At 44.0% G+C, this 72,089-nt stretch overlaps 1 protein-coding gene across 2 annotated transcripts; it reads right to left on the bottom strand.

The window, feature by feature from the left end:
• Positions 1-31,025: 31,025 nt before the first annotated feature.
• Positions 31,026-54,077, bottom strand: ZNF622 (zinc finger protein 622). 2 transcript variants are annotated; one of them, XM_040353539.1, is made up of 7 exons: positions 53,973-54,077; positions 46,533-47,179; positions 45,226-45,489; positions 44,423-44,585; positions 38,216-38,331; positions 32,163-32,306; positions 31,026-31,232 (listed from the first exon to the last, which is right to left on the bottom strand). In XM_040353539.1, the coding sequence occupies exons 2-7, from the start codon at positions 47,140-47,142 to the stop codon at positions 31,105-31,107; spliced, it is 1,425 nt and encodes a 474-aa protein (XP_040209473.1). In that variant the 5' UTR covers positions 47,143-47,179; positions 53,973-54,077; the 3' UTR covers positions 31,026-31,104. The 2 variants fall into 2 exon arrangements, with proteins under 2 accessions (XP_040209473.1, XP_040209474.1); XM_040353540.1 differs by having other exon boundaries at positions 46,533-47,176; positions 53,973-54,069.
• Between the last annotated feature and the right edge of the window lie 18,012 nt (positions 54,078-72,089).

The following is a 72,089-nucleotide window of genomic DNA, read 5'->3' as shown; positions in this document are numbered from 1 at the left end:
TTATTGAAGTAAGAAGAGGTGGAAAATTTATTTTAAAAACTTCTTTTATGTTTGCTGGAATCAGGGTACCCAAGTATTTTAGCGCAGTCTTCCACTTAAAACCAAAGTTTTGTTGTATAATTGACTGTTTCTGGGGTGTCATTGACACACTCATTGCTTCAGATTTTGCTTGGTTTATTTTTAGGTTGGAGAGCTCTCCGAATTTAGCGATTTCTTTGACGAGATTGGGAAGAGATACGTGAGGGTTTGATATAGTAAACAGCAAGTCATCTGCAAATGCGGTTATTTTATGCCTTCTCCCCCCTATCTGTATACCCTGTATATCCGGATTTTGGCGTATTTTATTTAATAAGGGCTCCAAAGATAGCACAAATAGTAGCGGTGACAGGGGACATGCCTGGCGCGTTCCGTTAGTGATTTGCGCAAGTTTATTGCATCTACAAACTATGGTATATATACTGGCATTTTTATTTATTTATACATTTTTTACTAGTAATGGCGGCGATCAGCGTTTTTTTAAGCGGGACTACGACATTGCAGCGGACAAATTTGACACTAAGTGGCACTTTTTGAGGACCAGTGACACCAATACAGTGGTCAGTGCTAAAAAATAAATAAACCGATATTACAGGGAGTCTCAGAAAAAACAAACCTGCTGTGTTGGTAGTCACTAGACATGTGCAATTTGTTTCATTCCGAATTCGCTTTTTAACGAATTTCGCCAAATATCTGAATTAACGAAAACCTGTTTAACAACCTTTTCCGATGATTTAAAAATTCTTAAATTCGAAAGAATTAGTGAATTTGAAAATTCGAAATAAAAACTAATAATATCTTAAATTATAGGTATTGGAATTACCAAACACCCCGTATATAATCCCGTCTGTTACTACAATCGTTTTTTTTGTTTTTTTTAGGGTCATTCGTTATGATCGCAATTCGTAAATTTGGGAAAAAAAATATTTTGGTTAAAGTATGTAATGAGGGGTTAAGGGATTGGTGTCGGTTGAGTTGACAGGCTTTGAGGGCAATGTTTTTATACTGATGTCTTAATGTAATGCACTAAAGTTATTTTTTTTTCCCTTTATATTTTGGGACGGCTCACCATATTGTGGTGTGGTTTTTACTGTTTGTGTGTATATTATAAGTGTTTTTTAGAAAAAAAATTATAAAAATCAATAAAAATCAATGGATGTATAGGATTACTTTATATTTCATGACGCAAGTCCATCTAGTTGAACCTTAAAAAAAAAAAAAAAAAATATTGTGCAATCCCATATACCCAATTCTATACCCACAGTTGATCCAGAGGAAGATGAAAAACCCCAGCAGAGCATAATCCAATTTGCTACAGCAGGGGGGGGAATTTGTTCCTGATCCCCAGAGAGACAATCGTATTTTCCCCGGATCAACTTTACCTATAAATGTTAGTACCCAGTTATATTATGTACATTTAGGAAAGAATCCAGGCCTTTCTTAAAGTAATCTACTGAGCTGGCCAGAACCACCTGGAGGGAGTCTATTCCACATTTTCACAGCTCTTACTTTAAAGAAACCTTTCCGTATTGGGAGATTAAATATTTTTTCCTCTAGACGTAAAGAGTGCCCCGGTGTCCTCTGTGTTGACCGTAAAGTGAATAACTCAACACCAAGTTCACTGTATGGACCCCTTATATATTTGTACATGTTGATCATATCCCCCTTACACCCCTCTTCTGAAGAGTGAATACATTCAGTTTCTCTAATCTTTCCTCATAGCTGAGCTCCTCTATGCCTCTGATCAGTTTGGTTGCCCTTCTCTGCATTTTCTCCAGTTGCCCGATATCCTTTTTGAGAACTGGTGCCCAAAACTGAACTGCATATTCCAGATGAGGTCTTACTAATGATTTGTACAGGGGCAAAATTATATCTCTTTTTCTCTGGAGTCCATACAAAAAAGGAGCAACTATTCAAGGAACGGTAATTGATGGTCGGACTTTAGAGGCAAGACAGGAATATCCAAAATATTAATTTTATTACAAAAAATAGAAAATTTACAAAACAGATCAATAAAAAAACATATAGGATAAATGATATGGAAAATATGCTCTGTGCATTGTCTACGCATTTCGCCGTTGGGCTTCCTCAAGATGAGCAGAAGAAAGTAATAGTAGAGATATACATTTCATTATCTTAGAATAATCCGGATCATATATGTATATGTCGAGAAAATAAAAAAGGAGTTCCATATATAGTACGAAAGGGCCAGAAATATCTCCAAAACTCCAAAAAGCTCCCTCTACCTAGAGTGTCGGATGTGGGGGTGCACCATAAGTTCAGTAAACCAGTTCTAATTGTTTCAAGATATATGGACAATAATTCCAGGGCAGTCCATAGAGGGAATAGTGAAGACACGTAGGTATCCAATATAACCAGGTGCATCAAACCAGTATCCAAGTACTTGTATACTATAAGCCCTCAAAGATGAGACAGCCAGAGCAATATCATAGACTGTCTGACACCGTAGGCCCCAGGGATAGCCTGCGCTACCACACAGGCTATCCCCCGGGCCCTACGGCGTTAGACAGTCTATAATATGTCAGAAAAGCCAAAGGTACATTGTGTTGTACCCGCGGTGCAGGTAAACCACAGTGCATCAGTGTGAAAGCAGCCATGGGCCCCTTTTACACGGGCAGTCCGACCCAATTGGACCCTCCATTCACCTCAAAGAAATGGCAGATGTAAACCAACTTTTGTCCTACCTCCAATCCGATCCGGCTGTGTCCATGTCAGCTCTGCATATGCAGAGCGGACATGGACCTGCCATCCGCCCCCTCCTCTGATTATGGCCCGTAACCATTTACCAAGTTGCTTAAGTGGCCCTTGCGCTTCAAAAACGTTGGGCATCCCTGCCTTAAGAGTTTCCTTCACTATAACTAAGGGGCCAAGCTCAACCCCTGAAAAACAACCCCACACCATAACCCCCCATCCACCAATTGATTTGGACCAGTGCACAAAGCAAGGTCCAAGGTGCAATGCAGTGTACCTTTGGCTTTCCTACACTTTGCAATAGACTTCTATTATATTCGCACCTCAGAATGGACTGAAAAATGTAACAAATTCAGAGCGCAGCAGTGTGAACCGGCACTTAGAAACATATTTACTTAGAAAAATGGTGAGCTGTTTAATACTTATTTTACCTGCTGTATATATAGTATACAAAAACTAGCCAATCAAATGTGTTTGGTCTGAAATAATACAGGGGGTCCCTGACTTACGAACAACTTCTACTTACGAACGGGATGTATCTGCCGTTCTGCGCATGCGGTTTCCGACTTACGAACATTTTCGACTTAAGAACAAACCTAAAGTCCCTAACTTGTTCGTAAGTCGGAGACCCCCTGTACTTTAAATGAATAGAAAATATATATATATATATATATATATATATATATATATATATATAATATTAACAACACTTTGGGCCAGATTCAGGTAGAATCGTGGCGGCGTAACGTATCATAGATACGTTACACCGCCGCAATTTTTCATCGCAAGTGCCTGATTCACCAAGCACTTGCGTGAAAAATTACGCCGGCGGCCTCCGGCGTAAGCCCGCGTAATTTAAATGGGCGTGTGCCATTTAAATTAGGCGCGCTCCCGCGCCGGACCTACTGCGCATGCTCCGTTTCGACATTCCCGCCGTGTTTTGCGTGCAGTGACGTTATTTTTTCGAATGGCGACGCGCGTAGCATAATTCCGTATTCCCGGACGGCTTACGCAAACGACGTGAATTTTTAAATTTTGACGCGGGAACGACGGCCATACTTTATACAGCAATACGTTTGCTGTGTAAAGTTAAGGCACCAAAAACGACGACTAACTTTGCGACGGGAAACTAGACTAGCGGCGACGTAGCGAACGCGAAAATCCGTTGTGGATCGCCGTAACTCCTAATTTGCATACCTGACGCTGGTTTACGACGCAAACTCCCCCCAGCGGCGGCCGCGGTACTGCATCCTAAGATCCGACAGTGTAAAACAATTACACCTGTCAAGTCTTAGGGCAAACTATGCGTAACTGATTCTATGAATCAGTCGCATAGATAATCTGAGAGATACGACGGAGTATCTGAGATACTCCGTCGTATCTCCGCTGTGAATCTGGCTCCAACCCCAATTTGCATTTTTGAAATGCATGTCCTTTTAACAATCGTTGTTGTGCTAGACATACAGTCACTTACCAGGTAAAAATCAGCTGCCGCTCCGCATAATTCTTCACATTGAACACTTTATAAAATTCAGTTCTGATCGGTGTCATTTTGCTTGTGGGCATTGTGATGCCCACAAGCAATTACTTCCGGGAATCCTCTGGTGACGACTGCTAAAGGGCCGCCCGTCCTGCCCCATTCTCGCGCATGCGCAAGACAGCAGCAGCGCCGTGCCGTCAACTACTTGTGTTGCCATCACAACGGGCGGCTAGGTCTGACGTGCCTGCCGTTGTGATGGCAACCAACAACACCAGCTCTAGGGGTAGGGCACTGCATCCTGGGAAATTATGACACACATTTCCCAGGATCATTAGCGTTCGGAGGAGCCGAGGGATCTGACGTCGGGATCCTAGGTGAATCTGAAGGCAGATTTCGTGGGACCGCATAGCAACAGGCATTTCCAGGTGAGTAAAAAATGTTTTTATTTTTTAGGTGTAATGTACACTATAAAGGAAAGCATTTTTTTTTATGGAAACTCCACTTTAAGGCACTTTTCATTATTACACCCGTCAGTTGTTTTAGTTCATATGCTCCCTTCTAGATTGTAAGCTCTAACGAGCAGGGCCCTCTGATCCCTCCTGTATTGAATTGTATTGTGACTGTACTGTCTTCCCTGATGTAAAGCGCTGCGCAAACTGTTGGCGCTATATAAATCTTGTATAATAATAATAATATGCTTCGCTATAGCTGAAAACAAGTAAACACTTCACTTTGTTTCAGTTTTATAGACAGCATGAAATATAACATTTTTATATGATATCATTTGGATATAATGCAAATAGTTGAAATGTCAGAACTTGAAAAATCCTCATCCAGGCCACAGAGAATAGCCAAGAGATATTTCTTAGGTCAATATTTCCACAAAGGAACATTAAAAAGAGTTGTTCATCTATTTCCATTGTCATCTCAGAAGAGAAGAAACATCTGTCACTGGGATGAAACATCTGTCCCTGGCTTTGGTTCATACTGGTCTTTCAAGGGATTGTCCTTTCACATTTGGATCATCCGACACGTGTTACTAATATGATATTTTGGTAAAAGTTTTTGTGTAAGAAAAAGAGAGATGACAGATTAGAACAGCAGGAAAAGAATCAGTCAGGTTACCTATTGAAATGTCAGAATAATTTATTGAGTGTATCTGCAAGCAAGGAACTAAATCTATTGGAAGCAATCTTTTTGCGGGTGTGTCCAGCCTGTATATAACAAAGCATTTTCTGTTCTCTGTGTAATAGATTGTTTTCACACCACTGGAAGTCTTCGACATTTCATGAGTCTGAAGTGAACTGTACATGGCCAATTGTTTTGTGCTTCTCATCAGGCCTTGTCGTTTTCTTTTGTTTTGTGACTAAATATATAACAGATGTCCTGGCAAGACTCTCCTCCGAAGGCATTTAGTAAAGGCAGTCCTTCATAGTCTCAGACCTCTGGCAACATTCATTACCCCTGTGGATCTGATCTAGCGCTACTTGGCAGTGGTACTGATAGCATCCGAAGTCAATGAAAGCACTGGAGTATTTCAAACCCTTGCTTCACAATAATACTAGAACGCTTTGGTTATATATAGAACTGTATTTACAAGGCTAGTTCTGCTCCATGAGGAAAGCTGATGGCTTTGTAGTGTGGCGCCTTGTTTCTGATGGATGCGTAGCAGAGCACAGCTTTGGGTACCGCTTAGACTAGAAGAAGAGCGGCTGATTATTTCTCAATTGCTCTGGCACAAAAGACAAAAACGGCTCTCTCAGACTCTACTTTTTAGATCCTGGAAGCATCTGTTTCTTACATTCTGCATTTATACATATTTATTTTTCTCTCTGCTCTTTACTCTTGAGGATCTTTTTAAAACAAGCTTGTCAAAACATCAGTCCTGTTAAATAACCAGGAAACATGTCAGCATAGCTTTACATTTTTAATTAGAAGTGCTAGAAGAAGCTCTCCAAAGTTGACCAGATGAAACAAACATAGTTGCCTTGTTTTGCACTAGTTCAAGTAAAATCCACCCAAAACCTTTTATTTTTTGGGGCAGGAAGGGGGTGGTAAGGTGGGCCAGTAATAACCTCTTTATTTATTTTCTTCGTTCTTCTTCACCCTCATTATGTGTCACTTACCTGAAACTGAAGCCTGCAATGTCACCGCTGTCCACTGTTGTAGGAAGCGTACATTCTTCACCCCTCTTCCTTCCTGGGGCCGCTAAGTCCAGCTCTGTGTTTGGCTGGAGTTGTATGCGCGCAGGAGCCGCCAGTTACGGCATGACCCCAGCGTGCTCTTTCTAGCGTGCGCATGCGCCAAAAATACTCGTATTCGGCACATCGCCATAGGGAATTGTAAATATCTCCTAAACCATGTATGTTTAGGAGATATTTCCAGCACCTACAGGTAAGCCTTAATCTAGGCTTAGCTGTAGGTGAAAATGGTCTGTTAGGCCGCGTACACACGGTCGGACAAAACCGATGAGAATGGACCGAGGTTCAGTTTCATCGGTCCAAACCGACTGTGTGTATAGCCCATCGGTCTGTTTTCCTTCGGTCCAAAATTTTAAAACATGCTTCAAAATCGAACCGATGGACCGCTGACCGATCGGTCCAAACCGATGGTTAGTACACAAAAGCATCGGTTCAAAACCCGCGCATGCTCAGAATCAAGTCGACGCATGCTTGGAAGCATTGAACTTTGTTTTATTCAGCACGTCGTGTGTTTGACATCACCGCGTTCTGACCCGATCGGTTTTTGGAACGATGGTGTGTACGCACATCAGACCATCAGGCCACTTCAGCGGTGAACCGATGGAAATGGCCCGTCGGACCATTCTCAACGGTTTGGAACGACCGTGTGTACGCGCCCTCAGGGTTTACAACCACTTTAAGCTTTCCCAAATATTTCCTAGCAGGGTGCTTGGATTCCATTTAAAGCTCTACCCTTAATAATGTAGGCATAAAAGAGGATTACTGTTCCCCTTTGCATGCTGATGTGATGTCCAATTGTTACTATTACTGTTTTACACCTTTGTGGGAATGTCATCTCTCACTATGAAAACAAATAGTATACCTGTATGTGCAAACTTCTATATGATTCTTAAAAAAAAAAAAAAAACTCCTACTCTTAAATTGAGACTTCACCCGTGTGAGGATCAAACTTCTTGAGCTGTTGCCTCTGCCGATGATCCCGGTCTTCTCTTTCCCTTTTTTTTCTCCCCCTTTCTCCTATTTTCCTAGACACCCAGTGTGTTGACTTCTCTCTCTAAAATGTTAAGAAAAATGCTACCCGGTATGAGCTGACCTTTGGTGCAGGCCCAGACATGGTTGCCCTATACCAGTGATGGCGGACCTTGGCACCCCAGATGGTTTGGGAACTACATTTCTCATGATGCTCATGCACTCCACAGTGTAGTTGAGCATCATGGGAAATGTAGTTCCAATATTCATTTCATATTTTTATAGCACCAACAGTTTTCTGCAGTGCTTTACAATATAAAGGGAGATAGTACAGTTACTGTACAATACAATAAAATACAAGACATGCAATTGTATTTGTTATATTTTATATTAAACTAGCTGAATACCCGGCGTTGCCCGGTCTTCCTATCTTAACCTTTTGGGGAGGAAAATCATAGTAATATAAATATACCCATCTTTTAGATAAGGGTGTAGGTAAGGGTTAATTTAACTGTCATATATTTTTATTTGGCATATAAGTAATATGTGTACCAGGTATTATTGAAATATCTCCAGGCGTACAGAAGTTATGTGGGAACATACATTTCCCATTGATTTGCATGGGACTTTAAACAAAAACCCCGACCCTCACAAATGGGGGTAGTTAAGGGATAAATTAACTATCCTATAGTTTAAGTGGACATATAAGTAACATGTGACCAAGTGTTATCGAAATATGTACAGCCGTTTGGAAGTTATGAAGTAACATGTATTTCCCATAGAGTTGAATGGCACTTTAAAGAAAAACCCCGACCATGGCAAATGGGGGTGGGTAAGGGTTTAACCACCTATCCTATGTTTGTTGCTGACATATAAGTAACATTTGTGCCAAGTTTCATGTTAATATCTTTAGCCGTTTGGACGTGATGCTGGAACATGTATTTCCCATAGAGTTGAATGAGACTTTAAAGAAAAACCCCGACCATGGCAAATGGGGGTGGGTAAGGGTTAAACTACCTATCCTATGTTTGTTGCTGACAGATAAGTAACATGTGTGCCAAGTTTCATGTTAATATCTTTAGCCGTTTGGACGTGATGCTGGAACATACATACATACACACACTGAGTTTTATATATATAGATATGTAACAAAGTATGATACTAGTATTGCTCACTTTAGTTTTGACTGTACAATGGAGAAATAAAATGTTGATGTATGCTTTGGTGAACCTTTTAAATAAATAATGTTTTTGCCATTCCAGAGACCACTTTCCTTAAGACAGGAAAAGGATGGAAATCTCTCCAATGGGGGCATAGACAGAAAAAAAAAATCGTTTTTTTTCCTGTCTTGGTCCTTGTTGGTAAAAAAACATTCCTCCTTTCTTGGCTGAGAGCCATTATAAAGATCATAGAGAGAAGAAGTAAAGAGATGCTCCCTTATTCCATATTCTGTTAAAACAGACTTGAAGTAAGGTGAAATCGCCTAAATGGAGGAACAGACAACCAGACAACACGTTGACAAGGATTCTAAATCTTCTATACTACTGTAATAGAGATGTCATTAAAGTGCATATACGGTAAGTATTTTAGCTAGAATAGGGAATGTGCTTTTGGGACGATTTTACCCTTACTTTCTGTCCTGGAGACACAACAGGAAATCTCTCCAAAATGAATGTATATCCCCTCTTACAGCTTGTATGCGCTTGCATCTGAAGTTTGATCTGCAGTGAACGGCTTTTTAGAGGGCATTTGACAGGTGAGGAGCAGGTGATATGTCACCTCTTCACTGTCTGTCTTAACCCCTAGAAGCCTGCACCACAGAGCAGAATAGGGGGAAATAGTTTTTGTCATGGCATGTGTATACCCCTGTGTGACTGCTTTCGCTTAGTTTAGCTTAAAGTGGTTGTAAACCCACGTTATGCTACAGGTAAGCCTATATTAAGGCTTACCTGTAGCTACCCAGGATATCTCCTAAACCTGCATGGTTTAGGAGATATCCCCTGTCCCCTGCATGTGCCAATGTCATCAGCACATGCTCACTAGGGCAAACTGAAGCAATGGCACGCTTCAGTCCGTGTGCCGTTAGCGGCGGCTCCCACATGCATGCGTGGGAATGACGTCATCGCAGTTCCGGTCAATCCCAGCGCCCGAGCTGCGATACCTGGGAGAGATGTCGGCGGTCGGAGGGGGGTACAAAGACCACTGTGGTGGCTTTGATCGAAGATAAGTAATTCATAATGATCTAATATGCTATGCATACTATGTGCTTGGATGTGTGAGATATATATTCCAGGAGGCTACAAGCGGCTAAGGGTACATGCCTCACTCAAAATAAAAAAAAATACATCCAATTATAAGGGTGGGGAGAGAAAGTAAATGAGGGGAAATTAATTTATTGGTGAAAAATCTGATTTAAAGGGACACTAAAGGTTCCCGTTTAAAGAACAAACAAACATGTTATACTTACCTCCACTGTGCAGCTTGTTTTGCAAACAATGGCCCTGATCCAAGTCTTCTGGGGTCCCTCGATGGCTGTCTCAGCGGCCTCCCCGCATCAGCTAACCCCCTTCATTAGAAGCGCTCTCCCTAGGGGGTTAGCATTGGATGCATTGAGGTGAAAAAAAACAAAGGGCCAGATTCACAACCAGCGGGCGCAACGTAACTTTTCTGATTTAAGTTACACCGCCGCAAATTACACAAGTTAGTGCCCGATCCACAAAGCACTTACCTGGGAATTTGCGGCGGTGTATCCTAAATCAGTCTGGCGCAAGGCGGGCCAATTCAAATGGGGCGAGTCCCATTTAAATTAGGCGCGCTCCCGCGCCGGACGTACTGCGCATGCTCCCGAACGCTATTTTCCCGACGTGCTTTGCGCGAAGTTACGTTGCGCCGAGGTTTTGTGAATCGCGATGGGTAAAAAAGAGATGCGGCGGGAAAAATAAAAATGTTAAAAAAAATTTGACAGCGACGCGGGAAAGACGGGTATACAGGGAGTGCAGAATTATTAGGCAAGTTGTATTTTTGAGGATTAATTTTATTATTGAACAACCACCATGTTCTCAATGAACCCAAAAAACTCATTAATATCAAAGCTGAATATTTTTGGAAGTAGTTTTTAGTTTGTTTTTAGTTTTAGCTATTTTAGGGGGATATCTGTGTGTGCAGGTGACTATTACTGTGCATAATTATTAGGCAACTTAACAAAAAACAAATATATACCCATTTCAATTATTTATTTTTACCAGTGAAACCAATATAACATCTCAACATTCACAAATATACATTTCTGACATTCAAAAACAAAACAAAAACAAATAAGTGACCAATATAGCCACCTTTCTTTGCAAGGACACTCAAAAGCCTGCCATCCATGGATTCTGTCAGTGTTTTGATCTGTTCACCATCAACATTGCGTGCAGCAGCAACTGCAGCCTCCCAGACACTGTTCAGAGAGGTGTACTGTTTTCCCTCCTTGTAAATCTCACATTTGATGATGGACCACAGGTTCTCAATGGGGTTCAGATCAGGTGAACAAGGAGGCCATGTCATTAGTTTTTCTTCTTTTATACCCTTTCTTGCCAGCCATGCTGTGGAGTACTTGGACGCGTGTGATGGAGCATTGTCCTGCATGAAAATCATGTTTTTCTTGAAGGATGCAGACTTCTTCCTGTACCACTGCTTGAAGAAGGTGTCTTCCAGAAACTGGCAGTAGGACTGGGAGTTGAGCTTGACTCCATCCTCAACCCGAAAAGGCCCCACAAGCTCATCTTTGATGATACCAGCCCAAACCAGTACTCCACCTCCACCTTGCTGGTGTCTGAGTCGGACTGGAGTTCTCTGCCCTTTACCAATCCAGCCACGGGCCCATCCATCTGGCCCATCAAGACTCACTCTCATTTCATCAGTCCATAAAACCTTAGAAAAATCAGTCTTGAGATATTTCTTGGCCCAGTCTTGACGTTTCAGCTTGTGTGTCTTGTTCAGTGGTGGTCGTCTTTCAGCCTTTCTTACCTTGGCCATGTCTCTGAGTATTGCACACCTTGTGCTTTTGGGCACTCCAGTGATGTTGCAGCTCTGAAATATGGCCAAACTGGTGGCAAGTGGCATCTTGGCAGCTGCACGCTTGACTTTTCTCAGTTCATGGGCAGTTATTTTGCGCCTTGGTTTTTCCACACGCTTCTTGCGACCCTGTTGACTATTTTGAATGAAACGCTTGATTGTTCGATGATCACGCTTCAGAAGCTTTGCAATTTTAAGAGTGCTGCATCCCTCTGCAAGATATCTCACTATTTTTTACTTTTCTGAGCCTGTCAAGTCCTTCTTTTGACCCATTTTGCCAAAGGAAAAGAAGTTGCCTAATAATTATGCACACCTGATATAGGGTGTTGATGTCATTAGACCACACCCCTTCTCGTTACAGAGATGCACATCACCTAATATGCTTAATTGGTAGTAGGCTTTCGAGCCTATACAGCTTGGAGTAAGACAACATGCATAAAGAGGATGATGTGGTCAAAATACTCATTTGCCTAATAATTCTGCACTCCCTGTACTTTTACATGGTGTACTAACTTTACACTTTGTAAAAGTAGCCCTATCTTTGCGACGGCAAACTAACACTTGCGGCGACTTCACGAAGGGAAAAAGCTTTGTGGATCTCCGTAAGTGCTAATTTGCATACCCGACGCTGGATTACGATGAGAAATGCCCCCAGCGGCAGCCGCGGTACTGCATCCTAAGATCCAATAAGTCCATTACACCTGTCGGATCTTAGGACTAGCTATGCGTAACTGATTCTATGAATCAGCCGCATAGTTAGAAACAGAGATACGACGGCGTATCAGTAGATACAACGGCGTATCAGTAGATACGCCGTCGTATCTCTTTTGTGAATCTGGCCCAAAATGGTCAAGAATTTTTTTTTTTTGTGCAAATTAGAAGATGATTATTGGAAGCAGAGGAGACACGTACGAAAAGCCAGCTTTAATATGCTATCCACCATTGAGTGTGGGAAACATAGGCTGAGTGGCAATCCAAATTATGCAGAAACTTGAATTCTTACTTTTCATGAGATTCAAGCTCTCAATCCTCAAAGTAATCCACTGAGAGTTTTTTTCATGGCATTATTTAAAAATAACAGCAAACACCTGATTGGTTGCTATGGGCACTTATTTTCTGGGTAGCACTATCTAGGCATAATTGTAGTGGGTGCTGATGGGTGTTGAGTCATTATGTGGCTTAGATAAAAACTTGTCAAGTACATCTAGATGACTATCGTTTTTGTTGATGCATGTGTGGAATACTTTATAGGTCGTGATGCCCAGGACCACCCATGAACATGTTTGCGATATCCTCTGTATGTTTTCCAGATGTTACCATGGTTTGTAGTGATGCAGATGTCTACTGGTGTGTCCTGGAAGATGATGACTCACCTCAGGATGCTTTTTTCGTGCTTACTTTTACCTAGAACTGTAATCGTTCTTTTGCAGTTGATGAGCAAACTACCTAATCGATACAAAAAAATGCTTTACAAGATGAAAGAAATGTTCATGGACATCAATTATTACATTGAAGGCATTTGGTATTTAAAAACAATTTATATTTTCTTGTTCAGTGTGTCCTGTTCTTGCAAGATGAATGTTGTGACCCTCTGACCAGAGAAGTTTAGGTATTTTTGAGGAGGTATGGTCGATAGATACACACAATATGACTTGGGCTGCCCCACCCCCCACTCTCTCCTCACAGGATTTGTTTGACAGCAATGGCTGCCTCTGTGTCCTGTGAGGAGAGGAAGACAGACCAACACTGCTGCTCTCAGGCACAGAACTTGATAGAGATAGGACTCAGATAAGTATACAGGGAGGTGAGCGGGCAATACAAATACTGGGGCATTTTTTACCCCAATGTAAGGGATGCAATAAGGTAAAAAAAAAAAATCTTGCTTTTACAACCACTTTAAAGAAAATGTATCAGGTAACAGCTTTTTTTTAACAAATTATACAATTCCATACACCATGCAACTTATTGTATTTGATAGTATCAGGGCACAGAGGAAGTGTTTCCTATTCAAGCTCTGCAATTACAAGATGAAGATAGCATGGGGGGCTGAGCAACACCACGGGGTAAATATTTTTTTAATGCCTGTCTATTCGCACAGCTGTCACAGACAGTACCGGTAATGTATCTAATATGTTTATTTGCTATGGTCATCAGCTCCAACTACTGGTCCACCTATAATAAGGCTTACCTGTAGGTACAATTAATATCCCCTAAACCTGTACAGTTTAGGGGATATTCAGTTTGCATGCAGCCGCTGACGTCAGCGGCACATGCCCTCTGAAGGTGCGGCAGGCGCTGACGTAAAATCAGAGCTCCTTGCCGGAAAAAGGACGTCATTGCGGCTCTGGCCACTCACAGCACCAGAGCTGCAAACCTGGAAAAAAAACGCTGAGGGAACATGTCAGCTTCCTCAGCGGTCAATGGGAGTCGATGCAGGGGCCTCTTTCTAAGGTAAGTATTTAATAAATATGTAGTGCATACTAGCACTTTATGCCTTTTTTTTTTGCTGGTATACAACCGCTTTAATGTGTTATTTTCCTAAAATGCCTCAGTCAGCAAAATACTGCATTATGGCCACTAGAGGGAGTTGAGGATCATAAGAAATGAACATATTAAACACAATACAGGGATTATTTGCTTTGATTGAGCAAACGATCAGGCTTTGGTACGATGATTGTATTGTATTTGCATTTTATGATTTTGTTTTATAAAGACTCATAGACCACCATGAGTTGGCCTGGTACAACTATATAGTCAGAGGTTTCCAGTGCTGATTGCTGGACAACCAGATCACAGATAGATACCAAGAATGGTGCTATACATTAATCTGGATATATGTATTACCGTGTTTCCCCGAAAATAAGACCGGGTCTTATATTAATTCTGGCTACAAAAAACACACTAGGGCTTATTTTCAGGGGATGTCTTATTTATTTATGGTATGTACACAAAAGTTTCTCCCCCTGTCAGCTCTGGAGTCAGCATTGTGAAATTCTGTAATCCCAAAAATAAACCTTTGTTTAAAGACCTTATAAAATTATGTAATCCGTTCTGTAAAAAGATAATATCATGTGCAGTGTGTCTCCTTGTGTAACATTATTGTGGAAAATACCTTACTTACAGTGCCGATTGCCGCTCACGTGAGCCGCTGGAGCTCGTCTTCCCTACTCCAAATACTGCAGAGGGAGGGGCCAAGATCCCCAATGACGTCAGCCCCACTCTGAGTACTGCAATGGGTAGGGGCTTAATAAAGTTTTATTGAACAAAAAAAACAGCTGACATCAGCCGGGAGGAGAGGAGAAGAGCTCCGGCGGGTCACGTGAGCGCCCAGCAGTGCTGTAAATAAGGAATTTTCCACAATAAAGTTACAAAAGGGGGACACACTGCACATTATATAATCTTTTTACAGAACGGATTACATGTTTTTACAAGGACTTTATCTAGGGCTTATTTTTGGGGTAGGGCTTATATTGCAGCCATCCCAGAAACTCACGCTAGGTCTTATTTTTGGGGTAGGGCTTATTTTTGGAGAAACAGGGTATATGGCTGTTTAACCCCTTACCGCCTATGTTATACAGCGTGGTTCTTCAGTTCTGGGTGGACGTTCATGGACGTCATCCCAGAACGGCGCCTCCCTGGGGTGCGCATTGGGTGGGCTGTGTCCTTTGGTCATATGTAAACAGACTTTTCCTCACACTCTGCCTCTGTGTATGACCGGCAAGGCTGACAGTACATTGTTATCGGCCGTTTATCAGTGCCCATCAGTGCAACCTTATCAGTTTCTCCTCATTAGTGACCATCTGTGTAGCTTATCAGCACCCATCAGCACCTCCCCATCAGAACCGCCTCATCAGTACCCATCAGCAACGCCTCATCAGTGCCCATCAGTGAGACTAAGGCCCCATACACACGATAGAATCCATCCGCTGAAAAATCCCAGCAAATGGGTTTCAGCGGATAGATCCTATGGTGTGTACACTCCAGCGGATCTGTTTCCGCGGATATTTCTCCCCTGGGATGGATTCCAGCAGATCGAATATTTGCTGACATGCTAAACAAATCTATCCGCTGGAATCCATCCCAACGGATGGATCCGCTGGTCTGTATAGACTCACCGGATCCATCCGTCCGAAGGGATCCCCCGCATGCGTCGTAATGATTCGACGCATGCGTGAAATTCCTTATATGACAGCGTCGCGCACGTCGCCGCGTCATAATCGCGGCGACGGCGCGATACGTCATCGCCAGAGGATTTCGGCGCGGATTTCAATGCGATGGTGAGTACACTCCATCGCATGGAAATCCGCTGAAATCCTCGAGAGGATTTATCCGCGGAAACGGTCCGCTGGACCGTATTCCCGGATAAATCCTCTCGTGTGTATGGGGCCTAAGAAAAACTTTATTTTCAAAATGATTGATCTTTTTTTCATTTGAATTTTCTTCATATAAAAATGTCATTTGGGTACAGTTTTGCATGACAATTGTCTTTCAAAGTGTGACAGTGCTGAAAGCTGAAAATGGGCCTTGGCAGGAAGGGGGTGAAAGTGCAAGCATTGAAGTGGTTATTGTTTATAGAGTCATCCTAGGGTGAACTTCCACATCAATTTGCATTTGCAAGGACTAGGAATGCCAGTTATATGTGATAATATTTGGTTCACTAAACTATACTACACAAAAGCATCAGCCGGTCTGACAAACTGTGATTAGCTCTTTTTATATTTATCACTTTTATTTAAGCATTTTCTTTGTAATTAGGTCAAAAGAGTTAGTTGAGTATGAAAACCATACAAGTATATTACATTACCTGAATTTCTCTCTATGTGGTAAAAGTAGTAAATGTTGTGATGGCCTTCAGTTACGAATATCTGTTAATACAATAATCTCGGGTCAGGTTTAAATGTTGTACTGTAAATATTTTTTGTAGACATCAGGACTGATCTTAGCCTGTACATAATTGTTCTACCATTTCCTCTGTAGCTTGCTTTTCTTCTATTATTTAGTGATCTATTAGTGGTGCAGTAAAAATGAAGAGTCCGTTCTTTTTCTGACTGATCTTCTGCTCTTTACAGTTAACAGACTGCTGGATGTGATTCTGTGGTGAAACATACTGTCTTCTGTCAGGGAGAGAAGGATTATATTTAAAGCTGTACTTTGGGCAAACAGTTAAAGTGTTTGTTACCCCAACACATCATATTCCTTATATGTGCCTTCTGTACCATGTACTTGTATGAGAAAGTCTCCTGTTCTCTTTGTATTGCTTCCTTTATATAAAATCCCTGGTGTTCCTGCTAGTCCCTCTGCTTTCCTGTTAAAAACTGATCACACTAAACAAGAGAGCATGCCATGGTCAGTCCTCAAGCTATGCTGGGAATTCAGTGTACTCTCCTCCAGTGATCAGACTTATCCTGACCCCCCCCCCCCCCCCACAGCCATTCACTGTGAAGCGCAATGTGCTGCTGCTTCTCCTCCCCCAGCACTTATGCAGCTGAGAACAGGGGGAATGTGATCATTTATAGAACTGACCCTTTTAAGCTAATAAGGCTTTGCAGCAAATGCATGCAATGCACAGAGTTATGGCGCACTGGTGTGGTATTTACAGGGTTAAAATAGAACTAAAGGCAATCATTTTATTTTTATTTTGGATAGAGCACAGGTGGGTTATAACCCCTGTAAGATCTATTTTGCCATCTGCCTTCCACTGGGGAAAACCCCATCAGTTCCTGTCCTATAGCCAAAACAGGAAGTGAGAGGAAATCCATCCAAGGTGAGAGAATTCTGTGGTGTCACCAGAACTAGTGTCCCCATTGGAATATTTACCTTCTATTTATGTTCTGGGTATAACTCAAAATGTGGTTATTTATTTCACTTTCACTTTTGGTGATAATTGTAAACAGGAAAAATAGAGAGGGTGAATCTCCCTAACAAGGGCACAGACAGCAATAAAAACTGACAGGTGATCTAATCCATTCTCCGTTCTCTCCAAAACTAACAAAAAAAATGCAAGCTTGCCCCTCATCTGAACATGGCCCTAAAGTGGTTGTATAGTCATTTTTATAACTTTAACCTACAGGTAAGCCTATAATAAGGCTTACCTGAAGGTAAATAAGAATATCTCTTAAACCTTTACGGTTTAGGAGATATTCCCCTTGCAATGAGCTGACAGCAGCGGCGCATGCGCACAGGGGATTCCTGGCTGAATGCCCGGCAAATGCCGGACCTTGCCGGAAAGAAGACTCCTGCGCGCATGCATGGGAGTGACGACATCGCAGCTCCAGCGAATCACATCGCTGGAGCCGCGATACCCCGGAAGACACGCCAAGGCAACATGTCAGCTACCTCGGCGTGGACCAGGTGAGTTACCGACGCCTCGTTCTAAGGTAAGTATTTCATAATGAGCTAGTATGCGGTGCATACTAGCTCATTATGCCTTTTGCCTTACAGGTGACTAAAAAAATATTTTTTGGGGGGGCTATACAACGCTTTAAAGTAAATCTCTCTAACTGAGCGCTTGATAGCAGAAGTTCTAACTCTTCCTTACTCTATCCAAGATAAGAAGTTTATGACTTTGCAAACACATTGGGCTAGATTCAGTAACACTTACGACGGGCGTATCAGTAGATACGCCGTCGTAAGTCCGAATCCGCGCCATCGCAACTTTAAGCGTATGCTCAAACTGAGATACGCTTAAATGTTGCTAAGATACGACCGTCGTATCTTAGAGTGCATATTTACGCTGGCTGCTAGGTGGCGCTTCCGCTGATTTCCATGTAGAATATGCAAATGAGCTTGATACGCCGATTCAAACCGTACGTGCGCCCGGCGGATTTTTTTTACGTCGTTTACGTAAGGCTTTTTCCGGCGTAAAGTTCTGCCTGCTATATGAGGCATAGCCAATGTTAAGTATGGACGTCGGGACAGCGTTGAATTTTACGTCGTTTACGTCAGTCGTTCGCGAATAGGGCTTAGCGTAAATTACATTCACGTCAAAAGCATTGACTATTTGCGACGTGATTAGGAGCATGCGCACTGGGATACATTCACAGACGGCGCATGCGCCGTTCGTTAGAGATGTCATTTTGTCATTTACATAAAACACGCCCACCTTTTCACAATTTGAATTAGGCGCGCTTACGCCGGCAGAGTTACGCTACGCCACCGTAACTTAGGGCGCAGGTTCTTTGTGAATACAGAACCTGCCTCATTAAGTTACGGCGGCGTAGCGTATCTGAGATACGCTACGCCCCCGCACAAAGTTACGGCGGGCTATCTGAATCTAGCCCATTCTTTTTCTGGAGTTGGACTGTAAACAATATAGTGGTGTCCTTTCTGCACCCCAAGCAGCACATCTGATTGTCTTCCAGTCTCGCCCCCTTCCCTCTCCAAGATTGAGTGTTGCTTGAGGATGGGTTCACATCTAAGATTTTAAAGTTTCTAAGTAAGTTTTAAAGCTCCAGTATTAGAATGGTAACATAGTACATGATATTCACACCAGTGAGCATTGATTTCTTTACTAGCGATTGTTCCCAGGAGGCTCAGCGCGTGATGAAACACACATTGTACAATTTCCATACCGTGGTTCAGTTATGTTTACACCTTAATGTTTTCTTTTATTTATGTGCTTGCAGAGATGTTTGCTTCTGCTCTTTCACCTCTCTGTTCTGATGTTCCAGTAATTGAATTTTCACTTCTATACCAAATTGACTTAAGTCGAGAAATTTCAGTTCATTAAGGTGGTTTTCAAACCTTTAGTAACCTGCCTTTTATTTTTCTGCTTCCATTTGATCGATGTTCTGTTAATGTTTACAGGTCTTAAGTTTAAGGTTTTATTGTTTGTTTCTCTTTTTCATTAAATGTGCACATCAATATAAATGGTATTGCCTAATGGTACTGCAGTGAGAGCCGGTTCACACTGGGGCGACTTGGGATCCGACTTGAAGTCGCCTCAAGTCGTCCCAAGTCACGCTTGTAACGGACATATGCCTGCTGCCGGGACATCGATAATCTTCCTGCAGGGAGGACTACAAGGAACTGCATGGCTTGTCACCATTGGATGCACCACATTGTATTCTGAGCTCAAAGGGGTAATTGGACAAGTCTCTTTCACTGCTGAATGCTAATGAACTCTCTCTTGTGGAGGTAACAGCCCCCCTGTGAGGTGTATGCTGATGGGGATTATGTGTGAGTGATAATTTTTTTAACGGTTAATTGAATTCTATTGTCTGATCAAGTTAAGGAGCCAAAACGGCTAGCGACTGATTGGCTCAAGAGAGTGTCATTGTTTCAAAGTGTGTGTATTGAAGTCCCCCCTGGGTGGGGGGGAGTGTCATTTGTTTCTGTACAGTTGTAAGCAGATATAAGCAGGTGAAATATGCCAAATAAAGTCAGTCTGCTTGACTCTGCAAACGTAGCACGTCTCGTTTCTTGGAAGGGCGTTCGATGGGATATACCGGCGGTACCTGCATATCGCAGCTTGCCAGGGAAAAGGACGTCTCCAACGGCTGAGACCCTCACACCACTTGGGGAGCCGTTACAGCGCTGTAGAGAAAAACAATGGAAGTGAATGGGAGCGGTGTTAATACAAACGACTCGAGTCGCTCCGACTTCAAAAGAAGTTCCTGTACTACTTCAATCCGACTTGTAGGCGATTTGTACCCATTGATTTCAATGGAAGTCGCCTCCAAGTCTGATCACTGTCTTAACTGAATCGACTTTCCAGGAAGATAACATACATTTCTCAGGCAAACCTCTCCCTCCCCCTCCCAGAGCTGATTGTTGTTTGATTGGGCACTGGAAAGTCTCCTGTCCTGGAGACGACTTCAAGTCGTGTTGTAAATCGCCCCAGATCGCCCTGTGGTTCATGCTCAAGTGGTGTCGGAGTCGCCTCTGAAAGTCGTGCTGGAAGTCGTGTCGCCCTAGTGTGAACTGACTCTAACATTATATCTGGTCATACTGGCCTGCGAAATGGATGATAAAGGGCTGTCCCTGGTCCTGTCTGTCCCTGCTGGAGCCACTCAAGTTCATTTGCTGCATGTTTCAATGTGCAGCTCCATCCAAAAAACATTTTTTTTAGTTGAAGTGGTGAAAAGAATACACTACATGGCCTCATGTACATAGGGTTTGATGTTTGTTTGTTTTTTGTCTGCCTCTAAACACCCATTTATGTTAGCTTTTGTGTCCATGCACACAAAGGAGCTTACAGGCGTTTAGAAAAAAACAAAACAAAAAAAAACAGCACTTGAACATCCAGGAGAGATGCGTTTTGGGAGAAAAACACACAACGTGCCTAAATGTGTTTAGCACACATTCATCTATAACGCTCAAGTGCTAATATTCTGACCAATGGACTGAATGAAGGGCCAAATGTATGACACTAATCATGTTTTCAAAATGTGGCTTAAGCCCTCATTCACACTGAATCTGACTTTGAAATTGTACGACTTCACTTGAAACCGCACAATTTAAAAGCTGCATGTCAGTGCAACTTCAGGTGTGACTTGACTGGCATCTGTGCAACTTCATGCACAGTTGTCTATGCAAGTTGCATCTGAAATCGCCAAAAGTGCAGAAACGTCCTTTTCAAATGGGTGCGGCATCGCATCAATTTGAACAGTTGCATTGCCGACAATAGGCTTCAAGTTGTCATATGATTTGAACCTGTCAAATCGCATGACAAGTCACACCAGTGTGAACGTGGGATCCCAATGTGGTTTCTCAACGGTCAGCATGAGAAACTATATAGGGAGGGAAAACTAAAGGCCCATACACACCATCTGACTTTTTGACAAAAAAAAATCAAAATGAGCAGGTTTTCAAAAAAATTGGACCGTGTGTAAGCTCCATCGGACAAACTTTTTCGGTTTTCATCGGACAAAAGTTTGCTCTGCAAACGGACAAACTTTTTGGCAACAAAAGTCCTACCGTGCAAAGTCCTGCCGTGTGTACAGAAATCCATCGGACTTTAGTCCAAAGTACAAATACGCATGCTCAGAACCAATGTTAAAATCAACCAACAATAGCAGAAGTTAACCAAAAGGTGGCAGTAAAGAGCATAAAACCCACGTGATTTTGGGAAAGTTTGCTGAAAAAGTCGTGTCGTGTGTATGTGTACCAAGTTCACGGCCAACGCCCTTCCAACAAAAATCCACGGAAAAGTTTGTTTGAAGTCCGACTGTGTGTATGAGGCTTTACCGAGAGAGTTGAAAGTGGAAAAATGGACTCAACACCTAAACCCTTTCTGAATAAAAAAAAATGTACCCTCTACATTACAAATAATGTGCTTCTCTCCTTAGTGAGGGGGTAGTGAAATATATCAGATCGGTTGGCCAATGTCCAAGGATGAGATGGAAAATCGACCTATAAATGAGAGAAAAGCTTTGGAAGAACTCAAGTCATTACTCAAGTCGTACTTTTTATTCATGTGTCCCTTAGAACTCATTCCCATCTCTTGTTCTCAAGGTAAATGCCCTTCTCAATACAGCGTGGCAGTAGAGGATTATCTCATAGGGTGAGAAGGATTTTAAGTGAGTATAGAGAACCAGGATTTAATCTAATTCCTAAAGTCCACCCGGCAGACCGATTGTATCTGAGACAGGAAGTCCCACAGAAAGCTTTGGAAATTTTTGGATGAAACTTTAAAAAAACAACTTTGCAAACTAAAGGCCTTGGTTTATGTTGGACAAGGGAGATGTCCTATGGTAGCCACAACGTTTTCAGGATCAGGAGGGATGTTTTCTAGTCAGGATCAATGTTGAATCCCTGGACACCTAAATCCCTGAAACCCAGTGGGATATTTTTAAAATAGGGTGGTGCAATCGATTTTGATAAAGCATGAATCGATAAACATTTTGTTTTGGAGCACTTCCTGATAACTTTTTATTTTCTTTTGTATCTATTACCTGCCTTCTATCTGAGCTGTAAGGGCTCTTTCACACGGGTGGCCCGTTCAGGTCCGCCTGCCAATTTTTTAGGCGGACCTGAACGGGCGCTCTGTGCTCCTCTATGGAGCCGCAGATGTCAGCGGTGACATGCCCGCTGACGTCTGACCCGCTCCGATCCGCCAAAGTGTGATGGAGGAAAAAACTACTTTTCCATCCGTCTGGCGGATCGGATCGGGTGAACACGGACAGACGGTCCGTGTTCATCCGATCCCCCCATAGGGGAGAGCGGAGAAAAGACAGGGCGGTCCCTGCACAGTGTGCGGGGACCGCCCTGTCATCCGCCGGCTTTGCGGGGATCAACGGAGCGATCCCCGCTGAGCAAGCAGAGGTTCACGGGGCAGATCGTTACTGATCCGCCCCGTGTAAAAGGGGCCTTAGGCTCAATAATGTAAAAAGCATGGAATATGTTTCTACTGTCAGGAAGAGAGCACAGCAATATGTTGAACTCGCTTCAGAATCTTAGATGTGATCGTTCTGACCTTTTATACTGCTGTGAATGTCCCAAGTTCTTCATTGCCAACACATTATAAAATATTGACAGCAATGCTTTGCATCTCATTCCTTCTAATTGCCAATTTATCTCAACTGTGAAACATCTGTCTTCATATTATTGAAGAGTTGTTTTTCATTACATATACATCACCAGCCTGCTTGTCCTTGTCAATGGCTGCCAACACTGCATGCAGATTAATGTCAGAGAGTTTGGCATTTCCACCTTGTTCATTTCTCCAGAAATCTGTTGATTGAAGCAGTTTTTCTTTTCTGCAGAGCAGCATGAGTTTGGTTTGGACATGTCCAGGTGTTTGAAGTTTAGTTATTTAAAAAGGCTTATGTAGAATCTAGTATTCTCTTTACACACAAAGGGATAAAACATATACTGTGAGCAAAGAGCATACATCTATTAAAAATAAAAATAAAGTGTTGATAATTTAGCATTGGGGGGAGTTTAGAAAGTAAAATGGCAATTAAACTGGGGCAGCTTTACACAATATTCCTGTTTTTTATTCGTTTTTTTTGTAGAAATTTGTGTGGTTATTCTAGTTGGTATAAGGGTTAACATTATTTTCTATCAAAGACGTTGATTCAACACTGCTAGTATAAACTGTCAAACTAGATTTGCAGAATCATTATATTTCCAGTAAAGATGCTTGTAAAAAAAACTGTTCTGCTCAACTGTCCTTACCAGTTTCTGCAAATCTTGAAAGAAGGATGTAGTAAGAGATTGCCGTTAGAACCAAATGTGTAGTCCCTCCTCCCACAAGAAAACTTCTACGGCTACAGTGGTAGGAAGCTAGAAGGAAGCGGACTGTGGAGGACAGTAGGCATAACTAAATGGGCATGGTTCAATATGAGTGTCTCTTATTTGTTATAGATATGATATGCTACTTTTCACATCCTACATGGCCCTAGTATGCAGCTTTCAACCACCAAATAACCGTTTTTTTATAGAACAAACATAATAGGATCCAAAGGGCTGCACACTTGAAAACTGCATCCCCCTTATTGATAATCATTAAAACGCTATATACAGCAACAATAGACACCATGTGAGCAAGGAAACACAGACAACATGTCTTGCGTTACTAGCACTTATTTATGACTATTTTGCCGCGATCGGACATTCCGATAACAAAACCGTGGATTTTTTTCCGACGGATTGTTTGTTCAAACTTGTTTTGCATACACAAGGTCACACAAATGTTGTGTGACCGAAATTGCGAAAGTCAATAACGCGGTCACGTACAACACTACGACTAGCCGAGAAAAATTAAGTTCAATGATTCCGAGCATGCGTCAAATTTATTCCAAAATGACACTTTGCTACAATGTAAAGTAGTGAGTGTACAGCTTGTATAACAGTGTAAATTTGCTGTCCCCTCAAAATAACTCAACACACAGCCATTCATTTTGTAACCGCTGGCAACAAAAGAGAATGACCCCTAAGTGAAAATTTCCAAATTCGGCCCAATTAGCCATTTTCCCTCCACGGTGTCATGTGACTTGTTCGTGTTACAAGGTCTCAGGTGTGTTAAATTTGGTATTATCGCTCTCTCACACTGGTCACTGGAAGTTCAACATGGCACCTCATGGCAAAGAACTCTCCATGTAGAGCAACAATTATTTTTTTTCTTGCCAAGACCCTGAATCTGAGCTGCAGCACGTTGGCCAAAACCATACAGTGGTTTATCAGGACAGGTTCCACTCAGAACGTGCTCAGCGTCATATGCAGATGTTGTCTTTGGGAAATAGACATACGAGTGCTGCCAGCATTTCTGCAGAGGTTGAAGGGGTAGGGGGTTAGCCTGTCAGTGCTCAGACCATACACCGCACACTGCATCGAATTGGTCTGCATGGCTGTTGTCCTAGACGGGAGCCTCTTCTAAAGATGATGCACAAGAAAGCCCAGTTTGCTGAAGACAAGCAGACTAAGGATATGGACGACTGGAACCATGTCCTGTGGTCTGATGAGACCAAGATAAATGTATGTAGTTAAGATGGTGTCAAGCGTGTATGGCAGCAACCAGGTGAGGCGTACAAAGTCAAATGCGTCTTGTCTAGTCAAGCATGGTGATGGGAGTGTCATGGTCTGGGGCTGCATGAGTGTTGCCGACACTGGGGAGCTGCAGTTCATTGAGGAAACCATGAATTCCAACATGTACTGTGACATACTGAAACTGAGTATGAATTCCCCCCCTTTGGAGACTGGGCCAACATGATAACGGCCCCAACCACACCTCCAAGACGACCACTGCCTTGCTAAAGAACCTGAGAGTAAAGGTGATGGACTGGCCAAGCATGTCTCCAGACCTGAACCCTATTGAGCATCTGTGGGGCATCCTCAAACGGAAGGTGGAGTAGACCAAGGTCTCTAACATCCACCAGCTCAGTGATGTCATGGAGGAGTGGAAGAGGACTCCAGTGGAAACCTGTGAAGCTCTGGTGAACTCCATGCCCAAGAGGGTTAAAGTGGTTGTAAAGTTTTTTTTTTTTAAAAACAAACATGTCATACTTGCCTCCACTGGGCAGTTCGTTTTGCACAGAGTGGCCCCGATCCTCCTCTTCTGGAGTCCCACTGCAGCTCTCGCAGGTTCTCCCCACAATAGCTAACCCCCTCCGAGAAGCCCTCTCCCTAAGGGGCTACCTTGTTGGCGCGCTCCCATGTCATACAATCGGCGTCCATAGACGCTGAGTGTATGACTCGGCTTCCACGTCATTGGATTTCATTGACAGCAGCGGGAGCCAATGGCTGCGCTGTTATCATTCTATCCAATCAACGCTGAGACTCCGTGAAGAAGAGGACACCGGGGACGTGCAGCGAAGGTGAACAAGCTCAGGTAAGTAAAACGGGGGGGCTGGGGGGACCCGTGATTGCCAGGTGTTTTTTCACCTTAATGCATAGGATGCATTAAGGTGAAGAAACACAAACCTTTACAACCCCTTTAAGGCAGCGCTGGAAAAAAAAAATGGTGGCCACACAAAATTTGGACACTTTGGGCCTAATTTGGACATTTAGGGGTGTACTCACTTTTGACATGGCTGTGCATTCAGTTATTCTGAGGGGACAGCAAATGTACACTGTTATACAAGCTGTACACTCAATACTTTACATTGTAGCACAGTGTCATTTCTTCAGTGTTGTCACATGGAAAGATATAATAAAATATTTACAAAAATGTGAGGGATGTACTCAATTTTGTGAGATACTGTATATGGTTGGATGGTGTTAAAATAGCTACCGTATGTATTGAACATATGTGTTGTTGTGGCACTATGCTCACCCCTTTGCTTTTTTTGTATGGAAGTGTGTGTGTGTTTTTTTTTTTATAACTTGTAATTGAAAAATATTGTCAACAAAAAGAAAATCAAAGAAAAGAGGGGGGGGGGGGGAGGAGACAGAAGGAAAAAGAGTCCTGAGTCTGAGGGGGTCGGGGAAAAAAAAATTGTGGGTTTAGGAACTGAACCTTACATGGATGAACAAAAGAAACATTATGATGCAAGATAGGAAGGCATCATCTAAGATGTTAATTATTAGTTTAGGCAGGTTGGGAAAGTGAATATTTTTATCCTCCTGCAACATGAATGATTTTGTCTAGCAAAGGGCTGAAAAATTGATTTCCCACAATTGGTAGTCATAAAAAGCCTTTATACACTGTTGCTCTGCTAACCAGCACTTAAACCACTAAAGAGCTCAACAGAAGGAAGGGGTTAATTGCAACATAACCTGGCTAACATCCAAGGCTGTGTCCTACAATGGTCAGTGAGACGATCATCTGGTCAAAGCAATTAAAAAGCTAAGTGTCAACACTAACAGCCTCTAGATTCCCACTTATCAACACACAGTGCGGCTCAGGGCCTGCCCCTTGCTCTCTTTTCACAGGCTGTGATTGACAGTAGCAGGAGCCAATGGTTTCTGCTGCCTACATGGCCCATGAGGAGAGGGACACTGCTCTTGGGCACAGCACTGGAACAAGATCGCTCTTAAGTATAAGGGTGGGCTGGGGGCGGAGCACAACTGTTCTTCCATTAGTCGCCAGACAAAAAGGCTACCTAAGCTCCCCCATTAATACTCATATCTAGCAATATGCAAGTTGAGGCTGCCACCCTGTAAATGAGAAATACAATTCTAATTGCAGCATAGTAATGTAAACTTTGGTTTACTGTAAAAGTTGGCAAACGCCCATTAACCGCTTGCCAACCACCTCCTGCACATAGACGTCGGCAGAATGAAACGGCTGCGTAAAGCAACTCGATGTCAGCCGGTGTCCCGCGATCGTGTCACGGAGCTGCAGAACAGGGAGGTGCCTGCGTAAACAAGGCATTTCCCTGTTCTGCCTTGTGACAGGACACTGATCTACTGCTCCCTGTCATCAGGAGCAGTGATCAATGTCGTGTCACTGGTAACCCAGCCCCCACAGTTAGAATCACTCCATTGGGGACACACTTAACCCCCTTCCTTGCCCCCTAGTGGGAAACCCCTTCCCTGCCAGTGTCATTTACAAAGTAATCAGTGCATTGCACTAACCTACGTGCTGTTACTGGCGGCTCCCGCGTGCATGTGTTGGAGTAAGGTCATCGCGGCTCTGACCAATCGATACCCGGAAGTATCGCTGGGAGTGATGTCTTCGGGCAGACGGGGGGGTACGAGGACCACTACGGAGGCTTCGACGTAAGGCATGTAATTCATAATGAGCTAGTATGCCATTTTTTTTACAATGGTTTACAACCACTTTAAAGAGATAAGGGAAGGTAAGAACGCCTGCCATTTTTTTTCCATCTGTGTCCCAATGGGGAAATTTCCATTCACTTACTGTCTCATAACCATAACAGAAAGAGAAAGGAAAACCTTTTAGAATGAGGGAGATCCTTGGTTGTCACCAGAGCTAGGATACCCATGGGATTCTATAGGCTAATGCAGAAACGCATTACGCGAAAATGTGCATAAACATCATGCTCAGGTGTGAATGCAGCTTTGTAGCAAATGTCAGGCGATCCTTCAGAAGAAAATCCCATTTACAGAATCATTTACACTGATTAAAGTAATATTTTCTGTGCAGTTGTTGACATGCTTCTAAAAAAAAAAAAAAGTTATTTAGGATTCAATATTTTCCAAGCCCCTGTGCTGGAAAAAATATGTAGATTGGAAAATACAGAAGTCCTCATCTGAATTCATGTTTTCATTAGTACAGTGCCTTGCGAAAGTATTCAGCCCCCTTTGCGACCTTTTGCCACATTTCAGGCTTCAAACATAAAGATATAAAACTGTCATTTTTTTTGAAGAACCAACAAGTGGGACACAATCATGAAGTGGAACGAAATTTATTGGATATTTCAAACTTTAACAAATAAAAAAACAACTGAAAAATTGGGCGTGCAAAATTATTCAGCCCCTTTTGGGTAAATACTTTGTAGCGCCACCTTTTGCTGCGATTACAGCTGTAAGTCGCTTGGGGTATGTCTCTATTAGTTTTGCACATCGAGAGACTGAAATGTTTGCCCATTCCTCCTTGCAAAACAGCTCGAGCTCAGTGAGGTTGGATGGAGAGCGTTTGTGAACAGCAGTTTTCAGTTCTTTCCACAGATTCTCGATTGGATTCAGGTCTGGACTTTGATTTGGCCATTCTAACACCTGGATATGTTTATTTGTGAACCATTCCATTGTAGATTTTGCTTTATGTTTTGGATCATTGTATTGTTGGAAGACAAATCTCTGTCCCAGTCTCAGGTCTTTTGCAGACTCCATCAGGTTTTCTTCCAGAATGGTCCTGTATTTGGCTCCATCCATCTTCTCATCAATTTTAACCATCTTCCCTGTCCCTGCTGAAGAAAAGCAGGCCTAAACCATGATGCTGCCACCACCATGTTTGACAGTGGGGATGGTGTGTTCAGGGTGATGAGCTGTGTTGCTTTTACGCCAAACATAACGTTTTGCATTGTTGCCAAAAAGTTCGATTTTGGTTTCATCTGACCAGAGCACCTTCTTCCACATGTTTGGGGTGTCTCCCAGGTGGCTTGTGGCAAACTTTAAACAACACTTTTTATGGATATCTTAAAAAAATGGCTTTCTTCTTGCCACTCTTCCATAAAGGCCAGATTTGTGCAGTATACGACTGATTGTTGTCCTATGGACAGAGTTTCCCACCTCAGCTGTAGATCTCTGCAGTTCATCCAGAGTGATCATGGGCCTCTTGGCTGCATCTCTGATCAGTCTTCTCCTTGCATGAGCTGAAAGTTTAGAGGGACGGCCAGGTCTTCGTAGATTTGCAGTGGTCTGATACTCCTCCCATTTCAATATTATCGCTTGCACAGTGCTCCTTGGGATGTTTAAAGCTTGGGAAATCTTTTTGTATCCAAATCCGGCTTTAAACTTCTCCACAACAGTATCTCGGACCTGCCTGGTGTGTTCCTTGTTCTTCATGATGCTCTCTGCGCTTTAAACGGACCTCTGAGACTATCACAGTGCAGGTGCATTTATACGGAGACTTGATTACACACAGGTGGATTCTATTTATCGTCATTAGTCATTTAGGTCAACATTGGATCATTCAGAGATCCTCACTGAACTTCTGAAGAGAGTTTGCTGCACTGAAAGTAAAGGGGCTAAATAATTTTGCACGCCCAATTTTTCAGTTTTTTATTTGTTAAAAAAAAGGTTAAAATATCCAATAAATTTCGTTCTAATTCATGATTGTGTCCCACTTGTTGATGATTCTTCAAAAAAAAAATGACAGTTTGATATGTTTATGTTTGAAGCCTGAAATGTGGCAAAAGGTCGCAAAGTTCAAGGGCGCCGAATACTTTCGCAAGGCACTGTAACTCACAGTACTGAAGCCAGAGGAAAGGCATGGTAACTGTTATAGAATAAGCCGCCAGCATTACGATCAGGACAAACTTACCTGTGCATAGGGAAGACCTACAAATACGATCTGTTGAGATACTTGAACAATCCCGTTTTCTGTACTTGTGTATCAGCTCATAATGTGTACTGTTCTTCACTCTTGAACTTGACATTTGTAAGCATTTTTGTTCCCTGTTAAAATCATGTTGCTTTGCGAAAAAACTTTGTATGTGTAAATATACTGACATTTGTACAGATTCTTTTTGCGCTTTACAATGCAAACAAAGCGTCAGTATTTGGCAATCTTTATTTAAATTAATAGCATTTTTTTTTAAAGTACAATTTCCTCAGCAGCACCAAAAGAACACTGGTACATTTTATTGCAAAAAACGTATACCATCATATACCTAAGATGTACAATCCAACATGCCATAAACAAATAAATTACATCATTCAGCAAGCAAATAACTGTTTATGTACCAATAGGATCATCTCCAATAGCCCATTATGTCTTACATGGAAGTATTAAAGTGGAACTTTAGTCAAAGAATTAAGTCCCGCTAGATGAATTCATGCTTGCCCCTTTTGCAGGTATAGCTATGCAATACATTAAAAATAAGTGCCTATACTGTTTAAAATCCAGTAATACACTGTCTCATCCTGCTCTGCACATGCTCAGTTCCTCTCCATTTTTAGGTACTGCTGAATTTGTAGAGGCCGATCTTCTGACAGCCTGAAAGTGAAATTAAACAGTCCTATGCTTTACAGCCAAGGAAGCTGCTTCTGTTTGATCTGCAACTGCCATGGTGCTGCACATGTGATCAGTTACGACACCAGCCATTTGATGGTTTGACAGTTTGCAAAGCCAGCATTCTAGGAATGTAACCATTTTTGAAACCATTAAATTGATGGGTTTAGTTCCACTTTCTGATTTACTGCTGTTCAGGGGCTCTAGGCTTCAACTAAATGGCAGACTCCTGCAAGAAGAAAAAGGAGCAATGCTGGAGGCATTTTTCAGCGCACAAATTTTGGTAGCATAATTATTAATGTGGAATGTATCTTCCTTTCTAAAAGAAATGTTTTTTTAATCAAGTTGTTATGGGTACAGTTCCACTTTAAGGACGACTATAGCTTGCTTAATATACTCATTGGTAGTGCAGTTGGTGATGACTAGTACGTAAAGGAGATTTAGTAAGGCACTGTTGCATATGTAGCTTCCTCTGGCGAATACCCAATGACTTGGCCCAACTCTCAATGATAACCACTAGATGCAGCAAGTGGTAAACAGTTGACAATTTGTAACAGTAGCAATTAAGTGTTTAATCCAATGCCAATCACAATCTCTATACAATAAAAAAAAAAAGAAATAGGAATTTAAAATCTGACTTGTGATCTGAAATACATTTGCTTTGTAGCATTATTAGCCATTCCAGTTTTTAACATCCATTTAGACTTCATCTTCTGTATATATTGCATATCACGACCATGCTGAAAGATACCACCTGTGTAGGCAACAGTTATAAAATGTATTTAGAATGTGATAAAACAATATTTTCTAGAGAAGGTCAAATCAAAGCCATTACAAAGTGCAACGTAATATTTATATTTATTTATATAAAAATACTACAGGTGTTCTTGCTTAGCAGAAACACAGGATCACGGTCTCCCCTTCTCAAAGAACGGCGATCTGCCTTGTTTACACAGGCAGACTGCCGTTCTGCTGATCTCCAGACGGATCAGGGGGACCCGATGTGTCTATATCACAGCAGAAGTGGGTCGCCAGCGGTGCGCCCCACACCCAGAAGTATCAGATCACATACTAGATATACTGCGGCAGGGCGACTGCTCTGTATCTATGTGGGGCAGTCGCAAAGTAACATTAAACCCTTTTTTATTATTATTAAAATAAAAAAAACATGTTATACCTACTTGCTCTGTGCAATGGTTTTGCACAGAGCAGTCCAGATCCTACTTTTCTGGGGTTCCCAGCCGGTGCTCCAGACAGCCTCCTCTTCAGTTAGTGCCCCCATGGAAAGCCACATTCCATAGGGGCACCTGTGCAGGCTCGTTCCAAGCCACCCAGTCTGTCTTTTGATAAAGCGACACAGCCCGCTCTCCCTTGTCACAGCATTTGAGTGCAGCAGCAGGAGCCAAGGACTGCTGCTACCATCAATCTGCTCAATGAGGATGGAGACAGCGTTGAGAACTGCCGCTCCTGTGCACATAACTGGACCAGATCGGGCTCAGATAAGACTATGGGGGTGGGGGCTCCTGTATAGAATGCATGAAGGTAGGAAACCTTGAGGCTTTAGAAGCACTTTAAATGCAGCAAAAGCTGCTCCTATTGCTGTCCCAAATAGCCATGTTATTGCACTTGATAAATGTCATTAGGTTTAGCCAGTTTCCAACTCCTGCTGTTGCAATAAACTTACCAGTCCCTCCAGTCCATCCCAAAGCCTTGTACTGCTGTAGGACTCGGCCCACCGCTTTTTGGTTTCTGGATACAACCACGGCTCTGGACAATCCAAACTTTTGTTTGTAGTATCTCATCAATGAGCGATGACCAATCCTAGCACCTGTAAACAAAATTAATGGGTTCTGTTCAAAAGCGTAAACTGCAGCATGTTACAAAACCAGTAGTTAAATGATCTGTTCAACCGCATAAAATTAAGGGTACTTTCCCCAATGGTACAAAGATAGAGAAAACCCAACAGAAGCATTAGCCTTTCCTTACTCTTGCCAACAACAAAAAAACAAAAAATTGCACTATACACTTTTAGGAAGCAGACAAACTTACCAACAATAGGCCTTACTAATCAATGGTCTTAGGCATCCATTTGACTTGAGACCCACATTTGAAGAGTAATAGTAAAGTAGGCAAAAAAAATTAAATATGGAAGCTGCAATAACTGGCCTGCCCAGATGTCACCATCACCTATAGTAAGGGGCAGATGCTGGGGGCCCAAGCAAAGGCATTTGCCTTTATTACGTATTGTCAGGTTTTTTTCAGATTAGTCCCCCCCCCAGGGGGGGGAGCAAAATTTTGCCGACAGGGCGATATCACTCCTGCCAGGACCAGGACTATAGCAGTCGCAAGCCATAATCATAAAGAGAATCCGGCAGGCTGGTTGTACCCAACTTGATCGATCAACTTGACACATTCAGCCTGCCCATTAGACCTCATGCACACTGGACGTTATAACGTTATAAAAATGCCAGTAGCTTTGCAGTGAGGTTTTCAACACAGTTTATTAGCGTTTTTCCGCATTAGCGTTTTTTTTCCTTTGAAGACATTTTTTTTTCAATGGATCAAAAACGTTAAAACGCTGATGAGCGACATTTATCAGCAATCTTGCATTTCTACAGCTGAAAAACGTCTCTGAACCCACTAGTTTTGGGGTTTTCTTTTACTGCCCAAAACTGCCGATAGCCTATGTGTGCATGGAAACATAGCATAGAATTGGAGAGTTTAAAAGACTGTAAAGAAAAAAAAAAAAAAAAAAAAGTCTGCCAAAAACAGCTGCTGTAAAAACATCCAGTGTGCATGAGGCCTTAAAGTCTTGAACCGTGTTTTGGCCAGCCTTAGGCTAATGCCTACATTGGCCAGATTCAAAGACATTAGTATACAGTACATGCATGTGTAGGCATCAAAGAGGTGAGGTGGTCTGCTGGACTGCTCATCTGAGCTTAGAGCTGTTGTCAGAGTTCCTACCTAATGGCATGTACAGACACCTCGGCTTTATTAGCATATATTTTGGTCTTCCAAAAGACAGAAAAATATTGCAAAAATTTCACAATCAGTCCCCATTGGTCCCAAAACTGAAACAAACAGAGCAACAGGATTCATAGCAAAGTTATTTTTATGTGCAGTCACGTGTATTTTACAAATATATTTACCTGCTAAATCACATAAAATATACAAATATATTTGTAACTGTCAAATCACATAAAATAAACTATTTGGTAGCTTTGAAAATGATGGCAAAATCTAATAGACTACACTTAATCGATGGATACTGTAAAAAGTTGCTAAAATTCATGTTATCACTGGTGGAACTGAGCTCTATCCATTGTGCAGGATATGTAAGCTTTTGGCAACATCCTATAAAAATCAATACTTTTTCTTCAATTGCATTATCCAGCAAAAATGTATTGCAAAGCATAACAGTGTAATCTTTTCCTCACAACTGCACTGAGAGTACACATGTATATTCCTAAATAAGTAGAAATATCATTGGCAATGTACCGACACCTGCTAGATAGATAAACAATTAGAAAATGTGTTAAAGATACTAATCTACATCACAAAGGGCAATATTGATCTGTTGCAGCGTTTTGAAGCCAGTATATAAACTCATTCATTTCATTTAGTGCTATAATAGATCATCTCTGTCTCATGCCATCTTCTCCCCTTTTTCTCTATATGTAGGTTTTATTCAACCTGAAAATCAATACTTAATGTTACATCGCTGCTAAAATTAACCCTGCTTTAATTTTAAATCAATAGCTGGAGCTTTAGAAATCCTGCCTAGTCAGCACATTTCACCGTTTGGCGTAGCACCAATCATTGGCACCAGTAAAAAGCACAGGATTAAGATCTAATGGCCTTGTATCCATAATCTCTCTATTTTATTACTACTAGTCTCTTCCTTTATGAAACACTGTATTGCAGACACACATACAGTATACGAATGTGTGTTCATCATACATAGGTTTTCAAAAGAAATAAGTTAACACAACCTCTGCAGGGAACAATCATGGCAAACTTATGGATGAAAAGGGTGCCAACACAAACAATTCTTGTCACCTATAGAAATCAATAGGCATCTTTGTTTATTTTTGAACCACAATTTGAGGAAATTCACAAATTGGCAAAAAAAATGAGCCATAAAAATGTAGCTGGTTCAAAGTTTTGGACATGCCCAGTAACTTAATATTTATTAATATCCCTGTGGTAGAAATTACAGCCAGAAATGTTTCTTGAATACAGTCTTGCTTTACGGCTCCCCCACCCCTCGATGAATGCTTATGGTTTAAAAGAAGATGGTTTGGGGTTTGCCAAAAAACATTAACTAAAATTCCAGCTTATGCACTGGTTCACATCAGTGTGGTGTAATTTTGGTGCATGGCATTTTAACTACTTGCCGACCAGCCGCTGTCATTCTACGGCCCGTACATTAATGTCCGCTCTCTTAGCGGCCACTAGGGGCGCGTGTGCGCCCCCCGCTCGTCCGTGACTCCCGTGCGGGTGCCCGGCGGGGGCGCGATCGCCGCCGGGCACCCGCAATTGCTCGTTACAGAGGGGGGACCGGGAGCTGTGTGTGCAAACACAAAGCTCCCGGTCCTGTCAGGGGGGGAAATGCTAATCCTCTGTTCATACAATGTATGAACAGAAGATCAGTGGTTTCCCCTAGTGAGGCCAGCCCCCCCCCCCCCCACAGTAAGAACACACCCAGGGAACATACTTAACCCCTTTCCCGCCCCCTAGTGTTAACCCCTTCCCTGCCAGTGGCATTTTTATAGTAATCCAATGCATTTTTATAGCACTGATCGCTATAAAAATGCCAATGGTCCCAAAAATGTGTCAAAAGTGTCCGAAGTGTCCGCCATAATGTCGCAGTTCAGCCTGCCCATTAGACCTCATGCACACTGGACGTTATAACATTATAAAAATGCCAGTAGCTTTGCAGTGAGTCTTTCAACAAAGTTTATTAGCGTTTTTCCGCATTAGCGATTTTTTTACCAAAAAAAAAAGCTGATCGCCGCAATTACTAGTAAAAAAAATAAATAATAAAAATGCCATAAAAATACCCCCTATTTTGTAAACGCTATAACTTTTGCGCAAACCAATCAATAAACGCTTATTGTGATTTTTTTAAATAAAATATGTAGAAGAATACGTATCAGCCTAAACTGAGGAAAAAAAAAAATTTTATATATTTTTGGGGGATATTTATTACAGCAAAAAGTAAAAAAATATAAATTTTTAAAAATGGTCGCTCTATTTTTGTTTATAGCGCAACAAATAAAAACCGCAGAGGTGATCAAATACCACCAAAAGAAAGCTCTATTTGTGGGAAAAAAAAGGACAATTGTCAGTTAAATTGACGCAGTCCCGAATCGCAAAAAGTGCTCTGGTCTTTGGGCAGCAATATGGTCCGGGGGGGTTAAGTGGTTAAGGCACATTTTTTATAGCTACATCGCCACTGAACTCCATAGAATGTGCTTTTCGATGACAGCGCATAAAAGACGGCCTTATTTTTTTTATGCACTACACCTGAAATGCACATGACTCACAGGTGTAAATGAGGAATTAGGAGTGTGAAGGACTGAAGCCTGTCCAAAAAACATGTTTTCTGGATTCTTAAAGAGTAACTTCCCTTTTGTTGAGAAAAATAAATAAATAAATAAAATAAAATGTACAGTGTACGGGGATTTTAACTAAAGCTCTGCTGCCGATTCCTACTTGTCTCTGTGCTACAAGAAAACGGAAATTTGTTCTATATTAATTTTTTTTTTTGTTGCTAGATTTTTTCCCCATAAAAAAATGGCGTTACCCTTTTAAAGTAAATTTACAGGCGATTACGGTATGTTTGGATCACAGTTTTGCTGCGATATCCAGGCTGTTCAGTTTCTTCACCGATTGCCTTAGGCCCCTTTCAGACGCGCGGACCGTATGTCCGCTTTTTCATCCATCCGTTTGCGGATGAAAAAGGGACATACATTGGTCCCTATGTGATTGCGGGTGTCAGCGGATAAACATCCGCTGACACCCGTAATCACCCGCCTCCGCAAAGATCCGATTTTGCAGATGGAATAATGTCCTATTTTTTCTTCCGTCTGCGGATCAGATGAACACGGACACGGTCCGTGTTCATCCGATCCCTCCATAGGGGAAAGCGGAGACCGCCCTGTCATCCGACGGCTCAGCGGGGATATACGGATCGATCCCCGCTGAGCTTACGGACACACGGAGGTGGATCATTACTGATCGGCCCCATGTGAAAGGGCCCTTAAGCTTCCAGGATTTGTTCACACAAACTTCCCTCTACCTGCTCACTATGTTACTGGCTGATATAACAGATCAACTATAATGCTTAACAATGATTTGAAATGCTGCTTTGTTTTTCAAAATTGTTTAGTGACTGCCAGCATCCAATATTCATCTCAGACAATAGTCCTTAGCATACTAAAAAAAAGGGGCATTTTTTGTACTGTGTTGAAAACTTTGGGTATTGGGGTTGAATTACTAAAGTCAAAACCACTTTGCACTGCAAGTGCACTTGGAAGTGCAGTAGTTTAGATCTGAGGGGAAGATCTAAAAGGAGAGGAAGCTCTGCCAATTTTTATCATCCAATCATATACAAGCAAAAATGCTGTTTTTTTTATTTCCTTGCATGTCCCCCCTGAGATCTACAGTGACTACACTGCCAAACCCCTGTCTTAACTATTCTATGCTGATCTTGCATGTACAGGCAACACTGCTCAACATTTCTGCTGGTCCTTTGCATTATGAGGTTTTAGCCCTACCTGTCTGACTAGCCTACTGGAGATTTTTCTTGGTCTTTCATAAATTTTCTTGAATTTAACAGCCATTTGTCTTCCGTTTTTTAAATCACATTTCCAGGTTACTGAAGCCCCGTACACATGGGCTTAATGTCAGGCAGTATCGGCCGGTTGAGTATAAACCGGCTGACATTCGACCTGTGTGTACTGCAGCTGGTCCGACAGAAGCCGGCCATTCAGACATTGCCGAAAAAAATCTATCAACCGACTCCCGATCAGCGCTCAAGGATGGAAAAGGACCTGGGGGTCCTAATAGATGATAGGCTCACTAATGGCATGCAATACCAAGCTGCTGCAAGCAAACAGAATATTGGCATGCATTAAAAAGGGGATTAACTCCAGAGATAAAGCAATTATTCTCCCGCTCTACAAGACTTTGGTCCAGCCTCAACTAGAGTATGCTGTCCAGTTCTGGGCACCAGTCCTTAGGAAGGATGTACTGTAAATGGAGAGAGTACAAAGGGCAACAAAGCCAATAAAGATCTGGAGGATATTAGTTATGAAGAAAGGTTGCGAGCACTGAACTTATTCTCTCTATAGAGGGGATACGATTTCATTTTACAAATACCATACTGGTGACCCCACAATATGGATAAAACTTTTTTTGCGGAAGGGAGTTTAACAAGACACGTGGCCACTCATTAAAGTTAGAAGAAAAGTGGTTTAACCTTAAACTGTGTAGAGGGTTCTTTACTGCAAGAGTAGCAAGGATGTGGAATTCTCTTCCATAGGCGGTGGATACAATGTAATACCGATATATAAAAATCGCACACATAGGTTGGACTCGGAGGTTGTTTTTTTTATCAACCTCACCTACTATGTAACTATAATGTAGCTGTACATACTTGCTGGTAGACAATTATATTAAAACAAGAACAATGAATTACTGATGAACAAGCTGTGACTATGCAATTAATACCTGATGGTAGTACCAGCTCCATTGTCTCTTCATCATACTCAAAATTCTTCTCATCGGGCACATCACTGTCATCCATTTCCACATCATCTTTTTCTTTGTGATCTGGGTAGCTGGACCTATTAGAAGAGAGTTTTCCCTTAAATCATGACCTCTTTATAAACCTGTACAAATCTAACACATTGGAATATTTTTTTTTATTGTACTTAAACCATAACATAGCAAGTTCATTGCATAACAAGGACCAAATTATGGGCAGAAAACTTTTCAAACGGGTCTTGAATATAGGCTGAATGCACCTCAAAGCATAATGTGTCGATCTACACAAGCCCCTCAAAAAAGTAATTCTTAGATAAATGCCTGAATTACTGTGCTGTGAAAAATCACATCAGGTATCTAAACAATCCATTATAGTAAAATGCTCAGACATACAACCCATTAATTACTGTGTGGTGGCCGCATTAGTTTCCTTTTAGGCTTTTTGTTTTTGAAAGGAACAAGCTCTCCAGCAAATGCATAAGTTAGAGAGATGAGACAACCCATTTAACAAGGGCTGTTACAATGATTAGCTTTCTTTTATGTAGTCTTCATCCCAAAAAGTAAAAAAATTAAAATAAAAAAATCGTTTCCAATAATTGCTTATAAAGATGTAGCTTAAGTTTGGCTTCAATGTGTTGGTGGTTCTAAATCTGCTGATACATTTAACATGACACCCCCCCCCCCCCCCATTGACAATGCTGCTGTGCCCCCTGTGCTTCTTAAACCAGAGTGGGGGGACTAATACAGAAGGGTCTTACTGGCCAGATCACCAAGTGAAAACAGAGGTGAAGGTCTTACACAAAAAGAAAACACATATCTAATGATAGGCAAGCTGCAATAGATTACATTTTTGGTTTGTGGTTTAAAAAGAGAAGTCTGGGGTTGTTTTTTTTTGGGGGCTATTCATACTTACCTCGGTGGATGCAGCATCAGTGTCTCTGCACTGAGAACCGAGCCACTGAACACCACCGATGGCTCGCTTCTCACTCCTCCCCGAGCAGAGTGATGCCGACTGTCAGCATCACTTCTGCTCTACTTTTCAGTGCTAAGACTGCCATCAATCTAGGCAGCTGGCGGATCCAGACTTGGAAGTCGTGATGACACGCTGCCCCCGACTGATGGCAGTGACGTCAGCAGAGAGTTGACATCAGACTGCTCTCCGCTAAAAACGGGTAACAGGAGTGCAAAGCGAATTGCACTCCTGTGACCCAGAAGAGAAGCCCAGCCTAAAAAGCTCAGGCTGGATTTCTCCTTTAATACTGCTTTAAAAAGGAAAAAAAATATGCAGGGTGTGTAGGAGATGAATGCAAAGGGAATGGCAGTGGCCAGTGTTAATGTATGGTAGCAAGCAGTGTATGAAGAAGAAAATCAGTTTGTTGCAGGGTGGGGGCGACATTGGTTTCAGTCAGTAAGAAATCCCCCAAAGGAATGCCATCTCCACTACAGCCAGCTCTGTCAGCATGGCACAGGCACAAATCTTCCCCAAGCAGATGAAAGTGGGCAGAAGCCTTGTGTTCCCTTTTAGACAACTACTTTCCTGGCACTGCCACAGCTCTGATCCACAGCTGCCAATTATCACCACTGGTGTGCAGGGCTCTCTGAAATGCGGAGACAGCACTGGGAGAGCAGAGGAGCAGAAGGTAAAGGTTCCCGCATGGAAAGGGGGGGAGCGATTGTACTATAACAGCCAGCATGCCCATTAAGATCCAATTTAAACATCCCAAACTAGAAATGAAGGCCGCTTTAAAAGCTGCAAGAAAACATTATGCTTCTTAAAAGCCTTGTGTACATGTTATACCAGTTGAAGCCCAAGTGTACACTGCCTAAACTAATCTGTTTGCCGTATGTAGATGTGAAGAATCCAGTCTGCAATCTGTAACAACGTTCATAAGGGACCAACACAGTCCTTCCTGAATGTCAACATCATTTAGCAAACAAGTCTCCAGTGAAAAAAACAAACTCACTAATTGCTTCCTGACAGCTCATCAGTAACCAGGGACACTGGTTATCAGGTTTCGCTATTGTACAGACAGACGCTCTAATCACATCAAGCATGCGTAGTGAATACTCAGAACCAATCTTTAAAGTATTGGTCGTCTCCTTACACCACAATGACACTTTACAACCTTTCTTTCAATGAGCTGCACGGTTCTACAAGCAGCTTACAATCCACATCCAATAATATGCAAGTAGGCAACGCTCAGAGTACTCTCACTAAGCACTGCTCTTGTATTCACCTACTCAGATGTTAGCACATTTTTATTTTATGTACAATTTGTTACACATCAATATTCTGTTAATACAACAGGGCACATTGATGATATCTACACAGCCCTAGACCTATAAATAAATGAGGGAGATTTACTAAAACTGGTGCACACAGAATCTGGTGAACCTGTGCATAGTATCCAATCAGAGTCTAACTTCAGCTTGTTCAGTTCAGCTGAAGCCCCAGTTCACATCTGCACAATTTGACAAGTCAAATCAGAGCCTATTGCGGCCTATAGGAGTGCCCCAAACGGTGTGGCGCCACACAGATTTCCAAAAAGTTGTTCATGCACTACTTTTTGCGACTTCGGGGGCGATTTTAATAGACATCTGTGCATGTCTTTCAAGTCGCTCGCGAAGTTGGACTGAAATGCGGCTTTGAAATTGTGTGAGTTCAGATGAACTTACACAATTTCAAAGCAGTGTTTAGTGTGAACGAGGGCTAAAACCTAGAAGCCGATTGGTTACTATGCACAGCTGTAGCAGATTCTGTGTGCACCAGTTTTAGCAAATCTCCCTCAATTTGTGTTTAAAGGGTCACTAAAGGAAAAACATGTTTTAGCTGAAATGACTGTTTACAGGGTATAGAGACATAATAGTTAACTGATTCCTTTTAAAAATGATTAAAACCAATCATATGATGTGCCTTCAGTTTAGTTTCGTTTTTGCTGTTGTTTCCTGGTTCTCTGATGTACAGAGAGCCACTAGAGGGCAGTCAGCCAATAGAGAGCAGTGATACTTTGTCTAAAACTCCTCAGCACCAATCCAGTTTCGTTTTACACACAGTAATCACACCTCCTTGATTAGTGACCACCGTGAGAAATCTCCCAGTACTGTGGTGATCAGGAAACAGACAACCAGGAAGTGTCCAGAACAGAGAGGATTTACAGCAACATCAAAGCAAAAACGAACAATGAGGACATGAAACCAGGACTGCAGTAATGTAAAGGAAGCTATTTAGCTAAAAAAAAAATTCCTTTAGTGACCCTTTAAGGGCAAGGCATTTACATACTGTGGTCCAAGATCTACCTTAGTGGGGTTGATTTTTGGATCTACAGGCTCCAAGAGAGGAAAACCACTGCACTCTTCACCATTAATACCCTGGAAAATTATCAATTTAACAACAGAAACAAACTTCTACCTGTACAGTGGCTTAGTATTTAACAGTTTTGTTGTCTAAATGGGCCCTAGTATGTGTGAGCAGGTCTAGAACTTCAAAATGCAGCCACCTATGGTATATACTAGCACTTTGTAAAGTGGCTTATGCTAATCCTGCTCGGTCAATGGTATCCATGAATTCAGACCAATGTTAACACTGACACACATTCACAGTTCTGCTTTCAAAGATAACAGCAGGACACTGTGCAGAAGCACAACAAGCCTGCAGTTTCCAAGTCAGACTGTGATGTAACCAGCTGACACGCCAAAGCTAACCATGCAGTTAAATTGTTTCAGTTTATCCAGCTATAATGCACAGCTGTTGAGCAGCCATGAACAGAAACTCTGAAGCAATGCCCAAGCAAGTACCTTGGAAGTTAAACACCTACTCCTCAGTAGGGATGAGCTCCAGCGTGGACGCACAGTCCACGTGCAGAGCCCGCCAGGAAGTCTGCGCGACGCTGCGCTAACCACAGGCAGGGAGACATTTCCCGATCTCTGCAGCCGAGCATCGGGAAATGTCTCCCTGCCTGTGATTAGCGCCATGCAGACTTCCTGGCGGGCTCTGCACGTGAACTGTGCGAACATGCCGGAGCTCATACCTTCTCTTTAGCCTCTCTCACCTGCACTGCTATGACTTCAGCAAAAGTGAGAGCCTCTGCCTTCCTAGTAGGTAAATCTTTAGCAATCATATGGCCCTTAGCATTAATGCATTTGGCTTTGATGAGAACACTCTTCACTACATAAGACAAGCACTGATGGTCCTATAAAAAAAAAAAAAAAAAAAAAAAAAAAGAAGAAGAAAAAGAAAAACACTCCTGTACTTTTGATCTCATCGCTTGTTAAGAAGGTCCTTTATCCTAAACAAATCAATATACTGACAAGAATAGTTATATGCACAGGAACTGCAGCTCAGAGTAGAAAGACAAAAATGAAAGCAGAATGTAAATATTCCCGTGTGCTCTAGTAACCTACCCGTGCTACTGATTTTTATCAGCTTGTAACAATGTTAATGCAAAGGAAAACAATGTTCTATACAGCCACTTATGACACCAGCTATTTGATGGCTTGACAGGTTGCTTGAGGACACAAGCAAATGTGACAGTTAGGAACTAATGGGTTTGTTTCCGCTTCATGACTTACTGTTGCACGGGGCTTCAGCAAAATAGAAACACACACTCATTTTGGTTGGATAATTATTAATGTGGGATGTATGTTACTTGCTGAAGATTTTTTATTTATTATCAAGTTGTTATAGGTAACATTCTTCTTGAACTATATACTTATTAGTATGACTGCCAGGCCATCAAAACAATAGGAGGATGTGTTAAAGTAAACTTAAAAACTTTTTTTTTCATTGTGGATAGAGTAAAGAAGGGTTATAACCCTGCAAGTTGCATTTGTCTTGATAACTTGCTAGTTTATGCAATATATTCCTTTTGTCTGTAACATGTGATCTAGCTGTGATTGGTCACAGCTAGTAACATAATTGCATACAATAAGTGGCATGAAAGGAAACCATCTATTGTTTACAACTGTCATGTGATCTGCTGTGATTGTTCACATAGTACAAGCAGCAGGCCGATCCACTGATCAGTCATTGGTTGTGCCCAGTGGACACAGCCAGTGACAGATGGCACTGCAGCGTGAACCGTGAGGCGGCGTGTGTGGAGTGTTCTTGTAGGACGTCATATGACGTCCACCCGGAACAACGAATGTCCTGCTCAGTCGTCATTTGACAATAGGCTGGGCGGGAAGTGGTTAAGAATTCTGACAGCAGCTGTCTGAATGCAATAGCACAGCGGGGATTCGTACATTTAGTATGGAAGTAATCTGCTAGGTTTTTTTCAGTCGACCTGAAGAAAAATCGAATACCGTATTTGCCGGCGTATAAGACGACCCCCTAATTTTCCAGCCAAAATGTTGGTTTTGGGATATACTCGCAGTATAAGACTACCCCCTTCCTACTAGTCATGCCTCGCCTCACAGTGCCACCATTACATGCCAGACTGTGCCCCATTACATGCCAGACTCGCTGAGCAGACCTGGGGGGTTTTCTGCCCTTGGAAATCAGTTATTCCACTGTTCGGTAAAGTATATCTAAAGCCCTTACCTTGTCCTAAGACATGCAGAATCGCGGCCGTACGTTTTTTCAAAAGCCGCGCCTCCTACGTCTTCTGTTCCGTGATAGGCAGAACACTCAGCTTCCCAGGAGGAACTGTGTTCAGTGTTCGCCTACCACGGAGGCCCTCTCGTCCGAGGACGAGAGGGCCTCCGTGATAGGCGGACACTAAACACAGGACGAGAGGGCCTCCGTGATAGGCGGACACTAAACACAGGACGAGAGGGCCTCCGTGATAGGCGAACACTGAACACAGTGCCTCCTGGGAAGCTGAGTGTTCCGCCTATCATGGAACAGAAGACGTAGGAGGCGCGGCTTTTGAAAAAACGTACGGCCGCGATTCTGCATGTCTTAGGATAAGGTAAGGTTAGGTTACCGGCGTATAAGACGACCCCCGACTTTTAAGAAGATTTTAAGGGGTTAGAAAGTCGTCTTATACGCCGGAAAATACGGTAGATTTTATTTAAAAATATAAATATAAACTATCAGTGTTAAATCGCACTATTTCTTGGTACCCATTTATATTTCACCCATGTAACAGAACAAACAGGTAACATAATACGAATCCGTGAAATAAAAAAATAAAATAAATAAAAAAGTCTCAGTTTGTGATTGTTTCTTACCTAAAGTCATAGAAGTCTGCAAACTCCAGGGCAGCATCACCATCAGTGAGGAGCCTGCAGTGACTCTTGTCAACCATGTGAGCTTGAACCGATTCTGTGGTGTAAAAGGACTTTCCTTTCTCGTTACACCAGAGACATATGTTCCCAACACCCACCTTCTCACCTATAAAAATCAGGAAACACACAACACAGTGAACACAACTAAAAAGAGTTACATGACGCACCAAAATCCTTGTGGCTAAAACAGCTTTTGCAAGGAATCCACATAGCTTTTTAAGCTCAATTACAACTAAAGCTTGTATTTTCAGTATTGGACCCTTGGAAGGAGGATTAGAACATCAGTCAGGCTTAAACTACTGCTTCCATGGAAGGAAAGATTCTCCTTGCCATTCCCATGGGCCACACAGGAGGTTATTAGAATGTCTGCTACAAGGACACAGATGGCAACTAGCAGGTTCCAACCCTTCTTACTATTAAGTCAGGTTTCTTAATTGCTGCGTTACCCAACTTGAAGCGAGAAAAAAATCTCCCTGGTGGGGTTACAGACAGCAATAAAAACCGGACCAGTTCCAATTCTTCCTTGTGTTTTTCAAAAGTAATAACAAAATTTGGCTGGAGTTGGGCTTTACGCATATTATTTGGTTATATTTTCGCTTCACAGGTTCTAGCAGTGACCCTAGCTGTATAAAAGGTAAACATACCATTCAACAGTTCAGTTATTAGTGAGGCGTGATAGATTGGTATACAATCGCCCAGTTTAAACTTTTATTTTGTTACATTTCAATAGCTTCCTGAACACTGACCCAAGTAGCTAAAGAGACCCTGAAGATCTTGCAGATACTCTATGTCAGGAATGAAGAAACTATGGACTTTGGTCATGTGGGCAACATTCTTCAACAGTGAGCGGGAATGATGGGAGCAGAACAAGCACTCTGTGACAGGGATTGCACCAGGTGGAGGAGTGCTATCAGCTACAGCAGCAGAACTGCCTTCAACAGCTAAATCTTCTTCCATCCCCTCATCCTCATCACTGTCTGCATCATCTTCCGATTCCATGTCCTCCCATTCTGAAAAACAAAAAAGATAAAAGCATAAAGTACAATTCCAAGGAACAAGAGAAAACAATCAGAGATTTGACTAAATCTAAAAGATGTACTAAATTCAGAAATCATAATCAGCCCGTGCTTTCCCATGCAAGGGCAATGCAACATGTCTATTTTAATGCCCCAGTAACTTTTACTCTACTGCCAGGAGCTAGATATCAGGCTTTTTATGTGAGCCGAGAGGAGGGTGTTCCAGCATTATCAGCAGATGTATTCCAGGATCACCAAATTACATATAGTGGTGCATTAGATTGGTGCACTACAGCAATAGGGTTGATTTACTAAAGGCAAATATACTGTGCACTGCAAGTGCAATTGCTCTAGATCTACGACATTTATGGAAAGCTCTGCTGATTTCTATCATCTAATCATGTGCAAGCAAAAATGAAGATTTTTTTATTATTTTTTTTCCCTTGCATGTGTGCAGTGCACACTATATTTGCCTTTTAAATCAACCCCAATGTCTGGATGGAACGTGAATTACTCAGAAGGTAGTCTATGCTCCCTGCATTAAGTTTTTCCTTTTCTTAAACTGACAAACTTAGTGGTCTTAACACACAAGTCACATTTGCAAATCAAACGTTCCTAAAAAAGCATTGAAATTGTTGTCTGCTTGCTACCCTGCTTTCTAAAGAATAATGATATTTGTATTGAAAATTGGGGATTCAGCAACCTGGTAGTCAGATTGGCTAGCCATTTTGTCAGTGCCAGTGACATTTTTGCAAAAAAATTCACCTACTTCCATGTGTCCCTTCTTCACTGCAAAATATAAGTTGCCAGCGAGGGAGTGATGTCTTACTCATTCAGTTGTCAATGAAGCAGCACATGAAAGTAGGCAAATATTTTTCCAACCATGCTTACTATAGCGACCAAGTCACTGGCGAGTTCTTGCCAGCGACAGAATTGCTAGTCTGACATGGTCCCTTATACTAACCGATTGTGATGAAAGGGTCACTATTTTATTGCTGGTGTAACAGTTTGTATAAATGACCTGTTTTCTGCATTACCTTTTTCATCTTCCACAGAATCCGAATCAGAATCATCCTCTTTAGATGTCAATTTCTTTGCTTGCTGTTCATACCACTGCAATCTGGGTGGCTTTTCAGGTCTAGCTCTCACTTTGGGCTCTTGTTTTTCTGCGATAGAAGCCATGTCACTATCCAGAGCAGTGCCGACTTTCTTTTTAGGAGACATAGAGGGCTGAGCTTTGATTGCTTGCTGAATAACTGCATTCATGGCATCCTTGTCTACATTCTCTGCCTCCAAACCTTTTTCCAGATTCTTTTCATTCATCATCTCAACCTTCTTTGTGACTGCCTGTGCTGCCTTCTTCTCCAAGTCCAGGTGTTTTTTGGACTTCAGATGGTTTTCATAGGCATTGAACGTAGAGAATCTTTTACTGCATACAGTGCAGTAGGTTGCCGTTTCTTTACCTTGCTCTTCTACCACAGCCCTCTGGGCCAGGACACGTTCTTGGAAATTCTCTGCTGTCACTGGAGGCATGTCAGCCACTTTCCTCTTCAGATTGTACCTGTGCCAATCTGTCTTGTAATGTGCTCTTTGAATATCAGGATCTGCAAAGGCCACTCGGCAGGTAATGCAGGTGTAGGAAGCCATCTTTGCAAAACTTGGTCACCAAGAAGGCTCTTTACTGCTGAAAAACAAACCACAGGAGTTTTTTAAATGTCTGCAAACCATGCTTTCATACTAGATAGCCTACTCCTTTTTAGGCTAGTTAGCAAATAAAGTGGTATAAAAACAATAAAAAGATGAGGCATTCAGGGCAAGGCAATAGTGTCTCCTGGGAACCCATACTCCCCGGACAGGGTACACTCACCATTAATGCTTTTACGCTGACACACAACAGTGTTTTGGTCTAGTGACCGACTGCTTAGGTTCCAGCACTGACACATTGGAGACAGGCACAGAACACCAATACATCCCCATGCAAGGGTGTATGGTTATGTAAAACACGTGTGAATGAGGCCTAATAATCACAGAGAAAATGTTAAGCATACTCAGAGCTTTCTATAATAAACACTAACAATTTTGTATACAATATTACAATTCTATCAGGCTACCAAGTTGCCACATTCCAGGGAAAAATAATTACTAGCCTTACATCTGCCTACATCTAAGTGCACCTTGCCTGCAACACCTCTCCACAAGCAGAATGCATCCTTAACCACTTAAGCCCCGGACCAATATGCAGCCTAAAGACCCAAGGTGTTTTTACAGTTCGGGACTGCGTCGCTTTAACAGACAATTGCGCGGTCGTGCGACGTGGCTCCCAAACAAAATTGGCGTCCTTTTTTCCCCACAAATAGAGCTTTCTTTTGGTGGTATTTGATCACATCTGCGGTTTTTAGTTTTTGCGCTATAAACAAAAATAGAGCGACAATTTTGAAAAAAAAGCAATATTTTTTACTTTTTGCTGTAATAAATATCCCCCAAAAACATATATAAAAACATTTTTTTTCCTCAGTTTAGGCCGATACGTATTCTTCTACCTATTTTTAGTAAAAAAAATCGCAATAAGCGTTTATCGATTGGTTTGCGCAAAATTTATAGTGTTTACAAAATAGGGGATAGTTTTATTGCATTTTTATTTTTTATTTTATTTTTTACTACTAATGGCGGCGATCAGCAATTTTTTTCGTGAATGCGACATTATGGCGGACACTTCGGACAATTTTGACACATTTTTGGGACCATTGTCATTTTCACAGCAAAAAATGCATTTAAATTGCATTCTTTATTGTGAAAATGACAGTTGCAGTTTGGGAGTTAACCACAGGTGGCGCTGTAGGAGTTAGGGTGCACCTAGTATGTGTTTACAACTGTTTGGGGGTGTGGCTGTAGGAATGACGTCATCGATCGTGTCTTCCCTATAAAGGGAATGACGCGATCGATGCGCCGCCATAGTGAAGGACGGGGAAGCCGTGTTTACACACGGCTCTCCTCGTTCTTCAGCTCCGGGGAGCGATCGCGACGGAGCGGCTATAAACAAATAGCCGCGCCGTGGTCCCGGATCGCTCCCCGAGCGGACCCGACCTCCGCATGTAGCGGGGGGGGTCCCGATCGGACCCCCCACCCGCTAATAGGCGAGGACGTACCTATACGCCCATGTGCCTGTACGTGCCATATTGTGGACGTATATGTACATGGGCTGGTCCTTAAGTGGTTAACAACCAGTGACAGATGGGGACAGGCAATCAATCTATCTCTGCATGACAACTTAGTTGGTCTTAAACAAGGAGGTATAGCTAAAGCTTTTTTTTTTGGCCATGCTTCTCTTCCTGTGACCCAAATTCAGTTGACAGCAGGCGAAAGCCCGCTGTCAACTAAAACCACCGAGTTGGTCCAGGCTCTGTAAGGATCCATCCCGACGCCTGACCAGCAGCTGGCTCAGCCTCTTAGCATGCCCCTGAGAGGCTGAGCCAGCTGCTTTCTCCCCCTCCTTTACCTGGCACTCCAGTTAGTGCTGGAGTGACAGAGCAGAGAGCCAGTTACTGATAGTCGACCACTTTCTGCTCAGTGAAGACCGGAAACTGAGGGATTAGCAGTCATACGATTGCGCATTTCTCAGTCTTCGAGCCGGTCAGGGACAGCTGCAGCCATATAGGCAAGTATGTTGGTTTGCTTGCATGCTTTTTTTGCTATCCAACACTTCTCAGAAATAAAAGGCACAGATACGTACCTTAGTTCCATTGGTCTGACACCTGCGAGGTCCCTTGCTGGTATATTTTCTCCAGGTTCTTCTGGGTGTTGATCTTTGGCCATTTTGATTGGCCAGCGCAGAAGTGCAATCATCCCAGCCCACTGGCAGTGTGTCAGAAAGTAAACTGAGCTGTGCATGTCCAGCTTAGTGTACATTCTGCAGAGGATTACGAATAGGCAGATAAGTGTACTTTATTGCAGAAGACACATTGAAGTGGATTTACTAAAACTGGAGAGCGCAAAACCTGTTGCAGCTCTGCATTAAAACCCATCGGCTTCCAGGTTTTATTGTCAGAGCTACAAAACACTGTAGCTGCTGACTTTTAATGAGGACACTTACCTGTTCAGAGCACCCACGATGTCGCCCCTTCCGAGGCCGATCCGTCCATCGGATCAGGTGCAGGCGCCGCCATTCTAATTAAGGGAAACAGGCAGTGGAGCCTTCCGTCTTTACTGCCCCTTTCCTACTGCTCATGTGCGCGGTGCTTTGTGAACAGCCGACTGTCTACTGGGAGACACACAGGACCCAGAAGACAGCGGGGGGTAGGGCCTCGCTGAAGAGGATATGACGTTCGGCGCCGCAAACCGGATAGATCGAAAGTACAGGCTGTACTTCAAAGAGAAAAAAAGAAAAAAAATTATCATCCAAAAACGAGGGGTGGAGAGGTGGTCTTTCATTTAAGACCACCTCTCAAAAGTGGGTGGAACTCCGCTTTGAACAAGCTGAAGTTAGAAGCCCATTGGCTACCATGCACAGCTGCACCAGATTCTAAATCCTCCAGTCTTAATAAACCCATTGCATGTCTCTTCTGTAATTAAACTTACCTGATCATAATTCTAATTTTACATTTAGTTCCACCTTAACCACTTAAGGACCCACAACCGAGATATCCATATTTTCAGTGAGCAGTCCTCTAAACGATAACGGTGGTCTCCGCGGCGGATTTGCCGCAAGATCACCGTTATCGTCGGAGGGAGAGGCGATCGGGTCCTTCCTCATGCTCGGCTGGGATACGAGTGAGGGCAAGATGGCCCCCACCCATCTCCATAGCATAGCAAGGCGGAAGCAACGTCAAAACGTCACTTCCGCCCATGCTTCTTAAAAGGACATTTTCTTGTCATTTTTTCAAATGACAATTTTTTTTTTTTGCATTTCAGTCTAAATATGAGATCTGAGGTCTTTTTGACCCCAGATCTCATATTTAAGAGGACCTGTCATGCTTTTTTTCTATTACAAGGGATGTTTACATTCCTTGTAATAGGAATAAAAGTGACCCATTTTTTTTTGTGTGTGTAAAAATGTATAAAATAAATAAAAATAACAAAAAACATTTTTTTTAAAGCGTCTCGTCCCGACGAGCTCGCACGCATACGTGAGTAGCGCCCGCATATGAAAACAGTGTTCAAACCACACAAGTGAGGTATCACTGCGATCATTAGAGCAAGGGCAATAATTCTAGCCCTAGACCCCCTCTGTAACTCAAAAGATGCAACCTATAGAATGTTTTAAACGTCGCCTATGGAGAATTTTAAAGGTAAAAGTTTGACGCCATTCTACGAGCGGGCGCAATTTTTAAGCGTGACATGTTGGGTATCATTTTACTCGGCGTAACATTATCTTTCACAATATAAAAAAAAAAATGGGCTAACGTTACTGTTGTCTTATTCTTTAATTCAAAAAAGTGATTTTTTTTTCCGCTGCGCAAATATGGCGTGACAAAAAAGGCTTGCAATGACCACCATTTTATTCTCTAGGGTGTTAGAAAAAATATATAATGCTTGGGGGTTTTAAGTAATTTTCTAGCAAAAAAAACAGTTTTAGCCTAGGTTCACACTGCTGCGAATTCAAAATCGCGGTAAAATGTGTGATTTTACCGTGATTTTGGCCGCAATTTAATGTAAATCGCGGCCCGAAATCGCAAAAAGTAGTACAGGAACTACTTTTTGAAATCGCAGATGCGGCGTCGCACTGATTAGGACAGTGCCATTGCCGACAATTGCCGCCGATTTGAGATGCGATTTGACATGTCAAATCGCATCTCAAATCGTTCCAAATCGTACCCAGTGTGAACCAGGGCTTAATCTTGTAAACACCAAATCTGAAAAGCAGGCAAGGTCCTTAAGTGGTTAAAGGGGTGTTTTTTTCACCTTAATGCATCCTATGCATTAAGGTGAAAAAACACCTTGCAGTCATGACTGCCCCCAAGCCTCCGTTTTAGTTACCTGACCCCCGAATCTCCGTGGGCGTGATTCCACATTGCTTTCCCCCAGGTCTTGTCGGCTCTTCATTGGATGATTGATAGAAGCACAGTTATTGGCTCCCACTGCTGTCAATCACATCCAAAGACGCGGCCGCCGGAGCCGAGTCACACAATTGGTGGCTATGAATGCCAATTGTATGGCACGTGAGCGGGCCCACAAGCTAACCCCCCCATGGGAAAGCGCTTCCCAGAGGGGGTTAGCCGCGAGAGCCACCGTGGGTCACCCCAGAAGAGGATGATCGGGGCCACTCTGTGCAAAACGAACTGCACAGTGGAGGCAAGTATGACATGTTTGTTTTTTTAAATAATAGTGGAACCTTTACAACCCCTTTAAATACAAAAAAAATTATATATCTATGAACTGGAGAGATTTTTTAATCCGATGCAGTAATAGCATTAATTTTTAATAGCGGAATCGCTAAGGACTACCTGAATCTGCTGCATGTGTCGCCAAAACAGTTGGTAGAGCTTTGTTTCTAATTTCACACAGGAGCTTCAATGTGAAACAGCCAGAGCAGTATAGGAAGGGTTGTAATGAATTCCCCCATTCGTCTTATCCAGTGTTTCTCAACCGGGATTCCGCGGAACCCTAGGGTTCTGCAAAAAGTCCCCAGGGGTTCCGCCGCAATCTACCCATCAGACAGCTGACGGGTAAATAGAGTCTCGGCCAGCATGCAGAGTAGCGCTGTAATAAGAGCTCTCTCATAGCACGATCCTTGCGGCCTGTCCTCCTTTCCTCCCGTCCACCCCAGGTGATGTCATATTGGAGCGCCTGGGGTGGACAGGTGGAAAGGAGGGGCCGACCGGAAGGATCACGCTATGAGAGAGCTCTTATTACAGCTGCTTCCCGTGCTACTCTGTATTTAAAAAACTCCTGTACCCTGACATATGCTGGATTCCCTGTGCGACATGTGCCCTGATGTGTGCTGTATTCCCTGTGCGACATGTGCCCTGATGTGTGCTGGATTCCCTGTGCGACATGTGCCCTGTGTGCTGTATTCCCTGTGCGACATGTGCCCTGATGTGTGCTGTATTCCCTGTGCGACATGTGCCCTGATGTGTGCTGTATTCCCTGTGCGACATGAACTCTGATGTGTGCTGGATTCCCTGTGCGACATGTGCCCTGATGTGTGCTGTATTCCCTGTGCCCTGATGTGTGCTGGATTCCCTGTGCCCTGATGTGTGCTGGATTCCCTGTGCCCTGATGTGTGCTGGATTCCATGTGCCCTGATGTGTGCTGGATTCCATGTGCCCTGATGTGTGCTGGATTCCCTGTGCGACATGTGCCCTGATGTGTGCTGTATTCCCTGTGCGACATGTGCCCTGATGTGTGCTGGATTCCCTGTTCCCTGATGTGTGCTGGATTCCCTGTGCCCTGATGTGTGCTGGATTCCCTGTGCGACATGTGCCCTGATGTGTGCTGTATTCCCTGTGCCCTGATGTGTGCTGGATTCCCTGTGCCCTGATGTGTGCTGGATTCCCTGTGCCCTGATGTGTGCTGGATTCCATGTGCCCTGATGTGTGCTGGATTCCATGTGCCCTGATGTGTGCTGGATTCCCTGTGCGACATGTGCCCTGATGTGTGCTGTATTCCCTGTGCGACATGTGCCCTGATGTGTGCTGGATTCCCTGTTCCCTGATGTGTGCTGGATTCCCTGTGCCCTGATGTGTGCTGGATTCCCTGTGCGACATGTGCCCTGATGTGTGCTGTATTCCCTGTGCCCTGATGTGTGCTGGATTCCCTGTGCCCTGATGTGTGCTGGATTCCCTGTGCCCTGACGTGTGCTGGATTCCATGTGTGACATGTAGCCTGACGTGTGCTCCATTCCCTGCTATGTGACCTGTACCATGTTGAGTGACCTGTACCATACCCGGTTGTGTGCCCTGTACTGTGCTATGTGCTCTGTATTGTGTGTGTTTCAGAAGAAAAACCACACAGGTTTCACATAAAATAGGTAAGTTCTAATATTTCTATTTAATGCTATTTCTTAAAAATATTTTTTTGTTATATCACAGCTCGCTATTCACACCAATGTTCCATGAGCTGTAGATCTGAACGCACTTTTAGGGGTTCGCTGAAATCTCAAACCTTTTGCCAGGGGTTCCTCGATGGTAAAAAGGTTGAGAAACACTGGTCTAATCTCTAGAGCAGGAAGAATTATTATTCCACTACTGATGAGATCAGAGGACAGACTGCAATCACCAGACACATGTATACAAGGGGAGCTTACACTTTAATAATAGCCTGCCAGTTTCATTTTGTAGCTGATCACGGAATACTGGAGCATGTTGTACACCGAAGGATCCATGAATACAGACGTCACCCGTATAGTGTACTAACAGATCACACAGCTTTCCATGGCCCGCACTCAGCGCTGTGAACGCCTATCTGCATAATGTACAGTGTATCCAGTTCTGTCATTTGCAAACATTAAAATATCCCCACAACACACACCAAGTACTTACAGCCACTTGTCACGTTTTCCGTATGTCACTTCCTTCTTCCGGCCTCACAATAGACTATTTCCTATATCCGGCCACGCCCAATGCAAGCATGAAGCTTTGGCGACCATCTTGGGTGTGGGAAATTCAATCAGTATAAGGTGCGCCTGCCATCTGCTGGTGGCTTTGGTAAATACCGTGTAACCATCCAGGATCCATCTCCAGTCAACATATAAAAATGACTGTTTATTTCTTCCCCGCCAAACAGCAAGATTTAAAGTGAAACTTTATTCAGAACTTTAAGCCCAGGTTCACACTGAGCTGTGGGAATGAAGCTTGCTCTGACTCCCACTTGTCAGTCCCGATTTTGGCAACGATTACCGTACTTAGGGTGACCAGACATCCCCGGTTTCAGGGGACAGTCCCCGGATTGAGGACACTGTCCCCGGACCAAGTCTGTCCCCGGGTTTTGTCCCCAGATTGGATTTGAACAGGGGCTGGGGCAATTTTAAAGACAGTCAGTGCAGAATAGAAAAAAAAAATCTGAATTACACACCTCCACTCCGCCGCTCCTACTAGCTTAGGGGGGGTGTATTTTTTTACATTATCTGTGTTCCTTTCTGATGATCATGTGCTGGTCGGAGCGGAGGGAATATTTCTTCAGTTTCGGGTGCATGACCATTCAGCTCCACTCGCATGTTCTTCTGCCTTGGCTCAAGTCCCGGCCAGCCGCCTGCCTGTTTATCTTCTTGCCTTCCCTGGTAGAGGGATCTTCCTCCGCACCCCATCCAGTAGTAGCCGGGGCCCGGAGAGTGAGACTTGACAGGCTGTGAGGTGGGCGGCGACGGGCAGAGAGTCGCTGATTGCCACCATTACTAGTAAAAAAAAAAAATATGTCCCCAGATTTCATTTAAAAAATCTGGTCACCTTAAACTAAGTCGCCTCAAGGCGCTTTTTTGCATCCAGAATCATACTGTTTCTTCAGAAGAGGTAGGTCTTAAGCATAGGTGTGCACGGCCAATTGCATTAGGGTGTGCACCCCAAAGCTCAAACACACACTACCAATCACTCAATATCTTCATTCAGAAAGGGTATGGTCCAGTAAATTACATATTTACCAGCCCCGTCCCCCACTCAAATATCCCCACAGCAACATCCGGCGGGAGAGGAGGGAAGCGGGAAGCTGGAAGCGCTGGAAAGGGGAGGAGCTAGGGCAGTAGGGGGAATTTGTGCTGCATGGGGTGATTAGGGTGTGCCTGGGCACACCCTGTGTGCACGCCTATAGTCTTAAAGCGGAGTTCCACCCAAAAGTGGAACTTCCGCCTAATCCACTTCTTGCCCCTTTACATGCCACATTTGGCATGTACTTTTTTTTTGGGGGGGGGGCTTCAGGAGGAGTGGGACTTCCTGTCCCACTTCCTCCTTCCGCCCAGGGACCGCCTAGGCGATACGTCATATCGCCTTCATCGGCCCCTCCCTGTAGGTGATCGCCTGGGACACGTGACAGGTCCCAGGCGATCGCCTCACCAATCACAGTGCGCAGCGCCGCTCGCGCATGCGGAGTGAGTGCCCGGCTGTGAAGCCGAAAGCTGTCATGGCCGGGGTGCCCACACTAAGAATGAAGACGTCGGCCGGAGAGGAGCGGAGCTACGGCCGGCGCATCGCTGAACCGTTGGACAGGTGAGTGTCTGTATATTAAAAGCCAGCAGCTACACTTTTTGGAGCTGCTGACTTTTAATAAACATTAAAAAAGCCTGGAACACCCCTTTAAGTTTTTTTCCTGAAGGCCCGATGGTTTTCTTCCATGCGGATGTTCATGGGTAAAACGTTTCATAGCCGTGGCCCTTGGACTGCAAATCTTCGGTCTCCTTTAGATTTGTAGCGGGTCTTGGGGTTGTGGAGGAGATTTTGGTTAGATGACCAGAGGGCATGACTAGGGGTGTAGTGTTTTATTTTCTCGCATGCTACAAATATTTGTGTGTGCTGAAAATTGCATCCAGCATTGTTCCTTTTTTCTTGCTGGAGACTGCCATTTTGCTGAAGCCCAGTGCCCCTGAGCAGCAGTAAATCATAAAGCGGAACTAAACCCTTCCATTTAACAGTTTCAAAAATATTACATTCCTAGAATGACAGAATTGCTAACTGACACATTTACTTGTTTCTGCAACCAAAATGTCAAACAATCAAATGGCTGGTGTCATAACTGATCACATATTCAGCACCATGGCAGTTACAGATCATACAGAAGCATCTTCCTTGGCATGAAGTGATCTTGCAGGACTTAATTTTCTGACTAAAGTTCCACTTTAACCACTCCAGCCCCGGAAGGATTTGCCCCCGTAATGACCAGGCCATTTTTTTGCGATACAGCACTGTGTCGCTTTAACTGACGATTGCGCGGTCGTGCGATACTGTGCCCAAGCAAAATCTACGTCCTTATTTCCCCAGAAATAGATTTTTCTTTTAGTGGTATTTGATCACCTCTGCGCTTTTAATTTTTTTGCGCTATAAACAAAAAAAGAGTGAAAATTGGGCAAAAAAGCTATATTTTTTACTTTTTGCTATAATAAATATCCCCCAAAAAATATATATAAAAAAAAAAACGTCTTCCTCAGTTTAGGCCGATATGTATTCTTCTACATATTTTTGGTAAATCGCAATAAGCGTATATTGATTGGTTTGCGCAAAAGTTATAGCGTCTACAAAATAGGGGATATATTTATGACATTTTTATTATTATTTTTTTTTTACTAGTCATGGCGGCGATCTGTGATATTTAGCTAGACTGCGACATTGCTGTGGACAGGTTGGACACGTTTGACACATTTTTTGGACCATTGACAGTTATACAGCGATTAGTGCTATAAAAATGCACTGATTACTGTGTAACTGTCACTGGCAGGGAAGGCGTTAACACTAGAGGGTGATCAAGGGGTTAAATGTGTTCCCTCATGTGTGTTTTCTATCAATGCCTCCTTCACACTATCAAAATTTCACCAATTAAAACTAGTTGTTTTGTGATTGTCTACTACTGAATAATTTTTTTTTTTTTTTACATGTTCACAATAAACTATAACTAACTAACTTCCACCTTAGAGTGTTGACATCTTCTCATTGGTCTTCTTCTGGGGGCACAATATTCAGCCTCTTGATTGGCTGGTGAGGAATAATGTGACTCCTGCGCATGCACACAGAAGTAAGCGATTCAGTCCAGCACCATTGCAGTGTGCCAGGAATATCTGCTGAGCCGTGCATGAACAGCTCAGTGTACATTCAATAGAAGTATATGAATAGACGGTGTGCAGTGGAGGCTGGTGCTCAAATTTTTTGGGGGGGGCACAAACAAACTGAAAATTGCCGCCAATGTGCCCATTAAACGCAGCCACTGTGTCCATCAAACCCTGCCAGTTTGCCCCCTCAAATGTAGCCAATTTGCCCCCCCCCCAAATTCAGCCAGTTCCCCCCCCCCCAAATGCAGCCAGTCCCCCCCCCCAAATAAAGCCAGTTTCCCCCCAAATAAAGCCAGTTTGTCCCAAACCCAGCACTTACCCTCCTCTGTAAGGATGAGCTCTGGCGTGTTCGCATGCTACACGTGCAGAGCCCCCCAGGAAGTGTGCATGGCGCTGCGCTAATCACAGCCAGGGAGACATTGTCCTGATGCTCGGCTGCAAAGATTGGGAAATGTCTCCCTGGCTGTGATTAGCGCAGTGCCGTACACCTTCCAGGCGGGCTCTCCCCCCCGCTCAACAACTCCGATCCACGGAATTCTCCCCCCCGCTCAAAAACTTTGATCCGCGGAACCCCCCCCCCCCCACTCAACAACTCTGATCCGTGGACCTCCCCCCCGCTCAACAACTCCGATGCACGGAATTCCCCCCCCCGCTCATTTGTCCCTCATTCTGAAGTTGAAAAGTTGGGAGGTATGCACGTGTAGCATGCGAACACGCCAGAGCTCATCCTTACTCCTCGTCAGGGGCGTCGGGAGGCCCGGGCTTGGGTGGCTGGTGCCCCGAATGAGTCCCTGAAAAGCCCCGAGTCTCAGCATGCAGGCTCACTGTTGTGAGCCCCGAGCTTAGCAGGGACCGCCGGGAACAATCTGTTCCCGAGCGCCGACGAACCGAGTCCGGCCGAGTGCCATAGCAGCAGGTCCTGCCTTCTGGAGCCTGTGATGGACGTCCCACTGCTCCAATACCGCGCCGCAGGACGTGTGATGTCCGCAGGATCCAGAAGGCGGGAATTACAAATATACATCGCTCGGGCGGGAGCGGTTCTCCTCTCCTCAGGCTCCTCGGCTCTCCTACCCCCTACCCTCCAGGCTCCAGTCTCCAATCCTCGGCTCTTCTACCCGCCTCGGCTCCCCCACTGACGCCGGAATGACTGACTGCAGTGCCTGCTGTGACACCGCTGAGGTAGGTCAGAGACAGTGTAATGGTGTATGTATAGAGGTCAGTGTACGTCAGGTAACTGCCGTCAGTGTAGGTAGGTCAGTGTATATAGGTCAGGTCACTACCGTCAGTGTAGGTAGGTCAGTGTATGTCAGGTAGGTCAGTGTATATAGGTCAGGTCACTACCATCAGTGTAGGTAGGTCAGGTCACTACCGTCAGTGTATGTAGATCAGTGTATGTCAGGTAGGTCAGTGTATATAGGTCAGGTCACTACCGTCAGTGTAGGTAGGTCCGGTCACTACCATCAGTGTAGGTAGGTCAGTGTATATAGGTCAGGTCACTACCGTCAGTGTATATAGGCGCCACTCCACTGACCGCTCCACCGCCCGTGCCCGCACCCCCCCCCTCCGGTGCCGGCTTGGCTTTGGGCCGAAGCCCCTGGTCTTTATGGCACCTAGCAACGCCCCTGCTCCCCGGGTTAGCGCCGTCGTCCTCCACGCTCCCTCGATATCTTCTCCCCTCCTCGATGTCGCTTCAGCCAATCAGGTGACCGGTAACCAGACCCGGTGCACCTGATTGGCTGAGAGGCAGGTCAGTGTTAGGGAAGCTATTCCCTAACACAGCATGGTTTAACAGGGAACGCACAGCCATGTGTCCTCCGCGCAGACTCCCCAGGCATTTATATGTCGGTAAATGTGTGTTGTAAGGTGTTGCAAGGTGTATTTATATTCATAAGCAGAGGTTGTGACAGTCAGTCAAAATGGAAGGGTGACTGAATAACAAGGACAAACCTGGACAAGACAACTACTAAAACGGGGGAGTCCTAAACCCCCGCCTTTTCCTGCTCTCCTTTTGTCTTTCCTTTTTTTTAGCCTCCCTATCTGCTTTCTGGTTTAACATAACTATAGGATCTGGGGCAAGGAAGGGTTAGGTAACCGCGAATAAGCAAATAGATACATAAAATTGCGTGGAGACCCCTCCCCTGCAATTTGCTCCTCGGTATTCCTAGTACTTGATCTCTACCGTGGAGAAGGTAGCACTAATTTGGCGCTTTGACGAGTGTACAAGTGAATTAGTGACCAAACTAAAGAAGGAATTAGAGGAATTAAGGGTAGAGGATACAAGAGGCCAAGCTGGGGAAGAGAATCAGAGGAGGGAAGAACATAATGCACAGGATGACGAGTAGATCTACAAAAGAGGGCCCCCCGAAAACGCCAAGTGATAAAACTCAACAAGCTCTATCAGATCGTTCATGGTAAAAGATGATAGCCCACGGACACAGGGAGCAACAAAGCAACTACAAGTAAATAAAGATAATAAAATAGAAAATAAAAAACCTCAGGGGGGAGACTCAAGAGAAATTTAGGTGGAATCAAGAGAAGGGACTATGGAGTGTGACTCAGAGAATAGCAGGATGGACGAACAGAGGTCAGAAGCACAGACTCCGTCTAAGGGAGAAATGGAAGAGATGCTGCTGAGACTGGAGAACGTGATAAAGGGGGAGATACAGGCCCTACGGACAGACCTAGGACACCTACTTTCTAGGGTAGAAGCGGTGGAGGAGAGAACAGAGAAGCAGGAACAGGAATCAAATGTCTTAAAAGATCAAATTGAACAGTTACAGCTTCAACAGAGACATATTCTTTACAAACTGGACGATCAGGAAAATAGAAATCGGAGACAGAATCTGAGAATAAGATCTATACCAGAGGAGAAAGGAGAAGAGCTTAGGACAATAATACAGAAAATATTTAATCCCTTAATGGAAAAAGCGCCAGAAGAATTAATCAGAATAGAGAGAGTACACAGAGTGTATAGTGAGGTTTCAGTTTTATGAAGACAAAGACCGGATCTGGAAGAAATTGAGGGGGCAACCCCCGATAGAGTTTGGGGGATCAGAACTCCAGATCTTCGCCGACCTGGCCCCCCGAGACATTGGCAAGGCGGAGGCTTTTAAAACCACTTCTAAACCAACTTACGGTGCAGAAAATTAAGTATAATTGGGGATATCCCGCATGTTTAACAGTAACAAAAGAAGGGAGGTCTTCAACGTTGAGATTTCCTGAAGACCTTAAAAATTTCTGTAACAGAATAGGAATCCAGATTCCTGATTTACCTGGATGGGCATAGAGACTGTTAGGGGGCACAAGAGAAAATTGGAAAATGTGGTTTCAGTCCGTTATAGAGGGGCGAGATCGATCCTTACCCCCCCCCCCCCTGCAGTTGACGAGGGGGGGGAAGCAATCCCAGATCCCACCTAGGGAGGTCTGAGCCAAGATATGGTAGTTGGTTCAGAGGTCATTAGGTGGACAATAGGGGGGGAGGGAGGGTATGGGAGGGGGGTTCGGAGGGGATGGAGGGAGGGGAGGGAGGGGGGGAGGGTTCTTTCTCACCAGATTAGCCAATAGGGAAAAACCTAAGGATAACAAGATGTCAGACTTAGGAATAAAAGCAAGGAAGAAGGAAGATGTCAGAAGTTAAATGCTTATCATATAATGTAAAAGGCCTCAATAGTCCGGTCAAGAGGCATAAGGTTTTAAAGGAATTGAAAAGATACAGAACAGATATAGCCTTCGTACAGGAAACCCACCTTACAATGGAATCCAACATCATATTAAACTCTCCAGACTGATATAAGATTGGCCTCTACAGGATACATATGGTGTAAAGTTAGTTAAAAGTACCATCATCCAGGATTCTAAGTTGAATAAAGATTGGAATTTGGGTCCCAAACCAAAAACCAGGGAGATTGTGGGCGGTAAACAAATGTAAAAAATGCACGTATAAATAAAAATAAAATTTTCATTAATATTGATGTAAAACAATAAAATACAAACAAACATGTAAATTAAAAAAGTGACACTCCATATGTATCACCACAGTAATCGACCCCTAAGAGGGGGAAGGTCATAGTGGGAGTAGAGGTCACTAGGAGTTTCTCTACTAGTTTTGCGGACATTACCGCTTCTTCAGGAGAACAGTCTGGAATAAATTAACAAACAATCAATAACTAAACAGATAACAGGCATAAAGGTACAATCCAGCCTGACTTACATTAGATAGGGGGGAAAAACAAGGGTTGAGCTGCTTACCTACGACCCCCACCAGGTGAGGTCTCCTGCAGCGACCAGCGGGGGACATATGTGTGGATGGACTTGAAATCTAAGCGGGGTAACAATTGGAAACGTGTAAGGTGACCGTGAAAATTATGTGGCAATTGACAACGAAACTCCAGAGGGAGGTGCAGGACATGGTGATAAATCAATAAAAAAATACATAAATGAGTGAGGATGGTGAGAGTGCAGGGTGAGGCAATAAGAGGAGAAAAGAGAGGAGGGGAACGGTGGCGAGAGGGAAGAGAAGAGGGGGGAGGGGAGGGAGAGGGTGGGGGAGGAAGAAAGGGGAGGGAAACACAAAAGGGAAGGGGGATACAAAGGGGAGGAGGGGAGCAAGGCATAAGGACAGGAAAGGGGGGGGGGAAGGGGAGGGAAGGGACGAGGAAAGAAGGGAAAGGGGGGGGTGAGGGAGGGAAGGGTAGGGGAGTGAAGCTTGCCCCCTCCCCCCTCAGGAGGCTTTCTCCACACCAGGAAGAAAGCTTTGCATTACTGTGTGGAGTTACAGACAGAAGAACAGGAAGTGAGGATTTCTCAGAAGAAATAAGGACATTTAAAAGCAAAATCGAAGGATGAGGTAAGTGAAGGAGGACTACACTAAGGTAAAGGAAGCTATTTAGAGATTTTTTTTTTTTTTACCTTTACAACCCCTTTAAGAGGAACAGTTGAGTAGCAGTAAAAACACAGCTCAATCTCTATTTTTTACTGTCCCCATACCACTAGTGTAAAGTCGCAGAGCACTATGAAGAGTAATCCACAGTGGATTATTTCTTAGACGTATTTGACAGGTGGTGAAGAAGCATTATGTTTTTGCCTCACCACCTCTTTTTAACCCCTAAAATCCCATGCCACTGTGCTGTAGCCATTGTGTATTACACACAGTTGCTGCACAGCCCCATTCAGTTAAATGGGTTGAGTTAAAGCGGAGGTCCACACAAAAAGTCAACCTCTGCTTTTCGGAACCCTCCCCCCCTCCGGTGTCGCATTTGGCACCTTTCAGGGGGAGGGGGGCAGGGCTGGACTGGGAAAAAAATTTGGCCCTGGACATAATCCAGACTGGCCCACTTTGACAGGTCTCTCCCATGGCGGCCGGACAACAAAACACCCCCCACCCCCCCCCGGCTACCCAAGCCCCCTCTCCCCCTTCACTAGCCACTAGCCGTTCTACTTTATTAGAGTAGAACGGCTGGTACTGGTACTCTTAGGCAGTATCAGTGGGGAAGCTAGACATTATTTCACTCGGGGAAAAGAATCAGTTCGATGCCCCCCCCCCTTATAGGACAAGGTTAGGCAGAAGTGAGAAACCCCCAGGCCATAGCTGTTGAGTCAGCTGTCTGTCCCCTCCCCCATGCTCCTCTGTCGTCGTCCCTGCCCCTCTGGTCCTCCCCCTGCTTCTTTGTCCCCCCAGGTGAGCGCTGCAGGGGGGAGAGGAGGTGAGCACCGACGGGAAGGGAGAGACAGAGGAGCGGAGGGGGGCGGCGGACCGCTGTCACTGAAGCCGGCCCACTGAGCCATCGGCCCACCGGGAAACTCCCTGTAGTCCCAATGGTCAGTCCATCCCTGGAGGGGGGGGTGCAGATACCTGTATAATACAGGTATTTGCACCCACTTCTGGGAATAGATTCCCACGGGAGTCATGCCCCTTCCCGCTGTGTTTTGGGAAACACACAGGTCCCAGAAGAGTGTAGGGACCAGTGAGGATGTGCAGCGCGACTCGTGCATGCGCAGTAGAGAGCGGGGCAGTGAAGCCGCAATGCTTCACTTCCTGATTCCCTTACCGAGGATGGCGGCGGGGGGCAGCTGAGAGACAATCGATTGCTCCACTTTGGCTGCCGACATCGCGGGCACCCTGGACAGGTAAGTGTCCATTTATTAAAAGTCAGCAGCTGCAGTATTTCTAGCTGCTGGCTTTTAATATATATTTTTTTGTTTATGTGGGATCTCTGCTTTAAGTAATGGTACAGTGCCATATGCTAGTGGGTTCTTTCACACGGGAGATCCTGCCAGAAGACTCAATTTTGCTTAACGGGGGATCGATCTGCTGATCTCCACTGAGCAGGCAGGTGACAGGTCCGTCTTCGCTCACTGTGCAGAGATGGACCTGTCATAGCTCTGTTCTCCATTTTCATCCGATCCCATCCGATCCACCAGACGGGTGTAAAATAGGGTCACCATCCGTCTGGATTTCACAAACAGAATCGGATCGCATAGCGGCAGGTGTTAGCGAACATGTCACTGATATTATCTGCCGCTCCATAGAGGTAAATAAAGGCTCTGATCAGGTCCGCCTGAAAAACTGACAGGCCTGATCAGAAAGCCAGTGTGAAAGGGGCTTTCGTGTTCGGGTTTGGCTTAAAGAAAAGGTGGCAATCCTAATGCCATCCCTAGGTGTGTTGCCAAGGTTAAAGGAGTTGTAAAGGAAGTTTTTTTTTTTTGCTGAAATGACTGTTTACAGGGTATAGAGACATAATAGTTAACTGATTCCTTTTAAAAATGATTAAAAATAGATAAAAATCAATCATATAATGTACCTGTAGTATCTAGTTTAGTTTTTGCATGTTATTTCCTGCCTCTGTGCTGTATAGAGCCATAGAGCAGTGATGGTTTGGAAAATGAAACTAGAAACTCCCAGTACTGTGGTCATCAGGAAACAGACAACCAGGAAGTGTCCAGAATAGAGAGGAATTACAGCAACATCAAAGCAAAAACGAACAATGAGGACATGAAACCAGGACTGCAGTAAGGTAAAGGAAGCTATTTAGCTAAAGAAAAAATTTCCTTTAGTGACCCTTTAAGTAGGGCTGCATAAACGTCAGAACCATTACATGCACATTTCTCTAGGAGATGCTTGGCCGATCTTACACTACACTCTGCAAGACCATTGGATCTGGGGTAACTGGGACGGCTAGTGACGTTCTGAAAATCCCATTGGTGAGCAAAGTTCTTGAATTCTCTACTTGAAAAAGATGTTGCATTGTCAGTTATCAATTGATAGGGAATTCCATATGTGAAGAATATCTGCTTTAATGTCCTAATCACTGTGTTAGGCCCCATACACACGAGAGGATTTATCCGCGGATACGGTCCAGCGGACCGTATCCGCGGATAAATCCTCTCGAGGATTTGCGCGGATTTCCATCCGATGGAGTGTACTCACCATCGAATCGAAATCCGCGCCGAAATCCTCTGGCGACGTGCGTGCGCGACGCAGTCATGTAAGGAATTCCACACATGCGTCGAATCATTACGACGCATGCAGGGGATCCCCTCGGACGGATCGATCCGGTGAGTCTGTACAGAGCAGCGGATCGATCCGTGGGATCCGATTCCAGCGGATAGATTTGTTGACATGTCAACAAATTTTTATCTGCTGGAATTCGGAAATATCCGCGGATAAAGATCCGCTGGAGCATACACACCAGGGGATCCATCCGCTGAAAACGATCCGCTGAGATTTTTCAGCGGATGGATTCTATCGTGTGTATGGGGCCTTACAGGAAGTGTTTGGGAGGACATCAAATTCCCACCAGCCAAAGTATGAATCTACCAAGACCAGGTAATCCTTGTTTGACCACTCAAATATGTCAGCTGCTGTGATAGACCATGGTCTGTCAGGTATTTGGTGAAGAGTTAACGGTTCTCTCATCTGTTGCTGTCATAGAGTATTGTATGGGGCACTATATCTGGAAACTTCTCTTTCAATGTTAGTGTTTATTGATGGCCAAAACATGGTTTCACAAGCCCTTTGCTTAGTGGAATGAATGGCAGGATGACCTTGATGGAGTGTCAAGTGGTATGCCGCATACAGACGGTCGTTTTTTGTGATAGAAAAAAAACGACGTTTTATGTGATGAAAAAAAACAACGTTTTTCAAACGTCATTTTCAAAAACGATGGAGCATACACACCATCGTTTTTTCCAAAAGCTCTAGCAAAGCGCGGTTCAGCACGTTCACCTAAGTGTTTTTGGCTCAGTTCACACTGTTAAGACGGCTCTCATTGGGAAACATTGAATTTGACATGTCGTGCAACTTGGGGGTCTCACAATCAGATGCCATGTCGCAGCAGTGTGAACCGTGCCTTAAAGACCTTGTAATCATTGGTTGATATATAGAATTGTGTTTACGCAATTCGTTTTTTTTTTTTATTATTATTATATTATCAATTTTTATTGAGATTTATCATAACAAATATGAAAAAATAAAAAGACAATGGGGCTGATTTATCAAGCCTTTGCTCCATGATTCATGGAGGAAAGGCTGGAGTAGCAGCCGTTTTGAAATTTACTAAAGAAATGCGCTGGCAAAACAGCACATTTCTTTATTTACTATAATGCCGAGTGCGCCCAGGAGGGGGCGCATGGTGCGCCTCTATGGACCTGGCGCACAGCATTTAGAAATGTAAAATGAAGGTGTATGTGAGTGAGTTTTTTAGAGGGGGGGGTGTGGGGGTGATGTTGGGAAGTGTAGTGACATGTGTTTGTTTAACATTTACGGGCCGAATTGAAAGTGAAAGTGATTTTTCTGAAAACGAGCGCGTACGCCGGCAAATACATGTAAACCTGCGGGAGGTTTATTTGTGTACTGGGTGAGCAGCAATTTGGGACATTCACGCACGCCGCTCCACTACGCCGGCAAAATCTTGGTAAATACCAAGCGGTGTAGCTGCCTTTGCGCGGCTTAAAGCGGCGCACATGAATTCCTGAAACGTTTTCAGCTTATGCTGACCACGAAGGGGAACTCCGCGCCAAATTTCAAACAAAAAATGGCGTGGGTTTCCCTCCAGGAGCATACCAGGCCCTGAAGTTTGGTATGGACTGTAAGGGGGAAAACCTACGCCGAAAATACGGTGTGGGGGTTCCCCCAATATCCATACCAAACCCTTATACAAGCATGCCGTCTGGCCGGACAGGAATAGGGGTGGGGACGAGCGAGCGCCCCCCCCCTGAGCCATACCAGACCGCATGCCCTCAATATGGGGGAGTGTGTGCTTTGGGGCAGGGGGGCACTGCGGCTCCCCCCACCCCAAAGCACTCTTGTCCCCATGTCGAACCCTGGCCGTTGGTTGTCGGGGTATGCGGGCGGGGGGCTTATCAGAATCTGGGAGCCCCCTTTAATAAGGTAGCCCCCAGATACCGGCCCCCCACCCTATGTGAATGAGTATGGGGTACATCGTACCTCTACCCATTCTCCTGGGGGGAAAATGTAAAGTTAAAAAAACACACTACACAGATTTTTAAAGTAATTTATTAGTCAGCTGGGTGGTCTTCTGCCGGCCCCCCCCCCCCCCTCTTTCTTCTTTAACCACTTGCCCACCAGGTTAATTCTGGCACTTCTCTCCTTCATGTGAAAATCACAATTTTTTTGCTAGAAAATTAATCAGAACCCCCAAACATTATATATATTTTTTTAGCAGACATCCTAGGGAATAAAATGGCAGTCATTGCAATACTTTTTGTCACACCGTATTTGCGCAGCGGTCTTACAAGCGCACTTTTTTTGGATAAAAATCACTTTTTTGAATTAAAAAATAAGACAACAATACATTTTGCCCAATTTTTTTATACATTGTGAAAGATAATGTTACGCCGAGTAAAATGATACCCAACATGTCACGCTTAAAAATTGCGCCCGCTCGTGGCATGGCGTCAAACTTTTACCCTTAAAAATCTCGATAGGCGACGTTTAAAAAATTCTACAGGTTGCATTTTTTGAGTTGCAGAGTAGGTCTAGGGCTAGAATTATTGCTCTCACTCTAACGATCGCGGCGATACCTCACTTGTGTGGTTTGAATACCGTTTTCATATGCGGGCGCTACTCGCGTATGCGTTTAGCTTGTCGGGACGGGGCGCTTTAAAAAATTTTTTTTTGGTTTTCTTATTTATTTTTATTTAGTTTTATAATTTTTTACACTGAAAAAAAAAAAAAAAAAATTGATCACTTTTATTCCTATTACAAGGAATGTAAACATCCCTTGTAATAGAAAAAAGCATGACAGGTCCTCTTAAATATGAGATCTGGGGTCAAAAAGACCTCAGATCTCATAATTAGACTTAAATGCAAAAAAAAAAAAAATGTCATTTTTTCAAATGACAAAAAAAAAAATGTTTCTTTAAGAGGCTGGGCGGGACTGACGTTTTGACGTCACTTCCGCCCAGCAGAGCTATGAGGACGGGTGAAGGAGATTTCTCCTTCAGTCCCGTCCCCGCTCAGCTGCCGGACACATCCGATCCCCTCCGCCACTACCGACGGCTCCGGTAAGCGGCGGAGGGCGCGGGAGAGCGGCGGGAGGGGGGGGGGCCCTCTCCCGCCACCGATAACGGCGATCTCGCGGCGAATCCGCCGCGGAGACCGCCGTTATCGTGTACACCACCGCCCCCTGAAAAGATGAATATCTCGGTTGTGGCAGCAGCTGCTGCCGTTATCGAGATATTCAAATTTAAAAAGAGGACGTCTTTTTGACATGGGGCGGTGGTCAAGAGGTTAAGCTCTTTTACAAGGGGGGGTAGGCCCGGTCTTCACCATTTTCTGCGGGTGGGGGGAGCTGGTCTTCTCGCTTCCCTCTTCTGCTGGGCCGCCCGGGCTTCTCCGCTGTCTTCTGCCGGGCTCCACCCGTCCGGTCTTCTCCTCCACTGTCTTCTCTGTTCCCTCTTCTGCCGGGCTCCATTGCGGGGCCCGGTCTTCTCTTTTCCTTCTTCTGCCGGGCCACCCAGTCTTCTCCTCCGCTGTCTTCTCTGTTCCCTCTGCTGCCGGGCTCCACCGCGGGGGCCGAGTCTTCTCCGCTGTCTTGTTCCTTCTTCTCTTCCAGTGATGTTGACACGATGAGCTCTCTCGTTGTAATGCCGTCTGAGCGGTGCGTAACGACTTATATAGGCATAGGGTGTGGTCACCGGGTGATGCCACCCGGCGACCCCACCCTTTGTTACATCACATTCCCGGGGCATGATGGGAATGTGATGTAACAAAGGGTGGGGTTGCCGGGTGGCATCACCCGGTGACCACGCCCTATGCCAATATAAGTCGTTGCGCAACGCTCAGACGGCATTACATCGGGAGAGCTTGTTGTGTTATTGTCAACATCGCTGGAAGAGAAGAAGGAACAAGACAGCGGAGAAGACCCGGCCCCCGCGGTGGAGCCCGGCAGAAGAGGGAACAGAGAAGGCAGCGGAGGAGAAGATCGAACCCCGCGGTGGAGCCCGGCAGAAGACAGCGGAGAAGCCCGGGGGGGGGGGGGGGTAGAAAACGACGAAGACCGGGTGCCCCCCCAAATGTAAAAGAGCTTAAAGGGGAGGGGGCCCCGGCAGAAGACAGCGGTGAAGACCGGGGGGTGGCCCACCCCCCGGCAGAAAACGATGAAGACCGGGTGCCCCCCCAAAATGTAAAAGAGCTTAAAGGGGGAGGGGGCACCGGCACAAGACCCCCCAGCTAACGAATAAATTACTTTAAAAATCTGTGTAGTGTGTTTTTTTAACTTTACATTTCCCCCCCCCAGGTGAATGGGTAGGGGTATGATGTACCCCATACTCATTCACATAGGGTGGGGGGCCAGTATCTGGGGGCCACCTTATTAAAGGGGGCTCCCAGATTCTGATAAGCCCCCCGCCCGCATACCAACGGTCAGGGTTTTCGGTAAGAGGCCCTTTGGGGTGCTTTGGGTTGGGGGGGTGACAGTGCCCCCCCTGCCCCAAAGCACACACTCCCCCATGTTGAGGGCATGCGGTCTGGTACGGCTCAGGAGGGGGGGGCTGCTCGCTCATCCCCACCCCCATTCCTGTCCGGCCAGGCGGCGTGCTTGGATAAGGGTTTGGTATGGATCTTGGGGGGAACCCCCACGCCATTTTTTCAGCGTAGGTTTTCCCCCTTACAATCCATACCAAACCTAAGGGCCTGGTATGCCCCTGGAGGGGAACCCACGCCGTTTTTTGTTGTAAATTTGGTGTGGAGTTTTCCTTTGAGATCGGCGTCCCCCGCTGGCCCCTGGTCCCGACGCGGGTGCCCGGCGGGCTCGATCATTGCCGTGCACCCGCGATCGCTCTTTACAGAGCGAGAACTGGGAGATGTGTGTGTAAGCACACAGCTCCCGATCAGTCTTTTCCCCAAGTCAGTCTAACCCCCCTTCAGTTAAAACACACACAGGGAACATAATTAACCCCTTCCTCGCCCCTAGTGTTAACCCCTTCCCTGCCAGTGGCATTTTTATAGTAATCAATGCATTTTTATAGCACCGATCGCTATAAAAATGCCAATGGTCCCAAAAACGCTTATTAACCAAAAATATGTAGAAGAATACGTATCGGCCTAAAGTGAGGATTTTTTTTATATATATATTTTTGGGGATATTTATTATAGCAAAAAGTTAAAAATATTATATTTTTTTCAAAATTGTCGCTCTATTTTTGTTTATAGCTCAAAAAATAAAAACTGCAGAGGTGATCAAATACCACCAAAATAAAGCTCTATTTGTGGGAAAAAAACGATGCCAATTTTTTTTGGGAGCCACGTCCGCGCAATTGTCAGTTAAATCGACGCAGTACCGAATCGCAAAAAGTGGCCCGGTCGTTGACCAGCAATATGGTCCGGGGCTGAAGTGGTTAAAAAATAACAAAACAGTAAAGTTAGCCCAATTTTTTGTAATAATGTTAAAGATGATGTTACACAGAGTAAATAGATACCTAACTTGCCACGCTTTAATATCGCACACACTCATGGAATGGCGCCAAACTTCGGGACTTAAAAATCTCCATAGGCGACGCTTGATTTTTTTTTTAACAGGTTACCAGTTTAGAGTTACAGAGGGACTCTAGTGCGAAAATTATTGCTCTCGGTCTAACGCACGCGTCAATACCTCACATATGTGGTTTGAATGGCGTTTACATATGTGGGCGGGACTTACATGCGTGTTTGCTTCTGAGTGCGAGCTACTAGGGACAGAGGTGTTTTTTTTGTTTGTTTTTTTACGTAATATTCAATAAGACCCCACATCTGTCCATCAGGCTGGAAAGCATGAGATCAGTGGCAAAAAAAACAGCGGATCTCATGCTTTCAGCCGCGATTGCAGCTTTGTTTCTGTTTTTAAATCTCTATGCTCCTCATTCGGCGGTGGACGATTCGTTCTCTGGGCCTCCGATGGCACGGGAGAGCCCAGGGAAGCACCGGATGGCGGTGGGAGGGGGGATGTCCCCTCCCGCCGCCTGTAAGAATGATCAAGTGGTGGAACTGCCGCTATGATCATTCTTATGGTGTGAACAATCGCCGCCTGTAAAAAAGGACATCTGAATGATGCCTGTAGCTGCACCCATCATTCAGATATCCCCCACTGAAGTCCAGGACGTCATATGACATCCTACGGTACGGAAGTGGTTAAAATTTGCCTTAGAGTGAGGGCCGGTGCTACCACTAGGCAGCCGCCTAGGGCGCACTGGAGAGAGGCGGTGGCACTACCACGAGGGATGAGCTGAACATACCCACGTTCGGTTCGCACCAGAACTTTCGAACGGACCGAACGTTCGTGCGAACATTTAGAACCCCATTGAAGTCTATGGGACTCGAACGTTTAAATTCAAAAGTGCTCATTTTAAAGCCCAATATGCAAGTTATTGTTGGAAAACGTCTTTGAGAACCCAGGTCTTACTCCAGGGAACATGTATCAATGGAAAAAAAAAGTTTTAAAAACTGTAGTTTTTTCTGGAGCAGCGATTTTAATGATGCTTAAAGTGGAAAAAAAATGAAAAATTCCTTTAAATATCGTACCTGCTGGGTGTCTATAGTAGTGGCACGTGTTTAGAAATGTCCCTGCACAACATGAAATTACTATAAAAAAAAAAAATGTAATACTGCTTGCGGCTTTAATGTAATGTTTGGTCCCTGCAATATGGATAAAAATCATTGAAAAAAATAGCATGAGTTTCCCCGCCACCACTCCCCCCAGGTCATTACAAGACCCAGTGCCGATCCTGACCTCCCTGGGGCCCAAAGCAAAATGACCTGGCACATTAAAAATGAGAAGCGGAGGGCGCTGATGACAGTGACATGTCACATTAATGAAAGTTGAGAAGCAGGGGGAGGGGGTATTCTGCTGTCGGAAATGACTCAGCCAGCGAGTTTAGAAGCGGGGTGAGGGGGCGAAAATGACTTCTCACCAGGCGGGGCCTCTAGTAATTTGGGGGGCCCTTCGCAGATTTGCAGGGCCCTAATCGGCTTGCATAGTGAGCCTATAGGGAGGATCGGCCCTGACAAGACCCTTTGACCCTATATACTTTGAACAGCAGTATACAGGCGGTGCAAATGAACAGCACACTTGCAGTAACAGCAACTACGTTTAGGTGCAAATGAACAGCACGGTTGCAGTAACAGCAACTGCGTTTAGGTGCAAATGAACAGCACACAGGCAATACAACACGTTAGAGCACTGCAGCTAGCACAATCTACTGCCTGCCAAATAGGATTAGCTGATCTAGCTAAACTATACAGTGTATAAATATATGTACAACTCCTAGGATGTATATATATCCTCTATACACTGTAAATTTAACTAAACTGACTAGCCTGCCTGCTCTATCTATCTGGTAAAAAAGACACTGGGCCAGATCCAGAGAGAGTACGCCGGCGTATCTACTGATACGCTGGCGTACTTTCAAATTTCCC

This window comes from Rana temporaria, chromosome 5, assembly GCF_905171775.1.
Source record: "Rana temporaria chromosome 5, aRanTem1.1, whole genome shotgun sequence".
Lineage (NCBI taxonomy): Eukaryota > Metazoa > Chordata > Amphibia > Anura > Ranidae > Rana > Rana temporaria.
Note: the sequence above shows the minus strand (reverse complement) of the source record. Positions and strands in the feature narration are given on the sequence as shown.

Excerpts from the sequence above, each read along its gene's own strand:
- ZNF622 (XM_040353539.1), bottom strand. The coding sequence starts at position 47,142 with ATGGCTTCCTACACCTGCATTACCTGCCGAGTGGCCTTTGCAGATCCT. Across the intron at positions 38,332-44,422 it reads GCAGACTTCTATGACTTTAG|GTCCAGCTACCCAGATCACA; the intron begins GTAAGAAACAAT and ends CTCTTCTAATAG. Across the intron at positions 31,233-32,162 it reads GGGATGGACTGGAGGGACTG|GTGGTATCTTTCAGCATGGT; the intron begins GTAAGTTTATTG and ends TTGCCTACACAG.